The following is a 59,430-nucleotide window of genomic DNA, read 5'->3' as shown; positions in this document are numbered from 1 at the left end:
GACAGCTGCAGTTCCTCCAGTGTCCACTTGAGGGCTGAACACGTTGTCCCACATATTTCTGACGCTGCCACCTTGTGGCTAAAAGTAGCAACAACAGGTAGGCGTGCATCAGAGGACAGGGGACGGAGGACAGGGGACAGAGGTCAGAGGAAAGGGGACAGAGGTCAGAGAACAGGGGACAAAGGACAGGGGACAAAGGACAGAGGACAGGGGACAGGGGACAGAGGTCAGAGGACAAAAGACAGGGAACAGGGGACAGAGAACAGGGGACAGGGGACAGAGGACAGAGGTCAGAGAACAGGGGACAAAGGACAGGGAACAGAGGTCAGGGGACAGAGGACAAGGGACAGGGGACAAAGGACAGGGGACAGGGGACAGAGAACAGGGGACAGGGGACAGAGGACAGGGGACAGAGGTCAGAGGACAGGGGACAGAGGTCAGAGGACAAAAGACAGGGGACAGGGAACAAAGGACAGAGGACAGAGAACAGGGGACAAAGGACAGAGGACAGGGGACAGAGGTCAGAGAACAGGGGACAAAGGACAGGGAACAGAGGTCAGGGGACAGAGGACAAGGGACAGGGGACAAAGGACAGAGGACAGGGGACAAAGGACAGAGGACAGGGGACAGAGAACAGGGGACAGAGGACAGGGGACAGAGGACATAGGTCAGAGGACAAAAGACAGGGGACAGGGAACAAAGGACAGAGGACAGAGAACAGGGGACAAAGGACAGGGAACAGGGGACAAAGGACAGGGAACAGAGGTCAGGGGACAGAGGACAAGGGACAGGGGACAAAGGACAGAGGACAGGGGACAGGGGACAAAGGACAGGGGACAGAGAACAGGGGACAGGGGACAGAGGACAGGGGACAGAGGTCAGAGGACAGGGGACAGAGGTCAGAGGACAAAAGACAGGGGACAGGGAACAAAGGACAGAGGACAGAGAACAGGGGACAAAGGACAGAGGACAGGGGACAGAGGTCAGAGAACAGGGGACAAAGGACAGGGAACAGAGGTCAGGGGACAGAGGACAAGGGACAGGGGACAAAGGACAGAGGACAGGGGACAAAGGACAGAGAACAGGGGACAGAGGACAGGGGACAGAGGTCAGAGGACAGGGGACAGAGGACAGAGGTCAGAGGACAAAAGACAGGGGACAGGGAACAAAGGACAGAGGACAGAGAACAGGGGACAAAGGACAGAGGACAGGGAACAGAGGTCAGGGGACAGAGGACAAGGGACAGGGGACAAAGGACAGAAGACAGGGGACAGAGAACAGGGGACAGAGGACAGGGGACAGAGGACAGGGGACAGGGGGTCGTTGCTGTGTTGGAGCTGTTCTCTGCACCGCTGTGCTAACGTCCTGCAGATTGATGATGATTGAACTGCGTGAAGGTAAAAAGCCGCGTAGACTCTGGTCACATGACCACAAACCAGATCTGATTCGGGAAGTCAGGAAGTGACTGAAGGTGGATTCAAACATCGGATCAGATTTGTGTGTCCGTACAGACCTGAACTCCTCAGACTGGAGTCACTTCAGCCATTTTGAACGTAGCCTAAACTTTGTTTTGTTTTTCTGCACTTTAACCAGTTTAATGTATCTGAGTGTAAATTACATTTGATGGACTAAAATAAACGTCAGTAGCCTCCACCTTCCACCCCTCCACCCTCCACCCTCCTTCCACACACGTCTGCTGGCCTTGATCTGACAGTGACCTGCCGACAGCCTGACCCTGTGTCACTCTTGGAGTCGGTGGATATTTAGTCACTCCATCTTCTTCCAAGCAGCTGCTGGATGTTCCGACTTCATTCACATCACTTTATCAGAATGAGAAGCTGAACTCTGTGATGAAGGTGGAGAGAGATGAAGAAACACAGAGAGAAAGAGAGAGAGAGAGAGAGAGACCTGTGTTTCTGTTCTCAGGCTCCATGTTTTATTGAAGGGGGAGTCTAACTAGGTCAGCCTGTTCAAACCGAGCGCGCTCCACCACTCTCTCCTTCTCCGTCTCTGTCCTCGGCTTACTCTGGTCTGCTGTCAGAGCCGAGAGACGGAGGGAGGAAGAATCACAGGGATGAGGAAGAGGAGGAGGAGGAGGAGAGAGAGAGGGGCCGAGTTAGAGGAGCAGAGGAGAGAAAGTTTGAGGGATGAAAATGAGGAGCGGGGGGGGGGGGGGGGGGGGGGGGGGGGGGCTGGGATGATGGACAGACGTCCCTCCAGCTCGCTGTACTCAAACACTTTACAACGATTCTCATTCACACACAACAATGCAGGAGGTGTGTGAGCCAAGGACACCTCAGCACCTGAGCCCCAGCCGCACCCGAACCAGGAGCACGTGGATGTCAGCGACAGCAGCCATACGTCTGAGACTCACGGCCGGCTGGAGGACTCCTGCTTACAGAACAGGTGTTATGTTGGACCCGTATCCATGGTAACAATAATAGAAAGTTAATGATCACACAAGCTTCAAAGAAAAACAATGACGGCGGCACGTCTCACTCTCAGGATAAATAACTAAAGAGCCTGAAGACGAGGCAGAGCTCTGCGTGACTGATTCATACACATCCTAAAGGATGAGCACCGTCAGGGTGCAGCTGCAGCAGGTGCAGCTGCAGCAGGTGCAGCCTGATGTGATGCAGTGATGTGTCAGGAGACGTCAGCCAGCACGTCCATAGCGTTCTGATTTGGCCAGAAATTACGTAAAAAAAATAACCAAAATACAAGTTACTGCACCCAGAACGTGACGTTCACACCGCAGGCGGGTGTCAGGCGGGTCACTACAGGCGGGCGGGTCAGTACAGGCGGGTCATCACAGGCGGGTCACCACAGGCGGGTCACCACAGGCGGGTCAGTACAGGCGGGTCACCACAGGCGGGTCATCACAGGCGGGTCATCACAGGCGGGTCAGTACAGGCGGGTCATCACAGGCAGGTCAGTACAGGCGGGACATCGACACTCTGCTCTGCAGCTTTGAACAGACAGGTTAACACTTTGGTGCTAAAAAACAACAAAATAAAAAAATTACAAATGAACGACAAAACAATTCACCTAAACTCCCAGAATGCATTAGGGTTTGGCCTAAAACTCACAGAGTAAAAACCTCTCAGCTGCTCTGTCTGAGGAGCTTTGTCAATAAAGTTTGACAGCTCTCCTCTGTCCATGCGTGGACGCTGCGGACAGAGACTCCAGCAGCTGTCCCTGCCCGGGACCAGCAGCCCTGCTCCACCTGGCCTGTGACTCCGCCCCCTGCTGCTGCTGATGAGCCTGTACGAGGCGGAGCTCTGAGTCCACCAGGTGACAGGTTCAGGACTTCTGCTGGTACAAAAACAGGAAGCATCAGGAAACAGCCAGTAGAGCCTCTGGGGCCTGCAGGACACCCAGACCAATGTTCTTTAATTGATTATTGATTATTGATTATTATTGATACAGTCTGATCAGCAGGCTGAATGAGAGGCTGTGTTCACACAGAGCAGAACAAAGGGAACTACACACTGACACATCTCAACGCCTATAGAGACCCTGTGTGTGTGTGTCTGTGTGTGTGTGAGAGATTTTCCTGCATACACACACACACACACACACACACACACAGTCTACACGTTTGGAATTAATTTAGAATGGAGAGAGAGAGAGAGGGAGAGAGAGGGAGAGAGAGCGCGTGCAGCGCGCACCCCCGCTCTCTCTCTCTCTTAGGATCGGGCGCGTCGCCGTGCTTGCGTGCGCGCGTCCGCTAGAAATAAAGAAAGAGAGGAAAAGGAAGAGGAGGAAAGAGAGAGAGAGAGAGAGAGAGAGAGAGAGAGGTAAAGCCGCCGTCTCCTTCTTCTTCCGCTGCTGCTGCAGTGTCTGATTCTCCCTCCACCATCTTCATCATCACCATCATCATCCTCTCCTCCTCCTCCTCCTCTTCCCTCCTGTCTGTCTGCCCCCCCCCCTCCTCCTCCTTCCAGTGAAGGCATGGCCAGCGACAAAAGAGAGAGAGAGAGCGCGCGGTAGAGAGACCTTGAGAGAGACGGAGTGAGAGCAGAAGGCTGCAGACTCTGAGAGCAGAGAGGAAGAGGAGAGGAGGAAGAAGACACGGAGGTAGAGGAGGCTCCATCTTCGCCATTTCAGTATGTCTCTCTCTTTTTGTGATTTGCTCACGCGCCTTCACGGTCAGCGTCATGTTGGTGCGGTGTCACGCGTGCGTTGTGTGAGAGTGACAGTGAGCGTGCGCCTGTGTGTGAACGATCCTGGATCCTGTGTGTGTGTGTGTGTGTGTGCGCGCGCTTTCAGTGACCTTACGGCACCTCCTGATTGTGTTACATGTGTGTGTGTTACATGTGTGTGTGTTACATGTGTGTGTGGTGGCCGCTCGGTGCGCTCTGACATCAACACAGTGACCCTACAGGCTGATCAGGTCCGCTGTGATCAATAACAAGCAGCAGAACTCCACACAAACAGCTGTGAGGGCTGATTGATAAGTCTGTGTCCTACAGAAATGACTTGTTACATGTGTGTGCAGTTCAAGTCCGCAGAATGATGCAGTAAAGTCAGTAACTCTGCTGTTGATGTTCACACCTGGAACATGTTGAGTGGTTTTATTTGACAGCATGTCGCCTCATGCAGGAGCTGAGTGGTGCTTTCAGAGCAGGTGAAGTTACAGTGGCTCAGTGACAGTGTCTGCATCCAAATGCTCAAAATACCACGCAAAGCTTCAGGAGTGTGAACGCATCACGAATCCTATGCTGGATGTTTTTTTATTATTATTATTATTAATATTTAGTTTTTGAAACATTTCTCTGTGAGAAAGGACACTTCTGCACCAGATGAGCGCTGACTGCATCAACATCTGTGATTTCCCAGCAGGCGACAGGCCTTTGAACTCACCGCAAATCCTAAACTAAAGACTTCCAGCAACTTGTTGCCACATTCAGGGGCTGAATCCGAATGCTCAAAATACCACGCGAAGCTGCAGGGCTTTGAATGCATCACAAGTCCTGGAAAACATGAACAATGGAAATATTCTCCAGGTTTTTAATTTTAGTAAAAGATGCTTATGGAGCAAAATAAGTTAAGATGGCGGTCACTGTTACTACAATATTTAAATCCAGCAGCGGATTGTTTCCACATTCAGAAGCTGAAGGATGTTCAGTGACGGTATCTGCTTTAAAATGCCAACCTGCAGGCTTCCGAACGCACCACAAACCACCACTGACGGTGTGCATGTCGTGTTTAATGGCTCGCTAACGTTAGCGTTACATCTGGTGAGAAGGAGAAAAGCAGCTTGTTCCATGTTTAAATTAATGAAAGTATAAATCAGCTTTTAAAGAAGACTTCACACACAGGAACGGGTTTGTCACATGACCCCGTCTGTCCGAAACACTTTGACATCACCTCTCCACGAGCACCACCTGTCCTCAGTGCCTCTGTAGGTGGAGTAAATATCCTGTTAATCTCAGAGCAGCAGTTCATGCAGCAGCCATGGATCAAATGAGCTTCCAGAGCTCTGACAGTCCTCCATCATGGTCACTCTGGAATGAGCAGCTTTAAAACTTCCAGAAACTTCCTGTAGAGGAATAAATGATTCATGAGGAAACTTTTCAGGAAATCTTTTAACTAACGAGCCGCACACGCTCACTGTGCTCTGATTGTCGTCCTCTGTGACGGCTGGGCTCTGTCTCTGTGTAAAGTCGCTCTCTTTGTGCGCTCCACCCTGATTTCTGAAGAAACACAACTTGTTTGCATGTTTCTGGAGTCGGAGCTGAGGGTGTGATGTGCCTGGAATGACTGAGTGTGGAGTGTGAGGACTGACTGCAGATCAGAGCGTCAGAGCGTCAGAGCGTCGAGCTGTTTGTATGAACCAGTGTGAGGCAAACCTGTGTGTTCAGCAGAGTGTGTGTTCCTGTGTGTGATGACCGGACCAGATGTTCGAGTGACTCCGTGGTGCTCTGATGAATCTGGGCCGTCTGTGTGGGTTTGGATCGTCTCCTAGTGCTGAAGCTGGACCGGGCTCTGTGTTCTGGTCCTGTTTGGCGGCTCTGTGTGTGATTCTCTCTCTCTGCTGCTTCACTGTGTAAACAAAGAGGTGAAGTGAGAAGTAATGAAAGAGAGAGAGAGAGAGAGAGAGAGAGAGGGAGAGAGAGAGGGAGGGAGAGAGGAGAGGGAGAGAGGGGAGAGGGAGAGAGAGGGGAGAGAGGGAGAGAGAGAGAGGGAGAGAGAGAGGGAGGGAGAGAGAGAGAGAGAGGGAGGGAGAGAGAGAGAGAGGGAGAGAGAGAGAGGGAGAGGGAGAGAGAGAGAGAGGGGAGAGGGGAGAGAGAGAGAGGGACAGAGGAGAGAGGGAAGGAGAGAGAGAGAGAGGGGAAGAGAGAGAGGGAGGAGGGAGAGAGAGAGAGAGGAGAGAGAGAGAGAGAGGAGAGGGACGATGAGAGAGAGAGGGACGAGGACAGAGGAGAGGGAGAGAGAGAGAGGAGAGAGAGAGAGAGAGAGAGGGAGAGAGAGAGAGGGAGAGAGGAGAGGGAGAGAGAGAGAGGGACAGAGAGAGGGAGAGGGAGAGAGAGACAGAGGAGAGAGAGAGAGAGAGGGACGATAGAGAGAGGGACAGAGAGAGAGGGAGAGGGAGAGAGAGAGAGAGAGGGAGAGAGAGAGGGACAGAGAGGGAGAGAGAGAGAGAGAGAGGCAGAGAGCGCCTTTATTTCCTGTCAGAGCCGAGGATCATTCATAACCGCAGGAAAATACACCCCCCTCATCTGCTGCCTGTGTGTGAGTGAGTGTGTGTGTCTGTGTGTGAGTGATTGTGTGTCTGTGTGTGTCTGTGTGTTGGTGTGTGTGTGTCAGACAGAGGATATTAAACACAGGCTGAGCTCACACTCGGCCACTCTGCTGCTCACAGACACACACCTGTGGCTCTTAGCTCAGTTATGTTTTAATCCGCTGCCGTCTGCACGGTTCCACAAACGTCTCCTTCGTCGCCTTTTCTGGCGTCGAGGCCAGGCACAGACTCTCTGAGTGTTGGTCATGTGACTGCTGCTCACATGTGACTCCATCATGGCGTCCTGCTGGCTGCTGAGGAGGACAGGACTTTCTGTTTTTACTGAGTCGTTACTGCAAATGTACATGATGCATTCAAGGACAATTCGAAAGCTAAAAATCCTGAATTTCCTTTAGTGTTTGTTTCCAGTTTGTGATCATTTCACTGGAGACAAAACAGTTTAATTACAAACTCTAAAAGTAACAACTAATCCTGTCCGACCCGGCGTGTGACACAGACGGCGTTCCTCCGTCAAGTCAAACCCCCGAGACGGCGTCTGGACCGTCCGCCTGAACTGCTGCCAAGACAGCCATCAATCTGATTATTCCCGTCTGATCAATGCACATCACACACACAGACACACACACAGACACACACACACAGACACACACGTAGCAGGAGGCATCATCCACAGTCTATTGTGGACTCAGAATGACTCATAGTGTAAATACCACACACGCAGTTTCAGTGATTCATCGGAGGTAGACCCTGTTTTACTTGAAGTGTGTGTGTTTTCCTCCTGTTGACCTTTGACCCCCCTCTCTTGTCAGTCACCTAAAAATGTCTGTTATATCTTTTATAGCATTTCTGCTAATTAAAACATAGAAAGAATTACACACACACAGACACACACACTGTAATTCGAGCAGCAGTAACGATCGTGGATCCTTGTAGCCGCTCACGACCTGCTTTGTCTGCTTGTTACAGATCATTAAAGCTTCACACACTGACCACATCCACTCCTCATCCTGTCAGTCACACACACACAGCTCCGCCCACTCTCGCTGTTCACTGACAGAGGTGAAGGATGGGAGGAGGAGGAGGAGGAGGAGTGTCTACAGTGAAAAACGACTCTTTAATTGAAAGTTTGTGATGTAACGCTGCCTTTAAATCACACCGGGGGTGCAGTAATGAACAGTCAGTCAGAGCTAACCTGCTAACATGCTAACCAGCCCTGTGTTGGCTCACCAGAACAAAGTGGGCTTGAACAGCACAGTGTGTGTGACTGATGACGATCTTTGGGTTAAAGGTGATGAAAGCTTTAGCTTAGACGAGCTAGCAGTTAGCCACTAAGTTTTTGTTGTTGTGTTTTTACCTGGGGTTTGTTTATGATAACATCACGGTGGTGGTCTAAGGGTTAATTAAAGATCCTCTTCACTCCTTCAGGTGTATTTTTAGGTGGTTTGAGTGCTGTTTCCTTCCTTTATGCTAGAGAGAAGGCAGAAATCTGGAACTTGAACATTTCAGTAGCTTAATCTGAATATTTGAGTTTGAGGCGTACTGTCCCTTTAAAAATAAATCCTTTCAGAATAAAGTTTGCAGAAATGGACAAGTGAAGTTTATATTACTGGTGAATAAGCCAGTTAACGGTTACTCATCAGGGCACAAATTCATGCGACTTTTATAAGAGTGAGTGATCCTGACCTGCTGACTCACAGGATGTAACGACGGCCTCGGGTCAGCTGACCGGTTATTTCTAAAGCGCTGCAATCTGAGAAACAGACGAGTAGCTGCACACTCATAATACATTTAAAGAGGTCCTGCTGTGAGGAGGATCTCTCTGTGTGTCCAGACATCGGAGCTGTGGCACTTCAGAGCTCGACATGAAGGACAGCAGAGCTCCTTACAGTGTGAGGAGTCAGGCTCAGGTGTGAAGAGGGTTAAAAAATGATCTGTGTAGTTTTATTTATTTGGAGATAAAATCTTCATTCACAGTTTATTTACAGTAAAATAAACACAGAAAGTTGATTCACGGCTGATGTAGAACAACTCCTACAGTCCGTCGATAATCAATCATCATGAATTTTAGCGGGACGTTCGGACCATCAGAGCTGAGCGGCTGAATCCAGCTCTGATGGTATCTGCACCTCACAGCTGCTCAGCCTCTCTGTGATTGGTCAGAGGTTAATTGACACAGCTAATCACCTGATCAGTGTAGTCTCCATGGAAACCAGGAGGGAGGTGGGGTGGGGGTGGTGTGGAGGAGGGAGTCGGCTGGAGCTGCTGCAGTGTGTTTGTAGCAGGAAGTGTGCAGACTGCTGCAGCTCTGACGGCTGCTGGAGGTCTGAGCATGTTCACAGCGAAGTTCCCGTCCTTGCTGTGTGCAGCAGAGTCAGCTGCACGTCGTGTTACACGAACGTCTTCATTCTGCTGTTAGAAGTGATTTATAAGGACTTGAAGTCAGCCGGCAGCGTCTCCCTGACAAAAACTGCACTTCCTCAGGTGTCCACCTGAGGGTGGCTCCCAAACACACGCCAGTCCCCACAGACCTCCATGCTACAACAGCCTCCATCATCTGAACCTGCTTCGTCCTGCAGTGCAGGGTCTCTGGCTTGGTTCAGTTTTGCATAATTAGGGCATAATTAGGGCGTGATGTTTTGAGTGACAGCTGCAGGTTGCCCGGGATCTTGACCTGCCTGTCTCCACCCTCTTCACCAGCACTCCCAGCCTGTCCAGCCATCCTAATGTGTTTTCTGTCCTTCTGTCCAGAGCAAGCGGCAACCTTCGGGGCTCAAAGTTGAAACCCATTCAGAAGTGTCAAAACTTGTAATTCACGCTGCAACCACTGGGGGCTGGCTCCAAAAGCGAGTAATTTCCCATAGACTCCCATGTAAAAATGGCCGACTTCACAGCAGAAAAGAACGTTTACAGCCAGAGTTACAGAGTTTCCTGCTTCCACGATCGCCCGCCCCCTATGCTCCCCCTCTTTGTCCATATTTGAGAGTTTTGCCGGATGTGATGCTACCAACATGGCGGCGGTCATCACGTCCCGGAACCTCCCACCAAGCCTCAAAACGGCTCTTCAGAAACAAACGGGTGACGTCACGGAAGATCTGTCCATAGTTTTTACTGTCAATGGTCCAGAGTCTGGTCTCTGGTTCCAGGCCTCAGCACCAGCAGACACAGAACCAGCTGCCTGTGGACACATGTGGACAGACACACAGCCAATCAGAAAACAGCAGGCTGCCAACATCTTAGGTGAAGAAGAATAAGAGGACTCAAAATTCACTGTTAGTGTTTCACAGTCAGAATAAAACAGATTCTGGCTGGTCCACCCATCCCTCCCTTCCTCCCTCCCTCCCGCCGTTCCGCCCTCCCTCCCCCCCTCTGTGTGCAGTTGTGTTGTTTGGTTTGTGCGCTGCAGCATCACATCACACACACCAGGTGTTTCTGTTTGTTGGGTCTGATAAAAGTCCTCCGCTGTAATAAAACACCACAAACACAGCAGCCAGGTGAGGCGTGTGCGCGCTCACAAACGTTTGCCTGTGAGTGTTTAGATGTGTGCAGCAGAAGCCTGAAAATGGAACAATTTCAGGGAGCGACATGACAAATGACCAACTACAGTTCTTTAAGTATGAAAGTGGGTCCTCGGCTTGTTTCGGGTTGTTCAGATTTTTCCGTCCATCCATGATTGTCCAGCTCCTCCTGGGTTGTGATGTGTCACCTGGTCAGATCAGATGTACTGGATCTTGTAAACTTCCATCTCTACTCCAGAGCCTAAATCCTCACAGTTGAACTCAGACCCTTCAGTGGAACGTGCTCCTCATGTCTCCGTTCAGAGGCTGGATCTGCAGACCCAGCATGTCACGTTGCAACAGGTGGCGCCATCTTGATCCGAAGTATTGCACACAGGTGAAGGTTGCTATAACTCTCAAACATGGCGGCAACCAGAGCCAGATGGACTGTAAGAAAAGGAAGAGAGAAGAAAAGGTGTCAATGGGCTAATGCTAACAGAGGCAGCATGCTAACAGAGGCTGCATGCCAATAGAGAGGCAGCATGCTAACAGAGGCAGCATGCTAACAGAGGCAGCCTGCTTTAACATTCGCCGGTTGCTGCTAAAAATACTGTTTACTGTTTCTAGGAGACAAGAAAAGCATATAGGCACCGCCGCGACCTTGTCTCTGTAAGCTGGAGGATGCATTGACACACAGCTACTGTTTGTGAAACTGCTGGTAACCATGGCAACAGCACTGAAGCTTTAAGGTCTGCTAGCAGCTAATTGGCTGCTGGAACTCCTTAGAATGAGCGTTAGCCATGGATTCATAACCTCACATATGTCGATACTGATGTGTGCTTAATTGCACAGTTGCTAACCTCACAAGTGCACGATGTGGATGGGAAAATACTGCAGTGTTGTGACCAGCAGGGGGCGCTACAGATACCAGAACTCTGACGAAGAGGGACGATAGACTGAGTTAAAAAAAAGGCACCGATACAGAGAGCACATTTCTACACCAGTGTGTGAAGCTCAAATGAATCTGTGTGCAGTGTGTGTGTCTCTGTGTGTGTGTGTGTGTGTGTCAGGGTATGTGCTGGTATATTGAAGTGTGTGTCTCAGTATAGGAGAGCTCTGCATCATATTGTACCAGACAGGCAGAGTGTGGGACTGAATACTAAACAGCAGGAAGCTCCTCTTCACACGGCGCCGATCCAGCCATATAGGACACTGTGACACACACACACAGAAACACGTCAATGCACCGGCTGAGCTCGTTTTTCTTTCATTTTTTGCTTCACTTGTTAATGTGTGTGTTTCACAGCCGAGCTAATGAGACACCTGAAACCAGCACAGATGTTATTACATTGTTATTACACTTTATCAGACATACATGCACATGGAATCATCCATGTGATATAATGTCTCTAAATTCTTTTGTAAACAAATGTGACAAAAGTGTCCTCACGTAAGAAAGACATTGTCCTAGATTTGTTCTAAAATGTCCTTTTGGCCCAAACCAGTTCATACTTGTCCTCATTGAGGACAAAATGTCCCTTAAAACAACATCATTTAGTCCGAAAGAGGTCCTACGTGTCCTAACTATACAAATAATCATGAATGTATCATGACTTGAAAAAATGTCTTAACAAAACAGAATGTCCTCACTTTGCCTATTTATTCTTGTTTTCCACAAGTCTGTCCAATAAAGTTCAAAGTCAGCTTTATTGTCAAATCTGCTATATGTGTTGGACATACAGAGAATCGAAATGGCGTTACTCTTCACTCTGCAACATATAACATATAAGTAAAAACTTAAGATAAATATAAGGTCCTCACTTGATTCAAACCTCCTTATTGTACAGGAAGTGTTTCTGCTCATCGTAAAACGATGACCGACCAAAAATGTTCTGATTTGAAAGTGTCCTTGGTTTCCCAAAATATGTCCCTGCTCGCCAAAAAAGGACTTGCTGGTCCTCACTATACAAAAATAACCTGAGTTGACAAAAATGTCCTCACAAAGCAAAATGTCCTCATATGGAGGTCCAAACACACAGAAAGGCAGAACAAGGATGCAGCCTATGGAAGCAGAGTCATAAAGACACACACACACACATAATGATGAGGTTAGTACATCATCTGCACACACACACACGGCGAGTGTGCGGCCCACTCACTCGTATGGTTTCCAGGGAGGTGGAGGGCTCTTTTTTGGCGGAGCTCTTTGCAGCAGAGGGAGGGAAGACGGTGTTTGATGTGGGTGCGTTGGAGCACGCTCAGTGGAGTGGCGGCCTCAGATGCACCCGCCCTCGGTGTGCTGTGGAAACATAATGGTAGCTGGTTGAGAGTTCAGGCGAGGCTGTCCAGAATTTACATTTATATTAGCGCTGCAGACCCCCCCGAGCTGCACTGCAGCTGAGCGGAGAGGAGCAGCACAGAGAGCTGCTGCTCACGTCTTCAGCATCAAACTCTGTTTCTGTTTTTTCTGCGCCTGTTTGCACTGAAATCCTCCCAGTGAGCGCTCCCGGAGTTCTGCTGTGATTCTTTTGTCTTATTTAAGAATTTGAAACATGCTGCAGTTCTGTTTAGATGGTAGTTACTGTGTGAACTGAGGTTAGCATTAGCGGTTTTTACAGGAACTCAAATGTTTCACTATAATTTTGACTCAGTGCTCCTTTAAAATAAAAGCATTCTTACCCTATTATTTGCTGCTGAAAGGTGCAACCCTCCCCAGGTTAACCCCCCATGTTGTTTGCCTCATTAACCCTCACTTGTGGGTCACGCTGACGGCTGGTGAATGTGATCATGTGCGACCTGTCTGGAGTTCCAGTTCATATTAGAAAGTGAAAATGTGGAGATGATATTTTGGTCTTGAGCCTCTCACGTCCTGAAATGTCACTTATGTTTACATATTTCACAGACAATGAAGTGAGCCTGTTGTTCTCTGTGCTTGCAGATCATGATTCTGAAAGACGACTTCTGAGTTTTTGTTGGGTTTAAAAAAAGAGTCTTCAGCTACAGGAGCAGCAGCAGATCCAGGCGGTGCCACGCCGAGGTACGACACATCTGTGCAATAAAAAGAGAAATGGCATTTCAATTAGCAAAGCTAATGACCAGAGAATGAATGTCAAAGTATAGCCTGCCATGGTGCATGTTGTCACTGCTAGCTAATCAATATCAAATCAAACCAAAGAATTTTATTTACGCTATGTAAACATGGAAAAAAAAATGCTAATGCTAATTATTGGTTTCTATGCTAAACAGTGGAAAATGTTGTTGCTAGCTTCAGCTTTAAGGGAAGTTTGGCTTCCCCATGTTATTTTCTCGGATGCTATGCCTTTATCCATGCATGTGTTAGCAGCTAGCTTTGTGATTTAGCTGTTAGAAGGGTGTTGTTTTCAATCAGCTGTACAATAAATATACAACAAACAACACACTGTTCTCTGTTTGCAGATGGAGGTGAATGTGGGTGAAAAACGCCACCGAACACGATCCAAAGGCATCAGAGGTACGATCTGTTAAAGGATATTTTTCAGACGTGACATAGCCGCTGTTTATGCTAACAAGATAATACCTGAACATAAATGCTAATCTGCCTCATACAGCTGATCTCACTGCAGTCTGTTAATCTCTGTGTTGTGTGTCTGTCTGAAGCCGCCGTGGAGGCCGTGACACAGGAGTTATTCAGGTAGGTGAACTGAGGAGCCCTGTTATAACTGCATCATTATACCACACACACACACTGATGACTGTTTACTGTATGAACAAAGGCTACATGCTAACAAGTGGCTAAATGGGACTACAGACGTTGTCATTAAAGCTCCTCCAGGTGTTTGTACTGTAGAAGAGGTCAGAGGTCAGAGCGGTAAGACCTGGTGGTGCTGATGGTGTAGTCATGTGACCGTGCTGTAGCTGGTTGATAGCGTAGCATTAGCTTTTAGCTTCTGGTGATCATATTCAGGCTTCAAACATCATGAAGTGGAGTTCATTAGTGAAGATGATCCTGCTGAACTACACACAGGAGAGGCTAACTTCCTGATTAGCCAAAGGAAATGATGTCCCCATTGCTGCACCATATCAGGACATCCAGCAGTCACATCAGTTTCATGTTGGTGTTTGACAGCGCTGCGTTAGAATCAGACTGGACCAATAAGACTCACAGAAAAACACCTGCTGATCTCACAGCTCCCTGTGTGTGTGTGTGAAGGCTTTCTGCCTCACTTAATCTCATTTAGTAAAACTGACAAATATTGGTGTGTGCAGCAGATTACGCTTGAACCCAGTTTGATCCAGGTCAGCGCTTTACTGTAAACAACATGTCCTGTGAGCCCCGAGTGGAGGAGCTGAGCGCTCGCCACGGTTTAGCCTGAATTATAATCTGACGGGTGACGGCGAGGGCCAGACGCGGACTGAGAGGCTTTGAAGCCCGCAGTGACGGTGGAGACGATTCCAACAGTAAAAACCGTGAAATATATTCTGAGGGGACGCTCAGATGTCTCCGTCAGTCGTCACTGACCTGCAGGCAGAAACATGTGGTCGTGTGCAATGTGACAGATGTTTCTCAGTAAACTTGGACTTTATGTGGACTGTGGAGGACTCCGGGTGTTTGTGGGGACACCTGTCCTTCCTCACAGACCTCCAGGTTAAACTGTCCACACACCTTGAAGCTAACATGTAGCATCGAGGTGCTGCGAGGTACTGAAAGAGTCAGCGTCAGATATGTGAAGGTTTCAGTCATTCACATTCAACTGAGGTCAGAAACTTCCTGAAAGAAACACACCGTCGCCGTGGTAACGGATGGAAGTGTGTGTGTCTGTGATTTTAACAAAAGGGTGAGTTTAAGTGGTTGTCGAGGTTTCACTGATGCATTGTGGGGATTTTATGTTTGGTTGACACACACACAGACAGAGCTGTGATGGGATCAATAGCATAACGCTATCAGTCTCCCACACTGATTGATGAGCGGCATCACCTTGAACAAACCTCCACCTCTTCCTCCTCTTTCGATTCACTCGGCCTCCTCCTCTTCCTCCTTTTTCTGCCTCTAATGGCGGCTTTTTTCTTGCACTCCTTAAACTCTCCTTTTGTTTGTCTTCTTCTTCCTCTTTTTTCCCTGACTCCACCTCCTCCTCTTGTTCATCTTCCTCACCAATTCCCTTCCTTTACTTATTTTCCTCTCACTTCTTCCTCTTTTCATTGTCTAACTTCTTCATCTTCCTCCCTACACCCCTCCTCTGCCCTTTTTCTTCCTCTTTTGTGATGACTCCTCCTTCTTTCCTTTCCTCTCCTCTTCCTCCTCCTGTTTTTTTCTCCTTCTACCTTTTTGCCATTTCCCTCCTCATCTTCCTCTTCATACTTCTCATCTCATGGCTCTTCTCTTCCTCCACTTCTTCTCCTTTTCCTACCTACCTTCACACTCCTCTTCCTCCTCCCTGCGCTCGTGATCTTCACCTCTATATTCGTGCATCTCTCAGTAACAGTCACACGGTGTGTTTGTGTGTATCAGGTAATGCGGTGTGGGCGGAGGGTGGGTGGGGTCAGAGGTCGCGGGCGTGGAGTCCCTGCGTGTCTTCATCACAAAGCGGCGTGACTCAGAGCTCAGGAGAAGTCTGCGGCTGACTGATGCAACAAAAACTCAAACATGCAGACGGAACGCTCAGGCCTGCTGAAGTCAGGCAGGGTGATGGTTTATCAGTCTGTGTACAGACAGCAGAATGATCATAAGAGTGATCTAATGATCATGTTTTATTTCCACTTAGACAGCATTACTTCACACTGTGTGTGTTCTGACAGTGTGTGTGTGTGTTTCCTCCTCAGCTGTCCCACCCCCGGCTGTGACGGCAGCGGTCATGTCAGCGGGAAGTACGCCCGACACCGCAGGTACGAGCCGCTCCTCATATTCTGCACGGCGATAATGAAATAGTTCAGAGGCAGCAGCTGCTGCTGTCAGCTGATCAGTGATGGTCCAACAACACTCTGTTTCTGTCTCCTCACACTCACTCTGTGTTTGTGTTCGCTCACATTTAACCCTCATGCATTGTTCGCAAACACTACCCTAATGTGTTGTTCGGGGACAAAAACGTCCCCTAACTTTAACGGTTTTAAAAATATATTAGATAAATATTTTTTTGAAATTTTTTTGCATAGACCTTTTAATTAACTTCAGTTCTAATCAACAGTAGTGAAAAAATCATTTTCCCCCAGGATTTTAACCCTTTAATCACCAATTTTATGAGGGGTGGTGCTGAAAATTGAAAAAAAAACACACAAAATGGCTCATTTTTAATAGAAAAGGTGAATGTGGACTGGATTCTTTTGAACCTTTATTACAGTCTTGGTCATGTCAAACATCAGTAAAAAAATTGACTTGATTGCATTATTAGTTTTTGCACAGCACTGGATTTTCTTTTTTTCTCCCTAATGTGTTGTTCGGGGACAAAAACGTCCCCTAACTTTAACGGTTTTAAAAATATATTAGATAAATATATTTTTGAATTTTTTTTGCATAGACCTTTTCATTAACTTCAGTTCTAATCAACAGTAGTGAAAAAATTATTTTCCCCCAGGATTTTAACCCTTTAATCACCAATTTTATAAGGGGTGGTGCTGAAGATTGAAAAAAAAACACACAAAATGGCTCATTTTTAATAGAAAAGGTGAATGTGGACTGGATTCTTTTGAACCTTTATTACAGTCTTGGTCATGTCAAACATCAGTAAAAAAATTGACTTGATTGCATTATTAGTTTTTGCACAGCACTGGATTTTCTTTTTTTCTCCCTAATGTGTTGTTCGGGGACAAAAACGTCCCCTAACTTTAACGGTTTTAAAAATATATTAGATAAATATTTTTTTGAAATTTTTTTGCATAGACCTTTTAATTAACTTCAGTTCTAATCAACAGTAGTGAAAAAATCATTTTCCCCCAGGATTTTAACCCTTTAATCACCAATTTTATAAGGGGTGGTGCTGAAAATTGAAAAAAAAAACACACAAAATGGCTCATTTTTAATAGAAAAGGTGAATGTGGACTGGATTCTTTTGAACCTTTATTACAGTCTTGGTCATGTCAAACATCAGTAAAAAAATTGACTTTATTGCATTATTAGTTTTTGCACAGCACTGGATTTTCTTTTTTTCTCCCATTTTGTCCCATAGACTTACATTATAAACACACTTTTTTTGACTGCACAGCCATGGCACTACATAATCATGCATTCTTGATTGTTGGTGGTTTACCCTGTTGGTAGGAGGTAAAATTTGTGATTTTTACAGTTAACAACTTAATTACCATATTAACCCTTTACCTGCAGGCCTGTGCTCATGTAGTGTAGTTTCTGGCTTGTATATGGAGTTATAGGGAGTATTTTAGCACATAATTGTGTGTCTACACACTGTGTGTGTATGTTAGAGAGGAAGAGAGCCATTTGCACACTGATCTTGTTGTCTGTGAGTACACACAACCACAGAGTCTTCATAGTAAACAAAAACAAAGAAAGTGTTGCTATGCACGTGTGGCCCTTTGATGTCTACAGGTGCAGACTAAACAAAACAAAAAGGCAAGTGGTCTTACATGTGACCTTGTGGTCATTTGATGGTGAGAAGAGCAGAAAGCAACATGAAGAGAGGATTCACTTGTGCACAATCTCTGGAAATGATTGTGCAGCCTGGCTCTATGAAGGGCCAGGCTGTGAAGCTGTGAAGGCTGCACAAGTAGATCCGTCACTTGTTCACAAGCGAATCCTTCATTCGTTCACAAGTGAATCCTTCACTCATGCACAGGTGAATCCTCTCTTCATGCTGCTTGCTGCTCTTGTCACCATTAAATGACCAGGAGGATGCATGCAAGTCCACTAGTGTTTTTGTTTTGTTTAGTCTGAACCTCTCAGCATCAAAGGGCCCGGCACTTACTTTTAGGGCTGCAACAAATTTACTTTACTTTACTTTACTAAACTACTTTTAATACTAATTTTAGTAGGGGACTAAACTGTAGATTAGATTTGGTTAGTCAATGATTATTTATTATGTTATCAAGTTATCTATCTATGGTGTCTATTTAGTAACATGCACATGTACGTATGGTCGTGTGGAGCGCAACACACCATGGAAAAGGGGCACTTAGACTTCACTTAGAATAATTCAGTGATCTCAACTGAGACACTAACCTAAAAGTAAAGTCACTCTACTGGAGGACGTGTTTTCCGAAAGCTAAAAAAAAAAAAAAAACAGCTATTTTACCCATCCACAACTTCAGACGCCAGAACTCCTGGATGTTTTCATTTTACATGCTTATGCATTGCCGTTGTACGTCTGAATTAGGTACACTTCACTTACTTAGTAACTTTATTTTCCTGACTTTCCTTCCCTGACAGTGTGCAAATGGCTCTCTTCCTCTCTAACATACACACACAGTGTGTAGACACACAATTATGTGCTAAAATACTCCCTATAACTCCATATACTTAAGCCAGAAACTACAGTACATGAGCACAGGCCTGCAGGTAAAGGGTTAATATGGTAATTAAGTTGTTAACTGTAAAAATCACAAATGTTACCTCCTACCAACAGGGTAAACCACCAACAATCAAGAATGCATGATTATGTAGTGCCATGGCTGTGCAGTCAAAAAAAGTGTGTTTATAATGTAAGTCTATGGGACAAAATGGGAGAAAAAAAGAAAATCCAGTGCTGTGCAAAAACTAATAATGCAATCAAGTCAATTTTTTACTGATGTTTGACATGACCAAGACTATAATAAAGGTTAAAAAGAATCCAGTCCACATTCACCTTTTCTATTAAAAATGAGCCATTTTGTGTGTTTTTTTTTCAATTTTTAGCACCACCCCTTATAAAATTGGTGATTAAAGGGTTAAAATCCTGGGGGAAAATGATTTTTTCACTACTGTTGATTAGAACTGAAGTTAATTAAAAGGTCTATGCAAAAAAATTTCAAAAAAATATTTATCTAATATATTTTTAAAACCGTTAAAGTTAGGGGACGTTTTTGTCCCCGAACAACACATTAGGGGGTAAAATTTGCCCACAGTGTACCGTTGACCTATGAAAAATTTTAAAATCATATTAACAAAATTTATGTAAAATTAAGCTTATTGAGGAAAAATGATTCAATTTGTCCACATATTGACAAAGTTATGGCCAAAATAAACAGAAAAATTTCTCTCAGAGGACAAAAATGTCCCGAACAACGCATGAGGGTTAAGATCTGAAACAAGAAAAGCAAACTCAGCTGTAGGAAAAAATAAAGATAAAAACCAAACAAGGAACATACCGTTGCTATATATAACAGACTGTTGCTATGCATAACAGACCGATAACAGACCGTTGATGTGGATAACAGACCGTTGCTATGCATAACAGACTGTTGCTATGTATAACAGACCGATAACAGACCGTTGATGTGGATAACAGACCGTTGCTATGCATAACAGACTGTTGCTATGTATAACAGACCGATAACAGACCGTTGATGTGGATAACAGACCGTTGCTATGCATAACAGACTGTTGCTATGTATAACAGATCGTTGCTATGCATAACAGACTGTTGCTAGCATAACAAATCCTTGCTGTGGATAACAGACCATTGCTATGTATAACAGACTGTTGCTATGCATAACAGACGGTTGCTATGCATAACAGACCGATAACAGACTGTTGCTGTGGATAACTAAAGGTGTCTGGTGGAATTTTTTTTAACGTAAATATTATATGGGTCAAACCTATATAACAAAGCCAGGTTTTAGTCTCTACAACGCCTCGCTCAGATCAAACTATTTCTTAATAAGAAGCTGAAAATAAAATAATTCATTTGTCCTGTTGGGTGATAGAATTCACAGAAAACTGTAGTTTTTTTCTTCGGCTTCAAACGTTTCAGCAGCTCAGAAAGAAACGAATGTTAGCGACATGAAGCGGACTCACGTCACGGTGTCAGACCTCTCCTCTGTCACGAGGTTGCAGACAGAAAACCAATCAGTCCGAGCGTGCAGCGCTGAAGTCCTCGGGTCACAGCGACCGCCGGCTGCCTCCGCCCCCATCACCTCTGGAAACGGTGAATTACCGACAAAAGTAGGAGGCCTCTGCAGAGAGCGGCTCTTCTCCCTCATATGTAATTCCAGCTCGTTGGTAAAGTGAACTTAAAAAAACCTGACCCCATGTGATGAATTCATTTAGAGTAAAATACCATGAAGCCACGCGACTCCCTCATCAATGATATACAGCAGGTGAATTAAATATCAAAGGCAGCATGCTGCAGCTGCAGTGGAGCAGACGTGGTCCCCAGAGGTTCACTCTCAGAGAAAACCTTATTTCTAGTCTGAATCTGAGTACAGTGAAGGCATTTTTTTATTATTTGGCTAAAAAGATTTAAACATCATTATGAAATCAAAGCACTTGTTGAGATGTGTGGAGCATCTCTACGGCATTGTTTCATATGTAGCTGGTGTGTGTGTGAGTGTGTGTCTGTGTGTGTGTGCGTGAGTGTGTGGGAGGCTGATACACGCTGGACAGCGGTGGTTTGATGCCTGAGGTAACAGAGAGATAATGAGAAGGGCAGGATGGCGAATCGCTGGCAGAGCAGACTGATGGTGCAGCGAAGGGCGCTCAGACTCTCTGGAGTCAAACGCCAAAATAAAAGCTGCAGTACAAGAACATCACACCGTCTTTAAAAGTCAAGACTTTACAGAGTGCAATCCAGAAACACTGGGTTTGTACATCTGTGTTGCATTTCATAGTTACTCCAAAGCCTCCATTGGTCTATACGAGTTTGATTGGCCTCCACTCTTACTGTTAATAAGAACAGACTGAGCTGTTTAGTCTTACTGTTAAGACAAGTGCAACTGAATCTAACTTATTTAATTTAACATTGATAATGCACAAACAAACCTTTCTGAGCACATTTGCTTCGTTTTTAGGTGAAATAAGTTAGCACTGAATTACGTTCAGTGTGAGCTCCCCCTGGTGGCAGCTCTTTTCTTTGGCTTGTTACGTCTAACTGCACAGAGAGACCTTGAAGTTAGAGGTTTGTTTGAACAAAATTAGTGTTAGCATGAAAAATCAAGCAGAAGTGCAGTTCCTGAAATGGCCACTGGAGGTCTGACTCCAAAAATGAGTCAGTCTCCAAAAACCTCCACGTTAAAAAGTCCAGCCTCGCGGCAGAATGAAACGTTTTCAGCCTGCTTTATAAACTGTGTTGGTCTCTTCTTTGATTTTTGTGTGATTTTTTGTTTCCTTTTCCATAAAAGCTGAAGTTTAAAGTTCATTCTTGTCACTGGAAACGTAAAACGCTGACACTGAGGTGTCAGAAAGCCAGAGAGAACAGGCCGCCTGACGGCTCCTCTGGGGAAACAGCAGCTGAGGTACTTAATGAGTTAATCATCAGCAGATGTTACAGTGACTACAGCCTGCGCCTTCTTCTCCACGAGCTAACAGCACTTCCCAGGTTGGGGAGTTATCTGTGTCTTGCTCGCTGTCTTTGTGTTCGTGAATAGCCGGCCTGTGGAAAATCCTTGGACGTTTGTTTTCCTGTACAAAAAAAGTCACACAGCAAACAGACCTGTGAGATGTGCTGAAGCTCAGAGAACAGCCAGCCAGCTTCTCAGCATGCTGCAGCCACTGGAGGAGATTCAATCTGATCATACAGAGCCTGGAAATATGTGAACTGCACAAGATCATGTCCGACCCACAGAGATGCACTGCAGAGGAAGAAAAAGGCTCATCACACAAACACTGTCTCTAATTATGACATAAAGTCTGCGTTTTAGCACAGTAGAAAAGAAGGTGGTGTGCTTTTAATTCTAATGTGGACTGCAGGTCCTCTCATGCTCTGATTGAATGTCCCCATCTTCCTCTGCTCTTGTAGAGCTTTGTGCTTTGAGGATCCAGTCACAACATTTCTGTTGCTGGGATCAATAACTTGTGCAGGCAGACACACAGTCAGTGCTGAATGAGTCGCTCGCCCTGCTTCCTCCTTCCTCCCCTACCTTTCTCTCTCTCTCTCTCTTGTTCCCTTTACCTCTCTCTTTCTCTCTGGAGGATGTCACCATGGCGACAGCACTGTGCGGATGCTGCAGTATGAGGACCAGGAGGGATGCAGCCTGTCTCCCATGGCAACCGCTAGTATAGGATGTGAACATTGTGTTGCCCACATCCACCCCCCGCTGCCCTCCCCGTATCACTGCCACCACCCAGTCTCTTATACGTTCCCAGTCATCACCTTGGTGCCAGTGCGTTGCTACGGTGATGAGTGTTGGCATGTGGCATTGCCCGGGGGGGGGGGGGGCACTGAACCCACCGAACCATACATACCTCGATGTGATTATCACACTGCAGCTGCTGTTCACTGCAGTACTCACCTTTAAAATAAATGATCAATCACTTCTATGTTAATAAAAGAATAGGTCAATGAATTATAGAATTTGACTAAACTTTCATCTCATTGGTTGATAATAGTACTAACAGAAAATAACCTCGTGTGATTGGCTGACAGCTGGTAGCCTTAAACGTACTTCTGTTCTAAATAGATGCTCAAGGTAGCCTATATTAAACCACAAGTAACCGTGGCAACAGCACTGATGCTGCAGGCTCAGATAGCAGTAAAGTGACATGGTGACATTAACCTAAATGTAGGTTCAAGGTTCATTTGAGGTTAGTACCACAGAGCCAGAATTAGAAGGCGCCAATCATCAGGCTCAGCTGATACAAGTTAACTCTTTAACATTCCCCATACACAGACCTCTGATTGGTCCAAAACACTGCTGAGGTCTGGCCAGATGGATCTGCTGCGCAAGATCAACCCAATATACTCATTGGTATTAATAAACTAATTAATTAACCAATTAATAGAAAAGAACAAACAGTTAAATCGCGTCAGTGAACGCAACTCTTCAGTCTTTGATCTTCAACATCTCTGTATTTTAAAGATTGAAGCACCAATCAGCTGTTTTTAACATCCATAAAGGATGAACACCTAAGATTGTCCCCTGAGGAACTCCATAGAACAGATTACATTTTGGAGTCAGGGACAAATCACATCCTGGTTTCCATGTTTGACCTCTAGCAGGCGCCGCCGCTGTATCAAAGAACACTTAAAGACGGTTTCTTTCCTAAAACCATCACAAACTCATCTCACACAGATACACCTGAAGAACTACAAACTAGTCATTAATATGCAAAATAATCCGATCCACGTCCTCCAGGACTGTCCCTCTAAATGTCTTTATGCCTCCATGTTTATAGAATTTAAACAGAGAGCAGTGATTGGCTCGTTCTGATTCACCAACACAGTTCTCCTCAAATGATCCCTCCATGTTTTACCTTATATGCTGCCAGCTCGCCTGTGTGTGTGTGTGTGACCTCAGCCACCTTGCTGTCTCCCGCCAATTAAAATTCCAGTGGTAATTAAAGCACATCAGAAACCAGGGAATGCTGCAGACATGGGCGAGAGACTATGCATGGTAATTATGTGGAGAGAGAGGGGGGGGTGGTTCAGACATCACTCTGTCTTCCTGCAGCAGTCTGTTTGGAGGCATCCTGATTGATTACAAGGAGATGAAGTGATCAATTATCAGTTATATGCACAAAGACCCAGAGCTGCTCATTACATGAACACGTCAAAGTATCTTCTAACCTGGAAGGTGAAGGCATGACTGTGTCTGAATGGACATCCGGAGACCATGTCTGTCTCTAGTTTATGGAGTCTAATATTAACTCTAGAGGGACATCTAGAGTCCATTATTGCCTATAGATGTGCATATTGTGTCTGTATCTACCTGTAGTCCACTAGGTGGACGCTTGACACCAATATGGTCTTGGCGTCTGCAGTCCATAATTGTCTCTGGATAGACATCTGTAGACCACTAGATGGACTTAGGGAGGACCTAATTGTCTCCTAACACATGTCTAAAGTCGAAAGTTGTCAAATTGATGTTTGGAGTATGTTGTTGTCTCTAAATGGACACATGGAGACCACTCTCCATGGACATCTAGACATTATTGTTTGTAAATGGACGTCTGTCTTTAGTTGGACATCTGTTAGAAATGTTTACGTCCATATTCACACGCACAAAGGTTAAAATCTGAGTCTAGTTTTTAACGAGCTGGTTTCACTTCATCGAGTTTAGAATGTTTTAAATGTTTCTTTGAGATGATGCACAGAGCATCGTGGACAGAGACGCTCTCAGCACGTCCACAGCAAAGTCCCTATTGTGTGTGTGTGTGTTTTTGTGCAGGTTTGCTGAACAAACAGCGTTTTTTTTTTTTTGTCAGAATCCGCGGCGCCTCCTCCATCTCACCCTCCACACACAAAATTAGCTCTTTCATATGGAAATGGACTAATTGATTTCCTAAAATCCACATTAAAGCCGTGTATAATTGTGCTCGCTGTTTTGGAGCAATTAAAGCAGAATTTTCCCAACAGTTAATGACTATTATGGGATTTGCGTAATTGAGGCCCCGGTTGAATAAGCTTTGTTTTTTTTTTTTCTTCCTCCTCCTCTTCCTCCTCTTGCTGTGTCTTTACATGTGATCCACAGCAGAGGGAGTCACACATCTGACCTTTGACCTGCACACATGACGCTCATCATGCACACAGACACACACACAGACTCTCAGCAGGACCGGATTCTTCCGTAGTGATTAGAATCTCTCTGCCTGCAGCTCTGCGGGCTGAGTGAGAGCAGGCCAAGGCTGGAGCTCCTCCTGAATGAGCCCGAGACGATCCGTCCACTCGAAATAGAAACAGCAGAGATTAGAGCGGAGTTCTATTCAGACAGAGGTGTAGTAAAGACCTTTGATGCTGGAAGGTTTCCCTCATGTGAGTGCCATTTATCTGTGATGTGCTGTGAGGCCTGTAAATTGTGCTGATTTAAATGTAAAATTGCAGAATGAATGTAGAGTCTGACAGAGGACTCTGATGACTCCGTCCGCTCCTCTGGCTTTGGAGTTGGAGTTGGATGTGTCCTGATGCTGTGCAGTGTTGCTGAGATCAGGAGCGTCCTGTCTCACGGTGATCCATGCATTGGTCCCTTCCAGGCTGGACTGTTGTAATTCTGCAGCTGATCCAGAATGCAGCAGCCACAGCTCTGACAGGAACCAGGAGGAGGGACCAGGATCTCTCCTGTCCTAGCTTGTCTTCATCTCATCATATCAGCTGTAATATAAATAAACACAACACTTAGTTTTTCAGCCATACAACATCAATCTCCTGCCATGTTTGTCCTCTGTGATGTCTGCTGCATGTTTGTTCCTCTCCTCTCCTTCATCCTCCTCTTCTCCTCCTCTACCCTGCAGACCATCGGCAGCAGGGTCCCCCCTTATAAGCCGGATCTTACTTAAAGTTTCTTCCTGTTAACGAGCTTTTCCTGCCACTGTTTGCCTCCGCTTGCTCGGGGTCAGACTCTGGGTCTCTGTAAAGCAACGAGACAAATTCATTGTAAAAGACGCTATACAAATAAAATTGCATTAAATTAAAATAGATTAAAAATTTGTTATCCTGATGATGGGTCCCCTCGAGGGAGGACGAAGTGTGACTCCAGATTCAGATTCTCTGAGTCCATGATAATCTGGTTCACAAACAGTAAATAAAGATGGATGAAGCTTCCATGACGTCGCCCACAAGTTATGTCATCATATTTTGAACATTTTGAGCTTCATTCTGTCTGGTCGTAGTACTTTTGGTTAAGACAGGTCACAGGTCAGACAGCGGCCTCTACGGGTAATAAACAAACTACTGTATTTATGACTGAAGGACTAAAATAAAACTCTATTCTGTATATTCTGGTATTCAGATTCAGTTTTCTGAGATAATCAACATTGTTTTAAGTTGTTTAACAGTAAAAACATTTCAGTTCGACTTCTGACTTCTGCAGACTTCCATCAGCCAGAACAGGAGTTCAGTGATATTTTTTATGTTGAACATGAGTAGTTCTGAAAGGCCAGAGCTGTTTGGTGGTGTGTGTGTGTGTTCTGCTCTCTAGGATCAAATGTGAGTCGTTGTGTGTTTTCTTCAGTGTTTTGGCCGGAGAATCAGCTGCAGTTAGCGTCGGGCTTCAGGCCAGTGAAGTCGAAGGCGGCGTTAGAAACATCAGATAATAAATATGTGAACAAAGATGGCCGCTGATCATGTTTGTGCCCTCTGTCCCACCTCAGTGTGTACGGCTGCCCGCTGGCCAAGAAGAGGAAGGCTCTGGAAAAACAACCGCTGGAGCCGGCTGCCAAGAGGAGGCCCTTCATCACCTCCTGCCCTGGTGAGGACGAGGAGGAGGAGGAGGAGGAGGAGGAGGAGGAGGACGGCAGCGCCTACGCCAGATACGGGAACGAAGCCATGGAGGTGGGGCAGACAGGGAAAGAGCAGGGGGAGGTAGTGGAAGAGGATGAGGAGGAAGAGGAAGTAGAGAGAGAAGGAGACGAGGAAGAGGACGGGGAGGTGGAGGAGGAGTTCTCAGAGGACAACGAAGAGGAGGAAGAGGACGAAGAGGAGGAGGAGGAGATAGAGGTGGAGAGGGAGGATACGACAGCGGGAGGCGAGGAGGAGGAAGTGGACGATGGTGATGATGAAGAGGAGCCAGAAGAGGAAGAGGAAGAAGAGGAAGATGAGGAGCAGATTCATCAGCAGGGTGAGTTTATGTTTAAAAAGTTTATGTAAATGACATAAGAAGAAAGACGATGTCATCAATCAGCTTGTGTTATTGATCAGTCCTTGTTTCCTTCATGAGCGTGCACATGCTGGGTGATTTGAGAGGTGATCAGAGGGCTCCGCCGAGCTGTGACATCACCACACAAACAAACCTGCTGGTAGTCACAGATGCTGCTCCACCCGGGGGTCAGATTATCATAGAAGATTCATGCAGGATTAACTCACAGGTGACCCCTGCAGGGGTTAAACTGAGCCTGTGAAACATGGCTTCGCTCAGGAAGTACTGACGCTCGGTACTTAAGTAAAAGTACAACATCAACAATCCTGCTTAAGTCTTAAGTACTTTTAAGTGTACTTGAAGTATTAAAGGTAAAAATACTCACACAGTGAGCTGTCTCTCAGGTGGTGTCATGTTAGGATGGATGCAGATGTAGGTCAGGTTAGCTGCAGAGGACAGGAGGACAGAGACAGTCCATCCACTGCTGGGCTGCTGCCAGGTGTGAGCTCTTCTACCACTGGAGCCGATGGAGCCGTCTGATTGAGACTTCAGAGACAGAAACACCATCCATATTGTGTACCATAATGTAATGTAATGTAATATAATGAACAAAGTAACATAATTACACAGATAAGGCTTTCCTTTGATACTTTAACCCTTTGCAGTCAGTGACCATCTGAAGTCTGGAACACATGGATGTGACCAAATTCTGAGTTTCCTCTGTTGAGGCTCCTTTACACACAGAAGGTTCACAACACGGCGCAGACACATGGTCACACTGAAGGACAGAAAGGACAGAAGACTCCTTGAACTGATGAAGATCAACTGGTAGCAGAAAAGTCGGGAGAAGGAAAAGAAGAGCTGATGATCGACAGCAGCACATCCTCGGTCAGACATGGTGGAGGCAGTGTGACGTGGACATGAACGAAACAGAGTCACTGCTGGTTATTGATGATGTGACTGCTTATGGAAGCAGCAAGATGACATCTGGACTGATACACAGGGAGATTCTGACTGGACAGGTCAGTCAGCTGATCTCAACCCAAACAGAGCTGCTGTTCACCGACTGAAGAGAGAAAGAGCCACAAACAAGGAAGGCAGCTGTGGTTAAGACCTGCAAAGCAGCTCAAGGAGGTAACTCGACGTGTTCATGTGCTCCAGACTTCAGTGCCTGCAAAGGATTTTCATCCAAGTATTAAAGACATATGAGCCACCCAAAAAAACCACTCCTGAATGTTTAATGCCGCGCTGAAGTGTAGTCTGGACTTTACTCACATATTGAGTTTCTCAGTTCACATTCAGCGTGCTGCTGTACAGAAGACAAATGCCAAAAGAAGGTTGCTGTTCCAAGAACCTGACTGCATACATCACGATCTGGTGTGTTTCACAAGTGACTCGGCTGAGCCAAGTTTATTTCTCACTCCAGCAGGCAGGAAGCCAGACACTAGAACTGCTCAGAGAGTCTGGTGGATTTTCAAAATAAAACACGTGAGGCCTCCGGTTCATACATCACCTCACTAGATTAGGTCGTAGCTGGTGGAGGGAGGTCGCAGATAAACCACACGGGACGAGGAGAGACTCAGGCAAAGACGCTCCTACTTCCTGAAACGTTCAGGTAAACTGAACGGACTCAGGTTCTAAAACTCTGCTGGTGGGACTTAAGGTGGTGCACACCGGCCCGGTGTGAACACACACACCACCCACACGTCTGTGGGATGGAGTCTGTGGTGATCCATCACTGTGATCAGGACAGTCCGTCAGTCTGTCATCATGTCTGAACAGAGATGGAGCTGCTGAACACAGCAGTGTATTCTGGGTCAAACCTCCGTCCACTCCCAGCTCCATCTGCAGCAGCAGAGAACCTGAGAGCTGCTGAGGCTGAGACCAGATGCTCTGCACCACACCGCCCCCCCCAGTGTCCTCAATCGCTTCTGACAGCGCCTCACGAATAATCGGGAGAGGAGCTCTGCTGAGTTATTAACTCCCCCCTCCTCCCCTGCTCGTCTCGGCGGACGCGTCACATGTGCTCTGCCTCGGTTTCTCCTCCTGAGGATATTTATGGCTCCTGAATCGGAGCACCTCGCACGCCTCCCTTTTCAATTTCTCTGCTCTCATTCGGCGCCTCTGTCCCCAAAATCAACAGCGAGGCTGAGCTGCTCAGCTCCAGGTTGTGTGTTTTCAGTGAGTAAACAGTAGGTCATAATTGGGAGGGATGCAGTTAATGTATTCAGGAATATATGAGAAAAGTGGATTCAGTGAGATGATTAGAGGATATAAAAGCTTCGTCTGCAGGGTTCTGATTCTATAAATGAACAGACTGTCATATTATCTGCAGAATAAACTAGGTTCCTCCTTTATTTGAATCAGTTTAACTCCTGTTTGTGTTGTCTCAAGTGTAAAATACTCAGAGAAACGTCAAACAGCGTCTGTCTTGTCTTTGCCTGCAGAGAACCACTACAAACCTGTTGGACAATCAAAGCTCGTCCCCATTCAGAAGGACGACAACAACAACAGCTGCACCGTCGGCACCGCCACCGGGGAGGAGTACGAGAACTACGACGAGCTGGTCGCCAAGTCCCTGCTCAACCTCGGCAAGATCGCAGAGGACGCCGCCTACCAGGCCATGACGGAGTCCGAGATGAACAGCAACTCGTCCAACAGCGCCGCAGAGGACGACGATGAGGAGGAGGACGATGGGAGCGAGCAGGGCGACAGGAAGGGCGAATTAAGCGTGGACCTGGACAGCGATGTTGTCAGGGAGACCGTGGACTCCCTGAAGCTTCTTGCACAGGGTCACGGCGCCATGCTGCCCGAAGACGGATACCCAGAAGGCACCTTGGTGGACGAGCATGTAAACGGGCGGCCCGGCGTCGGGGTCAGGATTCAGGCGGAGGAGAGCGAGGAGGAGGTGTGTCTCAGCAGTCTGGAGTGTCTGAGGAACCAGTGCTTCGATCTGGCTCGAAAGCTGAGTGAGACTCAGCCGTCTGATCGGCCCGCCCCCCAACACCAACTCCCAGCGGAGCACCACCTCAGCAGGTACGTCTTCACGCTGCTCCCCGCGTGGATTTGATCTGTGTGACGTTGAACAGATTTTCATCCCTTCCCTTCTGCTTACTTCCAGGTATGACAGTTGCCATCAGGGCGCACAGGACGAGCTCGGCTCCATGGAGCGCAGCTACTCCGACATGGTGAACCTGATGAAGCTGGAGGAGCAGCTCAGCCCGGCGTCCAGAGGCTACCCCACCAGCTGCAGCCAGGAGGGCGATGAAGACACCACGTCGGTGGCCTCAGACCGCTCAGACGAGACCTTCGACATGGCCAAGGGCAACCTGTCTCTGCTTGAGAAGGCCATCGCCCTGGAATCGGAGAGGGCGAAGGTGATGAGGGACCGCATGGCCTCGGAGAACACAGTGGCCCGGCGGGATCACCATCATCACCATCGCCACGGTGAGCACAGCCCAAGGCTGAGCAGCGGCGCCGAGGAACGCAAGTCCAGGATGCAGCATGATGGGCTGAAGAGGTCATACTACCCTAAAGGTAGGCAGCAAAAACCCACACACTGACCCTCACCGTGCCGCCATCGATCCGCTGAAGTTAGACTGTACATCTGACACGATACATTCAAGGACTGTTGGAAAATTCAACAACCAAGTTTTACATTTACAATTAACAGCATTTAATAGTGTAATATTGGTGTTTCATATTACCAATATTACCTCAACTTAAAGCCTTATACAGTAGATTTAGATGTATTTAATTCACAGTGTCTCACTCAAATGTTTCACATCTGTGAGACGAACTGGTTCCTGTGAGGACTATTTTTACCTCCATGCCTGGACTAAGAAGCAGATTTAGTCCAGCCCGTCACATCACAGCCGCCTCTTCTGTTGGAATGCAGCGAGAATCTGTTTGAACTGTTTTCACAAACTTGTCATGCTTCCTCTCCAAACCCTCCGTCACCTTTTCATGTTACATCCGACCTGAACCGGCTCTCACTCAGAAACCTGACCCCGGGTCAGCAGGGAGGACGTTTATCCTGTCTGCCTGACTTATTAGAACCCTCAGTACCACTGCGGCCGGAGGCGATGAGTGCTGAAGCAGGAAAAACACACACACACACACACAGCTGTAACTCAAATGTCTGCCTGTCTCTGTTACCACTGCTGGACTGAATGAGTTTCTGACCCCTGGGCCTTTAAACCTGTTAGAACTCTGTTGTGTTAGGAGGCGAGACTCGTTTTCTGCATTCAGGACGAACACACTTTTATTGCAGATGCATGCTTTTCTACTGACAGCAGCTTATGTTGTTAAAATAGGCTGGTGTGGGAACATCAGACGGCCGGCTTGTCAGGCATGAGTAATGGCAATCTGCACGGCCCGTTAGGAGAGCAAATCTCATCTGTGGGACGCTATCTGCGGCCTATTTCTCCAAATCCACTCAAATGCAACCACACCACCTAAACCGCCGCCGGGAGGGAGCCGTGCCGCTCTCAGATCCCTTCAGACCGCTTCATTAGGACCGAGCGTGTGTTTCTTAACCCGTAGCAAGTTGTTGTTGGAATGCTTCATTATGAAACCAGTGAGAGGACGGCACACGTTTCAGCCCGATGTTTGTCCTCTCAGGCTGGTTTCTTGTTGACTGTCTAACAGCAGCAGAAGGTTTTAGGAACCTTAGTTTTAGGAATGCACCTCATCTTCACATGTTAGCATCTTTATATCCGTCGGTGAGCTTATAATGGCTGCAGCTCCTTTCTCCTGCAGTCAGTAACATGTAGTGTTAGAGCCAGTCATGGTTTAAATTATTTGTAATAATAATCTGGTTAAAAGGTTAAGACATGGTGAAAATAATTGAATATGAACTCATAATGATTGTATTGTTTAGTAATTAATACATTTGAAGGTGTTTTGGGCTTCAGCAGTGCTTCAGTGCTTCATGTTGTCTCAGTCTGTACGTTAAGGTCAGATTGCAGCTACAGACGCTGGAAGCAGCACCGTTCTTTTCCCGGGCCACATCCAGTCCGGTGCACTGCATACTGTTGGGGTGGAAGATTGGGTCTTAGTCGCTATATGTAGCTGTGTATGAATGCTGTGTGTCCATAATCAGTGAGCAGACTTCTTTGAAACACTACGTCTTAGATTTGTCCAAATGTCCCTGAATGCCCCACCATCATTTAGTTTTTTTCCTTGATTTAGAGGCTAATATAACAAATAGGCCTGTATTGTATGAAATGATGTCACATCTGTATAACCCAGACTGTCCTGAAACCACAAGATGCAGCACGTAGAGCAGCAGAGTGAAGCAGTGAGATCAGCCTGTGCTTCTATTAATCCTCTGATTGCTTCTCGGCCTTCTGTGGGTACAACATCACACCTACAGTATTTGCCTTGCTAAACAAATCTGAGCTGTGGGTGGCAGTTCAGATTCACTTCAAAATCTGGCAGCCGAATATTCATCCACACTCCGCCTCTCTGTCCTCTGCAGAATCCTCCAGGGGGGAGAAGAAGGAGAGCAAGTGTCCGACGCCGGGATGCGACGGGACCGGCCACGTGACGGGTCTGTACCCACATCACCGCAGCCTGTCCGGGTGTCCCCACAAAGACCGTGTCCCGCCTGAGAGTAGGTCCCTCTGCGTGGGTGTTACACACACTGCTTTAAAACGTCTGACAAGTCATTTCAGCAACAGCTGCACTTCGGTGTTTCTCAGACAGAAATCGTCTCATTGGCCGAGAAGTTCTACCAGCACTTCTTATTCCATAGGGGGCGCCTGTGAGTAGTTCAGAATGGACCAATTTGACATGTAACTATCTTGAGAGCGTCCTCTAGGTGAACTGCAGCATTAACAGGAAGTGGACAGACTGAAACTGAAACTGGCTAGCTAACTAGCTAACAACCACAAACCAGGATATCTAGCATAACATTAGCGATGTCAACATTTAACAGGAACTTGAACTTAACACTAGATACCAGCAAGTCTATCAAACTAAGAAGTTAACGCTGGTGCTAAAGCTAACAAAACAACGTATTAATTATAAAAATAAGCCCCACCCCCTGATGTTCTGCTCAGCCAATCAGATCGTTTGTGCCTCTGAGAAACGTGCACAAATCTGAAACCACAAATTCAACCCAGTTTAAAATGCAATGAGACGCTGAAGGTAGATGACTTGTTGGATTGTGCAGCAGTGAAGGTCAGACTAAGTGTCGGGCATGTCGGCTGTCCCATCATGCATCTGTCCTGCATGAGTCATGACTGTGTTGTGTTGAGCTGGAGGAGCTGAGGAGGTTTGATTGAAGGTAAACTTTGATCACTGCATGACTATCATGGAGTTTCAAAAATAGATGTTAATATAATTTAAAGCTGGATTTATCTGCACTGAGGCGGCAGCAGGAGATCTTTGTGTCCTCCTTTCCTCTCCGTCCTTTCTCCTCATCACGCCTGCCTGCAGCCCGTGTTGTTTCTGTGTTGCTGTTAAGTGCATGAATCAACCTGCTGACCGCTAAACACGAAAACACCTGCAGCTCCACACAGACTGTGTAAAGGACATGGACACGTCCACCGAAGGAGAAGCCAATGCGATCCGTTTAATGGCCAGCAGGGGGTGAGAGCGTGTTAAAATGAGACTAGCTGTAAACAGTTAGTCAGTCTGATGCTTCTTCTTTGTGAAGTGAAGTTCAGTTTGTAGATGATGGCACTGTGAAGTGTCCAGATATGGTCATCTCTGACTGACTGACTTAAAACAAACTAATCTGTGTCATCATGGTGTCTTCATCCACTTTATTTATACAGTCTATGATCCGAACCTGCCTCAACCATGCTCGCTAACCTCAGAATTCAAATATTACTCTGAGATGCAAAACACAATGTTTTATTTTGCAGCCTCTAAACTGGAATTATGTTTTGTTTTATGTTTGTAATCTAATAGTTATGACTATCTTATATATTAAATGTAATATTTTTATGGTATATTATGTACAGCTGCATAAACAGCTGAGGTGAAGGATGCACGTATTACACCAAACGTATTAGTATATTTGCCAGCAGCATTATGCAGTGTTAGAGGAGATAATAGACGATATTAAAGGAAGGAAGCGGCCTCCAGAGATGAGAAATCAACAAGTGTAAAAAACTGCAGTTCCTCGAGTGACCACTTGAGGGCTGTGGGTCCATCCCCTCAGACCTCCATGTTAAACTGTCCAACTTTACAGCAGAAATAAACAGGTTTACAGCCTGCTGTAGAACAGGTTGTATCAGATTTGGAGCTGCCCTCAAGTGGACACCTAGGGAACTGCAGTTTGAGAGATTGACACTTTTTAGAGTAGAAAAAAATGAAGACTTTATGTAGATCTGAAGGGAAAGTTGAACCCTCAACAGCAGATTTTTACAGTTTATGACAAACGTCTGCATCTCATGAAATTTTCATGAAATGTCCGCAGCGATCAGAAGGCAGATCAGTGCGGTGTTTCCTCAGCCGACCACAGACAGAGAGAAAATTGGTGGAAAAAGTGACAACGTGCTGGTTTATCTACTGAGAGGCAACAAACAATGAGCCGAGGTGGTTAGAAGTGAAAATGAAGCACAGGTGATTAGACGTTGACTTCCTGCTGTCAGCACATGATTCTCCCACAGTTTGACACGTCGCTGAATATTTTCGCAGCTCATTTTGTGAAACTTCTGGCCCGTTGTGGTGTCAGCTTGTAATCTGTGCATGCCTAACCGCCGAGTGGATAACTCTCCTGTCTGCTCCTAACCCTTGCTGTCTTTCTCACCTTTTCCTGTCTGTCAAAGTCGTTGCCATGTATGAAAATGTTTTAAAGTGCCCTACTCCTGGCTGCTCTGGACGGGGTCATGTCAATAGCAACAGGAACTCGCATCGCAGGTGAGTGAGTGGTGCTTCAGGCCCGCCGCTGTCAGCTGAACCACACCTCCGGAGTCTGATTTATCAGGCCGATCTAGAAGCCTGTGTGTTGTTTGAGGTGATGTCAGTGGTCTCTTTGTGTCCGTCAGGCTAATTGGAAACTCTGATTGGCTGTTGTGTGAACGTGAGCCTGAATGTTTGTCTGCGTTTGGCTCGTGGCTCCGCCCCTCGACCACTGTCAGCTGAGACCAGCTCCACCCCCCATACACCTGTCTGAATGAATGTCTTTCATTAGCATCACAACTCAGGCCCTGACTGATGAACAAGCAGTTCATAGTTAAGTTGACGTCACGTTGGTTAAATTGCCCTGTAGCAGATCCACTGCTCCACCAGTGAGCAGAAGAAACTAGAAATGAGCACCGAGTCCATGTCAACACTGCAGCCACACACGTGTGTCCGCACTCAATCCAGCTTAATCCGGCTTGTTTGTTGTCCTCCAAACCGCTAGGTGGCGTCTCGTAATATACAGAGTCCGTTCAGGAGGACCGCGTGTGTGCATGCCCCGTGTCGCTCGTTCTTTAATTTTTTTCAGTTCAAAAGCAGTTCCTTCGTAGCCCTGTGGAAAATAATCTACTGTTGTTTACATACGGCTTTTGTACACGACCCGAGTCACCTCCCAGAGGTGGATCGAGATCTATCCAGATATATCCAGAAGTTGTTCAGACTCAGAATAAAACTATCCGGATATTTCCAGATACGGCCCGATCTAAATGAGACCCAACATTGTAGTTTGTGGCTCCTCTAACTGCACACAGCACTCCCACACCGGTGGAATAGAAGCTTGGTCCTCAAAGTTAGCACGACCTCTTAGCTCAGCAGATCATCATGCATGCTGTTGGATGATTTCTATCACTGCTACATCTGGTTGTTCATCTCTGGTGGGACTGAGCTCAGACTAGAAGCTACTTTGGCTCACTACCTTCATTTTTTTTTTTACCCCCAACCCTGATATTTCTGGACTGTTTCCCTTTGTTGCTAGGATACAAATCCTGTCTCCAAACATGTCTGCACTCTCTTGCTGTTAACATTTACCACAGAAAGATTAACGAGGTTACGCTGATGAAAGCAGTTTGGAGGATATCGTTATGTGGCGAAGGATCACGCATTTATCCCCCATACACGTTGTTGGATGATTCCTGTGGTAGACAACAACAATGCTAACGGATACTGTTGCCTTTTATTCTGGAAATGAAGGCAGGTGGCTAACTGGTTAGCATGCTAACAACAGGTACCTAGGTGTCTTAGCTGTTATTCTTTTGCAAACTAATGATTTACAGAAAAATACTACAAATTGCTCCTTTAAAATGACATGTGAGCCACACATCCATCATATATTAGACTTTACTGGGTGATTATCTCGACCTGAACCCACACGTAGGATGAACATTCTCAGGTCTTGGTGCATATGGGGACATTTTAATGTTGCCATATTTGAGCTGGAGGTGTGTCTGCATCACATCAGCAGCTCAGCTGTTTAACAGGCAGAGCAGAGCATCACACACACACACACATATTTTGAATTATGTAAAGTGATTAGGGTTCACACTCTTTCTCACACATACGTCGAGCTTCAGATATCACACACACACAGCCTCACAGGCGCACACATCCACACACACAAAGGCACTAACAAATTAGCTCACAGGCAGCAGCACACGTGCGCTGGCAGACAGCGCACACACACACACACACACACACACACACACACACACACAGACGTGGCTGCAGGGTGTGTTATGTAGCACAGCTCCACTGGGAGAGGAAACAAAGCACTAGCTAGCTAGCTAGCAAGCTACTGTTAGCTACCAGCTTTCATGTCTAGCAGTCGCCATGGAAACGCCTTCACAGCATCAGCAGCAGCAGGCGCCACCGTGCAGATCTGTCACACGCTCCTCACACACACTCCTATCATTCTTTAAAATGAGTGTTTGTCTCGTGATGTTTCAATCCGTGTGTGTGTGTGTGTGTGTGTGTGTGTGTGTGTGTGTGTGTGTGTGTGTGTGTGTGTGCGCATGTGAAACAGTGTTAAATGTGAATGAGTTTACAGGAGGAAGGTCAGTTTTAACATAATTTAGTTTTAGTGAACCATCAGTCAATAAACCAGTCAGTAAAATAATAAGTCAGTCAGTCATGGTCAGCACAAAGTAGGCCATTTCTAAAGCCCATATCTCATTCTGAACTGCTGTCACTGAACGGCTCTTCATCCAGAGCCAGATGCTGTGCCTGTGTGTGTCAGTACAGTTTGTAACCAGGCTGTGTGCTGTCACTGTCCCTCCTCCTCCTCCTCCTCTTCCTCCAGTCTGTCCGGCTGTCCCATTGCTGCTAAAGAGAAGATGGCAAAGGTCCATGAGAAGAGTCACACCAGTGAGACCGGCAGCAAGTCCAGTCAGACGTCAGACCGTGTCCTGAGGTACCGCCCCCTCTGAGTGACACACTGAAATGATTAGCTGGTTCTTTTAACTGCAGCACATTGTTGAATTCACTGTGGGATGCTGAAAGGTGCAGTCAAAGTTCCTGCACGCTCTGAACTCTTCGTCCATCTTGCATGATAACAGGGATGCTGGGTGCTGCAGTGCAGTCCTCACACACTCATCCCCTGTTGTTGTTGCCTTCCAGGCCGATGTGCTTCGTCAAGCAGCTGGAGATCCCTCAGTACGGCTACAAAAACAACGTTCCCACCACCACGCCGCGCTCCAACCTGGCCAAAGAGCTGGAAAAATACTCCAAGACCAGCTACGACTATGGCGGCTATGACAGCCAACATGGCGGCTATGGGAAGAGAGGCCCTTCCACCAAGTCTCACCACGGGCGAGACACGTCCCCGAAGGGATACGATGGTGAGAAGAATGATGGTGGATTCATGATCGGAATTCTGAATCATCAGTCCCACAGTAAGACTCCGTGACTTTCATTCATTATCTCTGTGGTGTGATGTTTTGATTTTGCTTATGAAAAATGTGAAATATGAAGCAACAAGCTAGATCCCACGGTGTCAACCTGCTTTCTGTCTCACAGCGAAAAATTGTCCTAAAATTTTTCTTCCAGAAAAATTCAAAAATAGCATAAAAACACAGAAGCATGGTTCATGCAGGAGGATTGTGCATTATATAAAAAAATATCAGAAAAGGTCACATTTTCGGGTTAGAATTCAAATTAGAAGTCAGAATTCTGCAGAAAAAATCTAATGTTTAAATAAAAAATTCTGACATTTTTTGAGGATTCTAAAATTAAAAATTCTGTTAGAATTCTAAAATAATCTGAACACAGCGGTCTTTATCCTCCTCCATATATTCTGCGTGTTACTGAGGGGAAGGAAACCTGCAGGATGAGCCCACTATGAGGGATTTCTATTCGTTTTCCCATTCTGAGAGCGTTTGGTGCTGGATGATAAAAGCGCTGTGACACATGCATGCGCAGTGCTCCCTGTGTTCTCTTTGTTAGAGCTCTGGTGTTTTCTGGCTCCCCACATGGCTGGAGTGAAAGCAGAGCAGAGTTATGGAAAAGCCAGGCTGAGAGCAGAGGATGGAGGGAGGGAGGGAGGAGGTGCAGATGGAGGGATTGTGAAACAGGAGAGAGATAATGGAGGCGAGCCCTGCTTCTTTGGCTGGGAGCCATTAATGAGACGCAGGCAGGAGGGAGGTTTTTAGACGAGGTGTCTGCGCTCCCCTCCGTCACGACTCCCTCCCTCCCTCCTCTCTGCCATCCTTCCCTCCATCAGCATCACTCCTGCACTGTTTCTGTGTCTTTCTTTAGCTCCGTCTGTGCTGCTGCCTCTCTCTTCATCTGTCTCGTGTTAGGATGTGTCTCTGCTCCTCTCTGCTGTAGTTTCATGCTTAAAAAGGTCAATAATTCCATGGAGCAGCAGTACTTGTAAACAAAAGGACGGAACGCTGTATTTTTGAGACTCGTATTAACCCCTTGGACCCCTCGATGTTTTCCCCTCCTGTCACATGTCAGGTCTGTCTGGGCTCATTGTTCTCTGCTCCTCTGTGGAAACAGCTCAATCAATGGCTACAAGCAGAGAGGACTCAGGCATTTGTGCAGACTTAACTCTTCACATGTTTCCAGCCTTCTTCCACTCCGCTCTGCACATCAGCTGCAGAAAGCTGCAGATCAGCCAAAAACTCTCTGAATTGTTCTCACAGGACTGCTGGTCTGAAGTGAGTCATGCTGTTAGCATGGCTTCCTAGCTGCGCTGAGGAGTGCAGATTTTCTGTTTTTAATGAAATCTTGTTAGCAGAGATGATCTATTTTTCAAGAATGTTTACATTGAGACATATAATAAATATAATTCAACAGTCTAGATTTGGTCTGACAGGTCCTACAGATTGGACAGATACTTGTCCCTTGTCATAGTGGCACAGGATTTTAAAACAAACATACACTAAACTGACTAAAACGTTACAATCTTAAGCTGATACGATGCATTCATGGACCACTGGAAAGTTCATTATATCTCTAAGTACTGGCCTGGTGCATCCTAAGAGCTGGACATGGTTGCAAAGGGACATTTTGACTCAATATAAATGATGAAATACGATTTAAGAGCCTTGTTGGCCAAAATAACTTTAGCCTCTGGTCATGTTTTTGATAGATTTTACTACCATTATTACTATTAATTGCTGCTATTTTTGTTTATTCCGTGTTTCTCAGTGTTTGTGTGTTTCTTGTCTATTTTTAATCCAACAGAACATCTTTTTGTTGTAGTTTTGGATCCTGTGTGAAAATCCATCTGCAGCACAGTTTGGCCGAACGCCAGCATCAGTCTAACAGATCAATCATACGTGTGTGCTTCCCCGCAGCCAAGCGCTACTGCAAGACATCCAGCCCGGCCAGCAGCACCACCAGCAGCTACGCCCCCAGCAGCAGCAGCAGCCTGAGCTGTGGAGGAGGAGGAGGGGGAGGAGGAGGTGGGGGAGGAGGTGGGGGAGGCGGCGGAGGGGGAAGCAGCGCTAGCAGCACCTGCAGCAAGAGCAGCTTCGACTACACCCACGACATGGAGGCGGCCCACATGGCGGCCACGGCCATCCTTAATCTGTCCACGAGGTGCCGGGAGCTCCCGCACGCTCTGGGAGGGAAACCCCAGGACCTGCTGACACAGGTAATCTGAGGCGGGGCACACGGGGGTAGGACGCACAGTGTTAGGACAAGATGAGGCAGCTAAGGACTCAAACCTTCGGTCTGAGGTCAGACCTCCTCTCTAGAATGTTTAAGTTCAGAGTTCTCAGAATGTTTGTGAGTACGGCCTCAGGATTTAAGAACCTACAGACACCGCCTGAGATGGTCTGAGATGTAACCTTCATTCAACTGAAGGACCTGCAACTCCATCCAGCTATTTACTTACTCTCAGCATGACAGATTTGAAATCTGAAGTGGACCAAGAGTCGAACCCTGTGGAACTCCTCAGTCAGATTTATGGTTCTTTTAAAGTGTTATTTGTAAAATGTCTGATAGTCAGACTGCTGGTGGTCGCTGCCTCGTCGATGTTACAGTGTTTTCCAGATCCTTAATATCTGAGAGTTTAAATATGAACCATGACAGGAACACTCACACATCATTCCTGTTGTCTTTGCTCATCAGAGTCCGGTCGGCGACCTGGACGACAGCGGCGCAGTGGACGTGGCCGGTCAGCCCGGCGGTCCCGAGGGCAGCGGGACGGTGTTGACCCCCCTGCAGCCGATGTCGCCCCAGCGGCAGGCCCTGCTCAGCAGCCGCTGCTACCAGCTGAGTGACACGGACTGCTGGGACCTGCCCGTTGACTACGCCAAGATCAAACGTCTGGGAGACGAGCAGGACCACAAAGAGGTAACAGGAAGGTCCACGTCACTGTGAGTCAAACAGAGCTGACAGAGCGCACAGAGGTCAGAGTCAGTGGCTACCTCAGGGCTTTATGGCTGTTCAGATACAGACGTCTACAGGTGCAGATAGTCGCTGTGTGTCTGAAGCCTATTTGACACTTTTTCTTTGGAAATAAAACCTCGCCGGCTGGTTTGGTAGAAAAGCTTTCAGAGGTTCACGTTACAGGGAAAACGAGGAGAGGTTCAACCATCAGATGTTTCTTAGCTAATGACTCATATCTAAAGATGATGCTACAGTCAGGCTGCAGTTTACACACAGATTTACTGAAACATCAATATTATCATCCAAACTGTCCAGCTGTTCAGTGATGTGGAGGCAGAGACTCTGCAGACAAAATTTCAAAGTGGCTGAGGAGGTTTATGTGCACATCGCTGCCTGTACGACCACAATTAAAGCTTTAACAAGTTGATTTAAGACACAGCCTGTCCACTAATCAGGCAAATTAAAGATAATGTGCTGAGAGATCTAAGGAAGACAGGGTTCATATTATCGGGGGGAGATTACGAGCTGATCTCTGAGCTACTTGGTGCAGAGAAGCTGCACATAGAAGTTATGGACGTGCTCTGCGAGGGCGTGCTGCTGCTGCTGGTTCGCATAATTTCTGCATCACTTTACATATGGAAGAGGAAATTTTTGGAAGGGTCCAAGTGTGTGTGTGTGTGCACGGCTTCACCAAGCGGGGCATTAAAATGTCAGAAAATGATGGTGCTTGCCAAAACTGTACATCACCGCCTAGTTTCTGTTGTTCTTCTTCACCTCAGAGGCGCCAAATAGAAAGAGTTCAATGCTGCAAAGGCATGAATAATACACTAATATTTCACATGCATATAGAAGAAAGAAGTGTGAGGAGAACACATTTATCAGGAGACTTAGTGATGCTTTAAGGTGTTTAAAACACAATTGAATGTCTATAAAATGCCTCCAGTGGTGATTAATATGGAATTGAGTTAATATATTTATGTTTGTGCATTAATCAGAATTAATCAATCAGAGTTATTATTGTTGTTTGCAGCCCAGAAGAAACCAACATAAAAACGACTTTATTCTAAATTAAAAGAATGTTTTATAAGAAGAAAACTTTTATTCTTCAGTTTATCTTAAGAAATCTCTGATATGTGTGCAGACAGGCTCTGTGGCAGTCTCAGTGCGCCCCCATGTGGACAGAAGCAGAACTGCAGCAGCAGCTCTGAATGAATGCACCAGAAGCTCCAGCACAGTGCATTAAAATGCTGAATTACAGCACTAATACACAAGTAAAACACGATAGATCATCTTTAAACCCTCACACATCTGACATCACGCAGAGCGATCCATGCAGCAAATTGCTACATTTGCCTGGTTGGATTTAGGGCGGCGAACTGAAAGGTTTTAATCAGGAGAGTAATTGCGTTTGTTAATGAAGCACGACATTGCAGAGGAGGCCCGGTGCCTGATGGGAATTTCTCCAGGCGCTCCTGAACGATTTCATCTCCCCGACTGAGGAGGTGTGCTGTGTGGACTGCAGAGCAGGCTGCAGTGCTACAGCTGCTGCAGGAGGGCTGAAGACAGTCCTGCACACCAACACCAACATGTAGACATAAAATATAGGTCCACAAATTATGCAGATAATAAGTCCCAGTCATTCATTTTAAACGTGAAAGTTCCATCAGATGCATTGATCAAACCGTGCGTGCTGATATTTGTGCTGTATCTGTATGAACAGTGAGCCTGTAGTGATGTGTTGTAGTCTGTCTATTTCTCGTCCCTACACCAGAGCGACGAGCTGGATCCCTTCCAGGAGCTGCTGGACGAGCAGCGCTACCCGGCCGAGGTCACCATGCCCAGCCCCAAACACCACAAATACCCGCCGTGCAAGGAGGCCAAGAAGGAGCTCATCACGTAAGACTCACACACCGAGACACAGCAGAGGTCCAACGTTCAGTGAAAGCCTGCTCAGCCTCACTGCAGTCAGTCTGATACTGTAGTGTCATACAGGCATGAAAATATCACCAACAAATGACCATGTCAGATATCGAAGCATCAGCAGTGTGGAGCTCAGGCTGAGGATTATCTGTGTCAAAAAACAGAATTTACATAAGGGTGGAAGGAAAACCTCACAGTCTGCTCAACCCAACCCATCCATCCATAATCTGAACCCGCTTTGTCCTGTCATGGGGGGCTGGACCCTATCTAAGCTATACGGGTGAGAGGCGGGGTACACCTTGGACAGGTCACCAGTCCATCACAGGGCAACACACAGACAGACAACCGTTCACACCTATGGGCAATTCAGAGTGATCACTTGACCTAACAAGCACGTCTTTAGAATGTGGGAGGAGGCCAGAGCACCCGGAGAAAACCCACACACGCACAGGAAGAATAAACTCCACCCAGTCAGAATGGAGGCGACAGTGCTATCCGCTAACCACCGTGCCAGCTTCAACCGAACCCCTCCTGCACAAATCTCACATTTTTCTTCCATGAAGTTTGATTCTTGTTTGATTGTTTCAGGAACATTTTCATTCACAATGACGCTAACATGATATAAGTCTGTACATTGCTGGTGGTGTGACAGGAACTGAGAATCTCTTGTCCATTTGCAGTTTGTCCAGCTGTCAGTTGGCTGACAAGAACATTCGCGGGATGATGACGACCAACTCGCAGGAACTCAAGTGAGTCTCCAAAAATCAACGAACCGCCTACGAGTCATCCGGATGTTTCTCTGATTTTGTAAATTTTCATGAGTTTTGTGATTTAAATCTCTAAATTCTGTATTTAATCTCACAACTTCAGCCTAAATCTTAAATTAATCATTTCATTTAATCCTTTCTTTTGAAATCTGACCTCAGACTCAAAGTTCTGGCTTTAATTTAAAATATGTGACATAATTCTGATGTTTCGATACAACCCTGTGACGACTAAGCGCTGTCTGTCCCTCAGATGTCCAACCCCCGGCTGTGATGGATCTGGACACATCACTGGGAACTACGCCTCCCACAGGAGGTACGGCAGCATCACCTCTCACTACACTGTGCACCATTTCACTGCACGCATCTTTAAAATGTCTCGCCTGTCCTCCTGCAGTCTGTCCGGGTGTCCACGAGCCAAGAAAAGCGGCATCAAAATCCTCCACAACAAAGAGGACAAGGACGACCAGGAGCCAATCAAGTAAGAGTTTGGAGTCCAAAATAAAACACAGACATCACTGTGGGGTATAAATGAGTATATAGTGTATCAGAATCATTATGGTTCTGTTGATGACACCCTCATCCATCTCCCCTCTGTTGAGATGCTGCCTGTGTGCGCTGACCTTTCTAACTTTAGTGAGGAATGCCGCGGTCAGTCCTGCGCCTCACCTCCTGCTCCCAGCAGGCTGTGTCCAGTAAAGGTTAGCGCTACCAAGCGTTTGACATTTGTGTTAAAGCAGAGCCGTAATGTTAAACCAATATGACCTTGTGAATAATCTAAAGTTCAGCTGGTGTCAGTCTGCAGCCAGCTGTTGCTGCCACCTCTGTTCCGTCCGCCATCATCATTAACGGCTGAATCATAATTAGGCTTAACCTGAGCTCGGCTGGGGAGCAGCCTGCGGACGCGGCGCTCATTCTAATCAGTGTAAAATGTCACCGCGGAGCAGAGGAAGTGGTGTCTGGAAGGAGGAGGTGTCGTCTGTCCGTCAGCTCAGTGTTAGACTGCCAAGGTCTGGAGGCCTCAGAGGGGAGGAGGACAGGGTGTAGGTGAGGGGGTGAACCAGGAGTTTTAGCCCAATAACATGTTTCATAGAATCCATGTGTCCGTCTAAGCAACACTCTCACACACTGGAGACATGCCGGTGGTACAGACACTAATGGAACTAACAGTAGCACAGTTTGAATGGGGAGACTGGAGTTTGAGCAGTCGGTCCTGGGTCAGCCTATGGCCTCTGCTGAGATGCATGTGGCACAGGTCTAAAGGAAGCCAGGTCCCCCTGACCTGCTCTTTATGTTCTCTTTGAGCCTCTCTCAGAATCTCTTCACCTGATTTCAGAGAGTGAACCCTGTTTCTGCAGCCCATATTCTCTTCTGGTCAGTATCCAGATATTATGACCAGAGGTGAGGGTACAGAGAGATACAGCAACCGGTAAATAAAGTGTGTCACCTTCTGGATCAGCACACCATTATAGTCTGGTACATGGCCTGCATAACTTCAGAGGCTGCCTGCACCACCTAAGACTCTTCCACTTAAAGGGGGCACACACGACCAATCAGTGTCCTGTGAGGAAGCCCTGGCAGCTGTGGGCCAGTACCACACCTTGCAAGAGGTTTTTGGTTATTGCTGTCAAGCGTCAATGGTGTCATCACAAACTGGATCCAAGTCCAACATGGCTGCCAGGGTGATTGTTGTCAGGCTGCAGTTTGAGATGCTCTTTTTGTACCTGGAAACACAAACAAAGTGAGACCTCTGTGTTCGACCATCCTCCTCTCAGGTGTCCGGTCCCAGGCTGTGATGGGCAGGGTCATGTGACAGGGAAGTACGCCTCTCACCGGAGCGCATCCGGCTGTCCCCTGGCTGCAAAGAGGCAGAAGGACAGCTATGTCAATGGCTCACAGTTCGTCTGGAAATCTGGGAAGACGGACGGAATGACTTGTCCAACCCCGGGCTGCGACGGGTCGGGACACGTCAGCGGCAGCTTCCTGACACATCGGAGGTTGGATACAGTTTTCTACAACACTGAGGCAGCAGCAGATAAACACAAATGAACATTTGGTTTTATGTTTTTCTTATTGCAGCCTCTCCGGCTGTCCTCGTGCCACCTCCGCCATGAAGAAGGCCCGGATGAGCGGAGTGGAAATGCTGACAATCAAGCAAAGAGCAAGCAAAGGTCAGAAAATAGAAAACTAAGGAACTAAGGAAATAACTGAACCTGAGATCATTTATTCATTCTGAATGATTCTTTCAGGCATCGAAAACGATGAAGAAATTAAACAGCTGGATGAAGAAATCAAAGATCTGAATGAGTCCAACAATCAAGTGGAGTCGGACATGATCAAATTGAGGACACAGGTAACCAGGTGTCTTTATGAAGTAAAACAGAACCTTTTATTTGCCTCCTCTGATGACCGGTTTGGTCGCCTTGCAGATAACCACCATGGAGACCAACCTGAAGTCCATCGAGGAGGAAAACAAGGTGATCGAGCAGCAGAACGACTCCCTGCTGCACGAGCTGGCCAACCTCAGCCAGTCGCTCATCAACAGCTTAGCAAACATCCAGCTTCCACACATGGTAAGAAACACGTGGCTAATGAACCGAGCGGCTAATGCTAACCCGGGTATGTTTACAGTCTTTGCATGATCAGAAATCCATAATGCTTCAGGTAATTTTATCTGTTGAATGTTCATCAAAGGTTCTAAAAATAGAAACACAGATTCCGCTTGTTAATAGTGCCTCCTATGGCCATTCAGTGAACTGCAGCAGGCAACACGTTTCTCATAGTCAGCTCATAGTATAATTCTGTTATAGTTGCAGCTAGCCTGTGTTTGCTAACATACTTCTTGGCTATCAAAAAACTTTCGTCATACACTTCAAGCTTGATTTATGCTTCTGCGGTGTATGCACCACATAGCATAGACGAACAAGGAAATACAAATATTACCAGATGTCAGCAGGTAGACTTCTATTGGCTCCAAATTCAACATGATTCACAGGGGAAACCAGACCCACGAAGTCTGTCAGTGGACCAATCAGAGTCCATGTCAGAGTCCTCAGCTAGCCACGCATAGAGAGATGTGTAGATATGACAACATTAAAAACAAAAAAAGGCTAAACTTAGCCAGCTAGCTCTAACTTAGCTGCATGGATCTGGCTTGTTATTGTCTGAGGCTTCTCAAACAGATTGTTTCCACTCAAATTTGGATAATGGATATGATAATGGTCAATAAGGAATTCATTGACATTAGCAATCGAGCTAACGCTCAGGTTTCCTACAGAACCTTTAAAGACGGAGACAAACGTGTCCTGAATTCAGCCTGTCAGGAAGCAGCTTCCTTCTTCTCAATTCATTGTTATTAACACACTAAACACTGAAGTGTGTTTATGGGACGGTAAGGATGGTCCCGCCTGCTAACATCTGCTCATGAGTTCAACCCAGGACAAAGTCTCCTCCAGCCGTGTCCTGTAGGTCTTTCTTCATCTGCTTCTTTCTGTTCTCCACCTTCTTTTTTTCTCAGCAGTCCATGCTGTGCTTCTTCTGTGCTTTACAACGCCTCACAGATCTCCACACAGAGAAACAGCCCCGTTATTTATTTTTTAATTTTTCGGTTTTGAGCCATCTTGTGTCAGTGGTGGAAGAAGGCCGGGGCTAATTGGATAATCTCACTCGGAGTCGTATAATCTGGATTGTTTTATAGCTGCTCTGCTTCCTCTCTTTCTTCCTCTGAATTAGCGCTTCATAGCACGCTGTAAGAAAAATGTCCGTCTTAACAAGGAACCCTCCCAGAATGCCGTAACATTTCTAAAGTGGCTGTAAAGCTCTGCTCACACTGCAGGACTTCCATCTCAGATTTAAATCTTTGGCGTTACTTCTGCGTTGACCTATCAGAACCTAAAAGTTCATTTTGTGCGTTTGCCTCCACACATTCTTCGGAGCTGAGCTGCAGTGTGAACAGAGACGGAGGAGAAATGACTTGCTTTAAGGTGGACGTAGATTTATGAAGCTTGGGGCCGCGGCTGTGTGTTCAGCAGGCTAATAGACTTCTCTGTACACCCTCTCCTGTAGAGACCGCTGCCACAGAAAGAGGCCCCAGTAAAGCATAACTGCTGTTTACAGATGCCTCCCAGAGTAAGAGATCCATTTATCCTTTATCCAATTATCCTTCTCTTCTGCACTGTCATCCCCCTCCTCCCCCTCTATAACTCCTTTAGCTCACTGTGGCACATCATAGCTGTCTATACTGCAGTATACGGATCAGCATGTTAATGGTGACATTTTATTCTAAGTAACCTCCTGGTGGACGATTCTAGCTGAATAACGTTAGCGCTTTAAGATATTTGAGAAGCTAAAAACAGGATTATAGGATGTCAGGAGTTGATACCATCATCAGCTATTGATATGGCAGCTGCATCGCTTGGATATGGTCTGATCACATGAAGTGGTGCATGTCTACAGAACATGTAGCAGCCGAGCAGCTCTATTCACAGTGAGACACAGCTATCCACTACTGTTTACAGCAAAATCTTCAAGGAAAGTTAAATGTAAGTGGGCCTAAACTTGAGGCTTGAGGAACGCCACATGTAAAAAAACTGACCACATCATCAATGGAACATAAATCTAAACTTTCTCCAACCAAGTTTTAATCTGAGAAACATACCAACAACAAAACATCCAGCTTAGATGAATTCCAGGTGTGTGTGTGTCCCATTAACCTCCCATTAGTTTTAAACATCCTGATTTTGTTTCCACATGCTAAACATTAACCTTCCATCCTCCATCAGCTAACCATCCCCGTCCTGATTTCTGCATGGTTTGGATTCTGCACTCTGTAGACTTCAGATGGATCTTAACAATAAAAAGAGAATATTTGAGCCATGCTGTCCTGATGGTGCCCTGCCCCCTTTCCTCCCCCTTGCTGACCACCTTTCCTTAAATCCCTTTTCCACAATGTTTCACACAAACATACGTGCCCTGCCTGATCCTTTGTTTTCTTCGTGGGTTTCTCTCCCCCTTCCCCTCCTCCTCACAGGAACCAATGAATGAACAGAACTTTGACACATATGTGAGTACGTTGACAGACATGTACACACACCAGGACCAGTACCAGAGCCCGGAGAACAAGGCGCTGCTGGAGAACATCAAACAGGCCGTTCAGGGCATCCAGGTCTGACTGAGGCTGGAACAACAAATGCAAAGCAAAAACAACAACGGAAAAAAAACAAACAAACAGAGAGAGGGGATGGGTTGTTTTTTGCTGCTGTAATCTACCATCGTTCTTTTCTTTATTCTGCGGTTATGCTCTCGACTCCATGGGTATCTCTTTTTTATTATGTTGATTGTCGTTGCCTTGCTTTAAAAAAACATTTTAAACATTCACGTTTTGTACATTTTCATATGACCTAATATAATGTGATGTACTGTTTATAGCTGCTAATGTATGCACATCCTGGTGTATATGTATGTATTGATTTACTGTAAGCTTAAATCATTTCTTATTTGAGTGCGCTACATGAAAAACTGGGCGTCACGGGTTTAACAGGGAGCAGAGCGGCGATTTCTGAGAGGCTTTCCCCACAGGCTGGAAGGTACTCGTTTTTATTTCTAAAGGTCCAAAACATGGACTCTAATGTTACTGTAAATCTTTAGCTAAGAATTGTATGGAAGCAGATTTCAAACATCATGACACGGAAACTTTCTGGTGCAAAATCCCATCATCCCCTTCAGAGTTGTTTGTTGCGGGAGGACCAATGGCTGCAGAAAACGAAGGAGACAATCTGCCATTGTGAGTTTATTTTAAATCATCAACCTTGACTAGCTAATAGGACGACGTGTCAGCAATATTGGTATGATAATATTAAATCCTTTGTTTAGATATGGATGCAATCTATATGGAAAATGTTTGGGTATATGCAATTTCTTATGAATTAAACTAGCAAAGAGCTGATAGATCTTTTTACTAACTATAATTGTATTGCGTTTTGTATGAACCTTTTACTACAATCACGTTTTAGGAATCGGACGTGGGTGAAAGGACTTTGGTTCGACTTTGCACAGGGACACCCTTGTTTCCATGTTTTGATGTTTTTCTTGAGGCACTTAGCAGGAGGAGGATCTGTAGATACGTTTCTTTTTTTAGGCTGACGGCTCCGCTGGACTTACAGGGTCAAAACGTCCCCATCCGTCACTGTATATTGCACTTGTTCTGTAGAAATTGTCTTTCCTGTCATGCATCTTATTGTCTGAGCCACAATGGGACATGATGCCAGACGACGTGATGACCAAGCACCGCTTCTACTTCTTCGGTTGTTTTTTTGTTTTTTTCTTTGTTATTGAAAAGAGTTATGAAAACCAGAGCCAGCAGTCGTTCCTTCATCTGAATCGGCCTTCTGATGACATTCAGTCTGGAACCACAGAGTACGTTTTCTGAACACCGTTAATCATGCATGCACTTTATTGGAGTATGTCAAAGTATTATCACGTGGTAAATGAAGCAAAACTGTACAGCGAGTTTGTGGAAACTGTGACTTTGGCAAGACTTTGTGCTGGCACCAGAAAAACTGATTTTCCTAAAGGAAAACTTCCCTCTGACCTCCTGCTGTGTTTTCTCATCAGACTTCCAGTTTTGACCAAAAACAAAATGCTAAAATATGTTCTACCCCCCTTCACCAAACCTAAACAGCACACCTGACCTTCACCCGAAAGTTGTTTTTAATGTAAGGCCAAATGTAGCACTTTGACATCACTTACAATCGTTACTGGTGTTCTTAAATGACTTGCTCACACAGATCTGCTTTTCCTTCCTTTTTCGACTGCTTTTCCTTCATCTTAACCAGAAAACACAACCGGCCTAAAAAGTAAATGGGCCTGAAATCGCGCCCTGGTGAACCCCACATCCAATCGAACCTCAAACAGAGATGTTGGATCTGGGATTTTAGGAGCAAATCAGACAAGATGAGCAAATGTAACCATGGAGACAGGGTGGGGTACAGCAACTAAAAGCATGGTAAAAATTACTGTGGGGGAGTTTCTCATGTTTCACATAGAAATGAGAACATGTTACAGAAGGTTTGTGTTCAGAGCAAACATCTACCAAAAATCCAAACATGGCAAATATCTATAATGTAATTACTGTGACTACCAGAAGGGGGAGACAAAAGATGTAGCTTTAGTATTACTACTGCTTTTAAATATCCAAAACCTGATCAGATGGAAACAGGTTGGCTACGCGCCACTGACAATAAACAAACAATATACTTTTATCATTTTCAAACACCAGTCTGAAACTTTTAAATAAGCTGATTTCTAGCAGTTATTCGTTCAGTTTGCCACAGGAAGGAGATAAACTGGGGAGTTTTCCTTTAAAGTGTTTCTTCTTTGGACTTTGACTGCAGAGCCTCATTCCCTGACTTCACCTCTCTGTCCGGAGCTTTACGTCTGCAGCTTCCTGCCAGTGAACTTCTGCATTAGATAGACTGACAGCTTGTGTTTTTATTCAATCACTTATTGATAACAAAGGAAACGGGAGTTAAAGCACAATTTTGCCACTTAAAGACAGTCAATACACTAGATATTGTAATATCAAAAGTTAAACTGTAACTATTTACATAGAGAATCTCACTAACATGTGCCATGCTAGAATGCAAAAGAAATCCATATGAATATTTGTGAGATCATCCGTTTATGAAGATGTTATGTTCTTTTTGGCAGTGCACTGATAAGGGGTTTTTATACAACAATCATTTCTCTCCTCTCACCCCTTCTTCTCTGTTACTGGCAGTTCTCTGACCACATGGCATGGGGTTTTCGTTGATGATTTTGCTGTATGTTTAAAGTCACGAGTTGCTACGTGATATTTTCATTTGACTTGTGAAGTTTGTACAATTTTTATCATGCTGGTGTTGGCATCTCTTGCTCTGAATAAATTTTGTGTTGCAACACTGATGACGGCCTGCTCCTGTTTTAAATCCTGATGATTATGTTAGAGTACAACACAGCAGACATACAGCAAGTTCTTATGTTTTTAAAAGCAGAATATATTTGTGAATTCCCCCTATGGGGGTCTAATAAAGGATTATCTTATCTTATTTAACAATAAAACTTAGATTAAGTCTTATTGTTGAGTGAAGCTGGCCCTTTCCCCACTTTCATCATTTTTACCAATGTGTAGAAAACCACTGACAATACAAAAACTAGGTGGTAGAAACAAATCTGACAGTACTATATGTCGAAAAATTTAAAAACGGGAAAAAAAGAAAAAAAGTACATTTGACAGCAAGTATTATATTATTTATTCTAAATTCATTACTTGAATGAATTTTGCATTAAGTAGGTGAATATCCAGAAAATTCAGAGATTTGTCTGTTCTTTATAAAAAAAAAAAAAAACAGGCTAAACTCAGTTGTATTTGTAATAATTGGTTCTGTAATAAACCGTACTTATTTTTCTATTGAAAATCGTTAACACGATCTACTCCAGCACTCAGCGATCAGAAAATACCAGAAGGATACAGTTAATGCAGACAATTAAATGACAATGAATTAATTTACTCATGAGTTGATTAAAACACAGACTCAAAGAAGGCAGTGACCCCACGGCCCACACACAGCACTGCAAGTGAGAATCAACATGCACACAGCACAGCCTCACTGGCAGCAAAGACAGGCAGGTGTAATCTCTTAAACATCACACACAAGAATGAACCCAAGTCCTTTTGAGGCAGAAATAACCCCCTGGGCTCTCTGTGGGGGCCACGATCACTTTTTGGCAGATGAAAAACACCCATTTCTGAGGTTTATTTTTTTAAAGGGGTCTTCATGGGAATAAAGGGGCTGGTTGAATTATAATTTCTTATATGTGATAACCAGGAATGACTTCAGGTCATTTGGAGACAGAGCTGACCTCCCTAACCCCCAACAACCAACTTTACAGGGTGTACTGGCCCTTTAACAGCATTTCTATTGATAAAATTAAATAATACAGTTATTACAGTTGATGAAGATTCTCAGTCATCCAGGTCATCATACGTAGAGAAGTTTTCTTGAAGACGTCTCCCTGCTCATCCAAGCAGCTTCATCAGTTCTGATGATGATGAGAACTGATGAAGCTGCTTGGATGAGCAGGGAGACGTCTTCAAGAAAACTCTACAAGTCCAGACGCCTTGCTTCAATCTTCTCTACGTAAATTATTACAGTTTTTAAATCGAGGAAAGTAAGACCAACCAAAATAGCATTTTCTCCCCTTTATTCATGACCACATGAGTAAATATGATCATTAACAGCATCGTTTGCTGCACAATATGGACATGTCATAAGACACAGACAAACTGCAGCCTTGTCTGGACATTTGTAACCATTTCCTGTTTCACAAACTTTATTGATTCACAGTGTGCAAGTAACTCACAGATCTCCCACACCGCGGTGTACTTTAACAAAAACAGAAACCACATTGCACAACTCTGGTCAGTGCTTCCTAAGTCCACGGAGAAACTTCACAACTGTTACATACATACAGGTTCAATGGTAAGTGCAATATTAATATTAAGGGAAGTTATTACCTCGTTAAACGAGCAGCGTCCTCCCGCTGAGGGCCCCAGCTTGGCCGGATCAACACTAGCGTCACTCACCCCCCACACAGGTGACACTCATCAACAATCACCTCAGGGAGGCGGTCCGCCATTTTTATTTTATTTTTTAAACAGTGGAAATCTTCAACTTTTCACAGCCCTAAATCGAATTAAATCACTATACTATTTGTCTAAGAGTTGGAAACAGTAAAAATATATGTTTGTCATTGAATAGATCATTTATACGACAGACGCCGTCACAGAGAAACAACAAACTACCGGAAGGGGCGCAAAACTGGCGCCAACGTGCTTTCGTTCCCTCCATTGTTTTACTTCCGGGTCTAAACAGGTCACTTCCGGGCCGAAACGCGACATAAACAAACCATCACACTCGCGGGTTTGTGGCGGTTGTTTGTGAACTGTAGCTGACTCGGACGCGGTTCTGATGTGCGGTTAGCACCGGGTGGTTGTTCGGGTCCTGGAGGAGAAGAGACGGTTAGCATGGTGAAGTGTATTGTATCTGGCTGTCCGAACCGTGAGGTTGATGTTAACCGGGGGATCTTCAACAGACCAAAGAAGAGGTTCTTCAGCTTCCCCGAAGACCCGACGCGGGTCAAGGTACCAGCATATCATTGTAGACACACTCAAAGTGCAGCTACATGCTAACTACACTAATTACTAAGTGTTTACTCTGCAGTTACCCCCATGCTAAAAGCTAACTCGATGCTAACGCAATGTCTTAAAGTGCCAGTCGGCAATTTAAAGGACCCCCTGCTTTAACTGACGCGTGTTAGCTCGGCAGCTAGTACTTTCCAACCTTTTAGCCTCTGTTGAAGTGTCATAGTCCTTTCATTACTTTAGCGGTACCCCCTTAAAAAGGTCTACAATGTGCACAGTAAAAAGTCAACATACCGTATGTCTTGTAATAGTTTACTGCAGCTTTCTCTTCATCAGGGTTTTAAGCACACAGGATTTTTAAAGCTATTTTAATGGAGCTGTGATGGTGAGTTTAAAACGTGTCTAACACACTGCACAGGTATGGCTGGCAGCGCTGAGGGAGACGGAGAAGCAGGACTCTGCAGAGCAGCATTTAATATGTGAAGACCACTTCCTGCCAGAGGACATCTCTGCTGATGGGGTCAGCAGTGATGCCATTCCCATCATGCCCCCCTGCCTGGACGGGGCCTTGAGCATGCTGAGCCACTGGGGACCTGAGTCTTCTGAGGAGGAGGAGGAGGAGGAGGAGGAGGAGGACCAGTGGGCTGACGGAGGCGCTGGTGGCGATGATGAGGACGAAGGTGGAGACGATGTTGCTGCTAATACAGAGCCTCCAGCAGCAGAACCTCCTGCACCAGCTTCACCAAAGCAGGTCAGAACATCGACTTCAGGTTCTTTAAGGTGCGGCTGTAAAATGTTCCAGTGTGACCTCAGCAGTTTTTTTGCCTTCTTCTGAACTCCAGGATCCAGTTGCCAAGAGGCCTTTAGAGGCCTACGTGACCAGGTAACACAGCTCCTGTGTTATGACATGTTACAGAGCACTTTGAATTTTGATTTTTTTTTTATTGAGATGTTTGTCTCTTTATTTTAAGCAACAATCTGGGTCGGAAGGCGTCTTCGTTCCAGGGCAAGAGCTTCTGCAGATACGGTGCGTGCTGCTTAATGTAGAATAGATTCTCAGAGTTCATGTTTTTAAATCATATCAGTCCCTAAATGTAAAAAGGACACAGGAAACACAGGAAGAACTGTGTAACATTAAATTCATCCTGACATTAAAGTGTTGTGTTACATTCAGACGTGTCGCTGGCATTGCTGACTACGCGGTTCCTGGAGTTGATGTTGAGGACGCCGGACTGCTCGCTGGACCTCAGGCAGGTGACCACAATCATGAAGACCCGCAAGCGGCGAGTGTATGACATCACCAACGTCCTATCGGGCATCAGCCTGATCGAGAAGCAGTCGGCCAACAGGATCAAGTGGATGTGAGTGAGCAGATGAGTTATTATTCCCCGTGTGTGTTTACCTGAACACAACAAAACACAACCAGGGAAAATATATTAGAATCTATTCATTTGTTCTTTAAATATCTGATTAATTGTGCGTCAGAAAAGTCACGGTTCATTATTTACTCCAGAAGAAAACAGACGCTCGACACAGCTGCATTAGAAACCCTCCATGGCTTAGTGCTCTGTTAACAGGTGTGGTGTGTTGTCTGTAAGCATCACACTAAATCTGCTGTTTGTCTGTCGTCCACCCAGAGGAAGCGTCCCCATCCAGAACTTTCTGTCGGCAAAAAACCAGAAGTTTCAGAAAGAGCTGGACGACCTGAAGCTGGTGGAGGACACGCTGGACACCCTCATCAAAAGCTGCGCGCAGCAGCTCTTCGACATGACCGACGACCTGCAGAACTCTGCATATCCTTTCACCCACACTGGGCAGAGTCCGGACTTAACTTCTCAAAATCAAAACTCTGAGTTCTCAGAATTCTGATAAGAAGTTCACAAAAACAGACATTAGAAGATTGAGTCGGACACTGGTTTTCTTTAACTGTTCCTCCACGTCGGCCTACGTCACACACAGAGACGTCAGCCGGCTCGCAGCCTTCCAGGAGCAGACGGTGATCATCGTCAAAGCTCCAGAGGAAACCAAGCTGGAGGTTCCTGCACCTACAGAGGTGAAGCGTCACAGACGGGGTTGTAATGCTTCTTTTGTTATCATTTAATGTTTACATACTGTCATGTGTTGATTCAGGACAGCATCCAGATCCATCTGAAGGGCAGCAACGGTCCCATCACAGTGCTGACCTGTGACATGGGGACAGAGAAGGGTCAGAAGAGCAGCTGCTTCCTGACGCTGGAGGAAGGTCCGATAAAGACGGCAGCGCTGCACACAGGTAACGACAACACACGCTCACACACACTCGGACTCAGCTGGCTGTCACAGTGCTGCTGCTGTTGTTTCAGAGTCTCCATGTCCAGAGACACCTGCAGAGCCCATGGCCACCAGCTGACCACCAGGAGGCGCAAAAAACAACTGATGAACCTAAAGAGACAGCTGGACGCTGCACAAAGTGTTCAAAGACAGTTCAGACTGGAGGTGAAACCAGAAAGCTCGAACACATCAGTGTCAGAGCCAGCGGCTGGACTTTACTCTGCACAGAGACCTCAGGAGGAGCGAGCGGCTGCTTCTGGAGGATTTGGATTTTACACTAAGATCACGTTCTGACTTAGATTTTCTGTATTATTATGTTTGTATTTAGTGTTTTGTTGAAAGAATGTTTTCATCTTGGTTTGAACAGAAAATCCTCTGAGATGCTGTAATCAATAAAAAAACGTTCATTTACTGAAGCAAAGAGGAACCAAAGAAGAGCTGAACCCAGATTATTTTGAACACAGAAGAAACACAGAAGCAGTAAAATGCATTATAAAAAAGTTATAAATTAATTTGCATTTTCATGAACCTGTTACTCGGATACGACTCCTGTGTGCGTGTCTGTAATCTGTAAGAAACGGTCTTATATAAATCTCCAGATGACTAAAAAGATATTGAAACTTAAATATGAATCCAGTGACATCCTGAGTAGCCAAGTTAATAATCTTCTCCTAAAATTAAAGCGAGGACATTTCGAGTTGAGATACCCCGGGAAACTCAAAAGCATCAAGATGAATGTATTGTATCTGAAACAGGCACTCTTCTAACTACATCACATTACAAGGATTTGTTAGTTCTATACAATCTGTTCCATCAGGCAAGGCGGCCTGATCTGATGGCTTCAGCTGTGAATTCTATCAGAAGTTTTGTGACATCCTCGCCCCACCGCCTTCTTCGGATGATATCCAACTCTATGACGGAGAAAGTCTTTACTAAGACACTATATGATTCCAATATTTCTGTTATTCTAAAAAAAAAAAGCAGGGAGGAGGCAGACCTGGCCGACTATAGGCCTACTGCACTTCAACATCTTGACAGGAAAACCATTACTAAACATCCAGTCGGGTAAACAAGCACCCCCCGTCCATTATCCAGCCTGACCAGACAGGACACAGACTTTTAAAGTGGTTAATGATAGCCTTAGCTATCTCAGTTTGAGAAAATCTTCTTAGTTTTCTTGCATCAGCTGTTTTGAAGGAGTTGGATGCGATCATTCTCTCAGCAGCCTGGGCTGAAAGGTGTTCAGGCTACTGCTGGGCTGCCCATCTTAGGGCTCTCATGTTCTGGCAGCAGGGAGCCCCCTTGTGGCTCAAAATAGAGGCCGGCACTGTCAGTGATTCCTCCCTTCCCATAGGAGACCCTGCATTGTTTTAAACATTTCTTTAAACCAGATCAGAAGCTTCCTGAAACTACCAGTGACCTCTGCACAAACACCATTCCCTTTGACTGCCCTGGATGCTGTGAGTCAACCCCTGCCTCTCACAAAATGCCTTTAATTATACAAAATCTTAGGTCTAAATGTAATTAAACTTGGTGAGTTACATACATCATCTTTTTCACTGCTGTGAACATCAACAACACATTGAGACTAAAACGTTTTTTGGATCAGGTTGTTAACATGCTTTCAGAGCCAGAGGCCTCCCAGCCTGAGAGTGGATGGAAGAAGTACGGCAGACATCAGGGCAGCAGACTGGAGGTGTAAGTATTTGGTAGAAAATCTGTCTGCAACTCTCACTAAAACAACTGGATAACAGCACAAACCAGAAATCTGTGTTCTGCCATTATTTATATCACTGCAGACACACAAGACAAAATTTACTGTCTAATTAAAAGCAGCATTGTGTGTGGCTGGGTGAGTGTGTGTGTGTGTGTGTGGCTGTGTGTGTGTGTAGCTGTGTGTGTGTGTAGCTGGGTGAGTGTGTGTGTGACTTGGTGAGTGTGTGTGTGTGTGTGGCTGTGAGTGTGTGTGTGTGTGTGTGGCTGTGTGTGTGTGTAGCTGTGTGTGTGTGTAGCTGGGTGAGTGTGTGTGTGACTTGGTGTGTGTGTGTGTGTGTGTGTGTGTGTGGCTGTGTGTGTGTGTAGCTGTGTGTGTGTGTAGCTGTGTGTGTGTGTAGCTGGGTGAGTGTGTGTGTGACTTGGTGTGTGTGTGTGTGTGTGTGTGTGGCTGAGTGTGAGCCATGGCGCGTGCTGGTGGCTGACATGTTGCATCGCAGCGTGACTTTCTGAGGCAGTAACAGGCTGCTCAGAGCTGATGACGCCAATCAAGACTATGAATAACACACACACACACACACACACACACAGAGAGAGAGAAAGGAGTCCACCTTGTGCATGCCAGTTTGGTTGCAGGAAGTGATGCGTGTGCTGCTCAAACTTTACGTTAACCTTTCCACTGCACCTCATTGCACTTCCTGCCTTTTTAAATCAACCCCCTACACACACACACACACAGTGGAAACGAGTGCTGTTTGTAACCACAGGTCAGCAGTGTCCACACAGGGTGCATTGTGGGTAATGTCACCGTCTGCAGAACGCCCCCTTGCTGATAATAAAGCGTGCAGAGAACTTCCAGGTTCTACAGCATCATCTGCCGTTCAGACAGGAAAAGCCGAGCACAGAGCGTTCCCGTCAGATCAGCAGCCATATGTTATTTACAGCTTTAAATAAAGCCCAACCTTTGAGGCAGCGCTGCTGGCAGCGCCGGCTGCAGGGAGCAGTCTGGACCACAGGAAGCTGCCAACACGACCGCCTGGAGGACGCCCAGATGGAAACGATCCCAAAGGAGGACATTAGCAGGCTTTAGATGATGAATGTAAACAAATAGAACAGCTCCAGGTAACCAGTTCTGTGAGGAGAGGGTTAAATAGCTGCTTTATTTTACGATTTTATTTACGATTTTTATGATTTAAAAAAACCTTTCTATCATCAGGCTTTTCTCTCAGTATTGTCGGTTTCTTCCTTGCTGCATGTTTGTGGAAGACGTGAAGCCATTAAGAGCGAGTGTCCTCTCAGCACATCGTAAAGTCACCAAGGACAGACGCAGAGGAGCTAGAAACTGAAGGGACTGAGGTTCCAAGTATTAAACACATATTACCAATAATATTACACACTAATGCTGTTCCTGCCAATAGATTTCTCCTTCAGCGGACAACTGAAGTCTTGACTGTGAGGCATTTAAAGCACATGTGTGTGTAATGCTGACTCTTTACTGCACTATTGTGGTGCAATCAATAAAACTCACCTCACATGTGTTGGTGTCAGTCGCTGGCATTTCTCGAAGAAGGCTGCTGTTTCAACATGTTCCTGTTTCTGTCGGTGCTCACAGCTGCAGTGAGGACTGATTCTGACTGATCTTAAGGAGTGCTGATTCCATGCTGTTGCAGGTGTGACTGGATACGTGGTGTGTAACATCCGTGCGAGGTGTAGAGGTGTAGAGGTCTGACTCCATCGCTGGATTCAGCTTCCTACAGGGGAAAAGCAGAAAAGATGTAAACTAGAGTTCTGCAGACAGCACGCTCTCCTGGACAGTTTGGGCTGTGTTGTTGCTGCTGTCAGGTAAAGGATGAGGCAACAATATGCATGAGTGGCACCATGGAGACCACCCACCGTCTACAAAGAACATTTCATCAA

At 46.0% G+C, this 59,430-nt stretch overlaps 2 protein-coding genes across 2 annotated transcripts; both read left to right on the top strand.

Moving 5' to 3' along the window:
• Positions 1-3,994: 3,994 nt before the first annotated feature.
• myt1la (myelin transcription factor 1-like, a) lies at positions 3,995-50,846 on the top strand. Its single transcript, XM_028396558.1, has 24 exons — positions 3,995-4,109; positions 13,181-13,279; positions 13,678-13,732; positions 13,879-13,912; positions 16,042-16,104; positions 26,387-26,853; positions 29,319-29,907; positions 29,993-30,408; positions 32,354-32,488; positions 34,656-34,746; positions 37,085-37,195; positions 37,402-37,676; positions 39,588-39,886; positions 40,366-40,590; positions 42,371-42,522; positions 43,227-43,295; positions 43,564-43,626; positions 43,708-43,791; positions 45,086-45,307; positions 45,390-45,481; positions 45,560-45,663; positions 45,740-45,883; positions 47,376-47,438; positions 48,340-50,846. The coding sequence occupies exons 3-24, from the start codon at positions 13,678-13,680 to the stop codon at positions 48,478-48,480; spliced, it is 3,894 nt and encodes a 1,297-aa protein (XP_028252359.1). The 5' UTR covers positions 3,995-4,109; positions 13,181-13,279; the 3' UTR covers positions 48,481-50,846.
• Positions 50,847-53,224: 2,378 nt separating this feature from the next.
• e2f6 (E2F transcription factor 6) lies at positions 53,225-56,232 on the top strand. The gene is made up of 9 exons (XM_028396544.1): positions 53,225-53,490; positions 53,909-54,241; positions 54,333-54,373; positions 54,462-54,517; positions 54,665-54,851; positions 55,128-55,283; positions 55,429-55,543; positions 55,621-55,762; positions 55,833-56,232. The coding sequence occupies exons 1-9, from the start codon at positions 53,374-53,376 to the stop codon at positions 55,877-55,879; spliced, it is 1,194 nt and encodes a 397-aa protein (XP_028252345.1). The 5' UTR covers positions 53,225-53,373; the 3' UTR covers positions 55,880-56,232.
• The last annotated feature ends 3,198 nt before the right edge of the window (positions 56,233-59,430 follow it).

Source organism: Parambassis ranga, chromosome 24, assembly GCF_900634625.1.
Source record: "Parambassis ranga chromosome 24, fParRan2.1, whole genome shotgun sequence".
NCBI classification, from domain to species: domain Eukaryota; kingdom Metazoa; phylum Chordata; class Actinopteri; family Ambassidae; genus Parambassis; species Parambassis ranga.
The sequence above is the reverse complement of the archived record's forward strand: the minus strand, read 5'-3'. Positions and strand labels throughout refer to the sequence as shown.

Excerpts from the sequence above, each read along its gene's own strand:
- e2f6 (XM_028396544.1), top strand. The coding sequence starts at position 53,374 with ATGGTGAAGTGTATTGTATCTGGCTGTCCGAACCGTGAGGTTGATGTT. Across the intron at positions 54,518-54,664 it reads CAAGAGCTTCTGCAGATACG|ACGTGTCGCTGGCATTGCTG; the intron begins GTGCGTGCTGCT and ends TGTTACATTCAG. Across the intron at positions 54,852-55,127 it reads GCCAACAGGATCAAGTGGAT|AGGAAGCGTCCCCATCCAGA; the intron begins GTGAGTGAGCAG and ends TCGTCCACCCAG.
- myt1la (XM_028396558.1), top strand. The coding sequence starts at position 13,678 with ATGGAGGTGAATGTGGGTGAAAAACGCCACCGAACACGATCCAAAGGC. Across the intron at positions 13,733-13,878 it reads ACGATCCAAAGGCATCAGAG|CCGCCGTGGAGGCCGTGACA; the intron begins GTACGATCTGTT and ends GTCTGTCTGAAG. Across the intron at positions 34,747-37,084 it reads AACAGGAACTCGCATCGCAG|TCTGTCCGGCTGTCCCATTG; the intron begins GTGAGTGAGTGG and ends CTCTTCCTCCAG.